At 37.3% G+C, this 72,089-nt stretch overlaps 2 protein-coding genes across 6 annotated transcripts in view; both read right to left on the bottom strand.

Annotated features, from left to right (window-relative positions):
- The window catches only part of LOC136767713 (membrane-spanning 4-domains subfamily A member 4A), an 11,338-nt gene extending 8,387 nt beyond the window's left edge, over positions 1-2,951 (bottom strand). For 2 of the 4 annotated variants that reach the window (XM_066721661.1, XM_066721662.1), the window contains exon 1: positions 2,655-2,951. The gene's annotated coding sequence lies outside the window, so the exon portion shown is untranslated. The remainder of the gene's footprint in view (positions 1-2,654) is intronic. The other 2 variants (XM_066721664.1, XM_066721665.1) reach the window with 2 other exon arrangements.
- Positions 2,952-17,860: 14,909 nt separating this feature from the next.
- Positions 17,861-71,256, bottom strand: sema4ab (sema domain, immunoglobulin domain (Ig), transmembrane domain (TM) and short cytoplasmic domain, (semaphorin) 4Ab). Of its 2 annotated transcripts, none has more exons than XM_066721653.1 (15): positions 70,856-71,256; positions 42,327-42,647; positions 32,463-32,623; positions 31,879-31,941; positions 31,052-31,150; positions 29,849-29,960; positions 29,176-29,298; positions 27,745-27,881; positions 26,511-26,692; positions 25,997-26,141; positions 24,650-24,839; positions 24,001-24,116; positions 23,152-23,315; positions 22,315-22,409; positions 17,861-21,797 (listed from the first exon to the last, which is right to left on the bottom strand). In XM_066721653.1, the coding sequence occupies exons 2-15, from the start codon at positions 42,421-42,423 to the stop codon at positions 21,055-21,057; spliced, it is 2,427 nt and encodes an 808-aa protein (XP_066577750.1). In that variant the 5' UTR covers positions 42,424-42,647; positions 70,856-71,256; the 3' UTR covers positions 17,861-21,054. The 2 variants fall into 2 exon arrangements, with proteins under 2 accessions (XP_066577750.1, XP_066577751.1); XM_066721654.1 differs by lacking the exon at positions 70,856-71,256 and adding an exon at positions 44,392-44,576.
- Positions 71,257-72,089: the final 833 nt, after the last annotated feature.

Below are 72,089 nucleotides of genomic sequence, written 5' to 3'. Positions count from 1 at the left end.
GATGGAGATTTGTGGGATGCACATCCAGGGCACGAAGCTCCCGTTCCACCACATCCCAAAGATGCTCTATTGGGTTGAGATCTGGTGACTGTGGGGGCCAGTTTAGTACAGTGAACTCATTGTCATGTTCAAGAAACCAATTTGAAATGATTCGACCTTTGTGACATGGTGCATTATCCTGCTGGAAGTAGCCATCAGAGGATGGGTACATGGTGGTCATAAAGGGATGGACATGGTCAGAAACAATGCTCAGGTAGGCCGTGGCATTTAAACGATGCCCAATTGGCACTAAGGGGCCTAAAGTGTGCCAAGAAAACATCCCCCACACCATTACACCACCACCACCAGCCTGCACAGTGGTAACAAGGCATGATGGATCCATGTTCTCATTCTGTTTACACCAAATTCTGACTCTACCATCTGAATGTCTCAACAGAAATCGAGACTCATCAGACGAGGCAACATTTTTCCAGTCTTCAACTGTCCAATTTTGGTGAGCTTGTGCAAATTGTAGCCTCTTTTTCCTATTTGTAGTGGAGATGAGTGGTACCCGGTGGGGTCTTCTGCTGTTGTAGCCCATCCGCCTCAAGGTTGTACGTGTTGTGGCTTCACAAATGCTTTGCTGCATACCTCGGTTATAACGAGTGGTTATTTCAGTCAAAGTTGCCCTTCTATCAGCTTGAATCAGTCGGCCCATTCTCCTCTGACCTCTAGCATCAACAAGGCATTTTCGCCCACAGGACTGCCGCATACTGGATGTTTTTCCCTTTTCACACCATTCTTTGTAAACCCTAGAAATGGTTGTGCGTGAAAATCCCAGTAACTGAGCAGATTGTGAAATACTCAGACCGGCCCGTCTGGCACCAACAACCATGCCACGCTCAAAATTGCTTACATCACCTTTCTTTCCCATTCAGACATTCAGTTTGGAGTTCAGGAGATTGTCTTGACCAGGACCATACCCCTAAATGCATTGAACCAACTGCCATGTGATTGGTTGGTTAGATAATTGCATTAATGAGAAATTGAACAGGTGTTCCTAATAATCCTTTAGGTGAGTGTATAGCAGTGACCTCAAACCCTGTTCCTCTGAAGCCTCCAATCCAGATGCATGCATTTTAAAACTATAAATCAGTCCCTAAATCACATATTTCTAAAGCACTGACCACAAATTAAAGGAGTAGGGGAGATAAATGTGTTATATATACATATACAGTGCTGGAAACAATTAAGAACCCACTTAACATTGATTTCTGAACTTGGAGTGGTGTCTTAATTTTTTCCAGATCTGTGTATAAATAGATAGATAGATAAGAAGAGGAAAAGTGGGATGGAATACATTTGGAACAAATGGTATGCTACTGAAAGGAAATCTACCCGTCTGATGAAGGAAGTATTTGACCAACAAGTCCTGGCTTATGGCTCTAAAACCTGATCACTAAAGAAAAAAAATACATAAAGAAACTGCAAACAAGACAAAGAAGCATGAAAGAAATTATTCTTGGAATAACAAACAGAAAAAGAAACAAATCAATCAGAGAACAAATACATTTTAATAGTGCAGAAGTTAAATGGCAAAGGGCTGGACATTTTGCAAGAAGAACACAGAGATGGACTAAAGAAGCTATAGGATGGCTTCCAAAAAATGAAGAAAGACAAAGAAGATAAAAGATGGGAAGCTTACAACAGCGGACTGACAGGCTGAAGATACACGGAATTTTACTTTTCATTCATCAGTACATTTGTTTAATAAAGTAACGTTACACTAAATAATGTTTTTAAAATACATTTCATGCATTACAAATCCATTTCAAATGACAGGACATAATATGCTTAGCAGTGTTTTTTTTTTATGTGTGAATTAAATGTTAAAGAAATTAGAACAGGCATTTACAAATCTCAAAGAAAATTCTCAAACAGTAAATTATACATGACATGTCAGGTAGAAGTAGCCCGTTGTATTTAGGTAATGTATCGCTCTGTGTTTAACCTAATCTGTCTTTAAAGACAAGTTGTGTCACGTCATTATTTGTTTGGAAATAAAGACTGAAAGCAAATTGTGTTCGTTAATTGAGAAACAGACATGGAATAACTTTCAGAATCAAGCATTCTTGATTATTGCCAATTTTGTCTTTTGTCAATGTTTTTCCTTACAATCTACAATTATCCGCAAAACGCTGACCAGGACGTCACTATTATTTAACACAGGCTGCTCATTACTGCCACTTCATCGAGCGAAATATTAGCATGTAGATACTAGTGAATGTAGTGTCCATTGCGATGACTGTTAACGTTAATGTAAGGTGCCTCCACTGCACAGCTTGCAGGCCACGGCAGCCCCTCACTTTCTCCGGTTGTGCTCATTGCGACAGGCAGTAACAGCCGATGGCGAATGATGACTTGTTCCAAGTGTTCACTTATATCCGTTCTGGAAACACCAATAATCATAATCATAATGATACTGAATAGGTCCATGTATTGTTTAATGATGGGCTTTACTTTCTGTTTGCGTCCGTAGTTAGTAGAAGCAGTAACGAGTCCATCATTAAAAGCAACAATGATTTAAAATGCATTAAACGCAGCCTTTCGTCCCCTTCCCACTGGTATGAAATTGCTCTGAATTGTAGACATGAATATACATGTAGTTCACTTACCCAGAGAAATTATTTTTGAAACTGCGTTTTCCTCAGACTAAAGGCAAGGCAACAGCGGTGTAGATACGACAAGACACAGCTTTCCAATCCCTTTCCGATAAAATCGAAAACAAAGCAACAGGGTGATTATGCTTGACTTTTAATAATGTGCCAGAAAGAGTTTGAAAAATACACTTCCTACTACCTCCTGAATCTGACACCGCCGTAAGTGAATAAAGTAATTCAGGAAGTGAAAAATACCGCAGGTCGGGTTAACAGCAGCCGGTGGTTTACAGCTGCACTTCACAACAACAACTGGGTCAAAGCAGTGGCTAGACAGCAAGCAGCACATATTGTGTCACTAGATGGCACCCTATAGGCCTTTAAAGTTAACTTCCGTAACAGTAGGCACAGACATATTTTGTTTGACACTGATTTGTATTAAACTTTTATGTATGTTTAGATCTTGTAATTATTTAATGCACGTCACGTTGCCATTTTCCCATTGAGATATCAAATGGCATTGTTAGACCGAACCCTGTATTCTCTCTATGTCCTGTCCCCATCTCTTCATCTTTCTGGTTAGTAGGGGGACGATATGTCCAGTCTCTCATCCCCTGCTCTTGTTGCTAAAGGGCCCTCTCTGCTCAGTCTCACAGACACGTCTGGATTCCATGTGGGTGATCTAACCTCTGCGTGTCACTAACTAAGTTTAAAGAAAAGCTTGACTGTCTTCAGTCCTCCAGTCAGTCCTCCTTGGTCAAGACTTTTCATCTCTCTAACCCCATAACAATCCACTGCTGGATTTCTTCTTTCTCTTCATTTTCTTAATTCTCTCTGCCCCTTATGCACTTGTAGAGCTTGCACTTGTTTTTTACTTGAAGTGAATTGTGCCTTGCACATTAATGTTGATTAGGAAAGTTGGCATCTTATATTCTCATTTTAGGGAAAATATATGTAAACTGGGTACATTCACATTAGAGAAGGCTTTGGGGTGAACAGAAGTGCCTGTGAATGGGGTGTGGAAGCAGCGAGAGCTACTGGACTATTACAATGTTTGTTATTTTACATCCGGCCCATGTTTATTTCTACATTGCATTAATATAGGAAATTCATACAATTTATTTTAAACATTATAAATATTTCAAATATGTCATTTTTCTTGCATTTGCATATTATATTTTACAATTATTACATGAGTACATTTGGCATCATAAGGGTCACACAATAGTAAATGGAGTTTATTGACATTTTGTTTGTCTAACAAAGATAATTTGAAGTATTGTTTAACATAGCTATCTAAATTATAAAGTATACAGTATATATATTTATACCATAAATATTTGGACAGTGACACAGTTGTCGTCATTTTGGCTCTGTACGCCACCACAATGGATTTGAAAGGAAACAATTAAGATGTGCTTTAAGTGTAGACTTTAATTTGAGGGTAGTTGTAGGAATTACACCCATTTTTATATGTGGTTCCCCCAATTTAGGGCCACAAAAGTAATTGGACAAACTAACATAATCATGAATTAAATGGTGAGTTTCAATACTTGGTTGCAAATCCTTTGCAGTCAATGACTGCCTGAAGTCTGAACCCATAAACATCAGCAGATGCTGGGTTTCTTCCCTGGTGATGCTCTGCCAGGCCTGCACTGCAGTGTCTTTAGTTCCTGCTTGTTCTTGAGGTGTTTTGCCTTCAGTTTTGCCTTCAGAAAGTAAAATGCTGCTCAATTGGATTCAGGTCAGATGAGTGACTTGGCCATTGCACAACAACACCGTTTCCCCAATGTGGATGTAACTACCCTCAAATTAAAGATGTAAGTCTACATTTAAAGCACATATTGATCGTTTCCTTTCAAATCCATTGTGGTCACGTACAGAGCCAAAAGGATGACAATTGTGTCACTGTCCAAATATTTATGGACCTAACTGTAACAAACTAAAAAGCCTTTCCTGATATAAACATTAATAATAATAGCTTACATTTGAAAAACATTGATTTTACCATGAATAGAATAAAACTATATACATTGTGTCTATTATCAATTAATATATTTTCATTGTGTTTTTCATTTAATTGTGTAATTGTCCTTATCAAACATAATAATATATCAACATTTATTATAAAGTTTGTAAAACATACTTTGAAACTTTGATTAGACAGAAAATAGAGGAGCATCTTAATGAAACCATATTCTTGGAGATAGTCAACATGGGTTTAAATGAGGCTGATCATGCCTTACTAATTTATCTGAATTTTGTGAACATGCAACTGCAGCTGTAGTTCAAACAGTCGCTGCTCTTACTACAAAACAGGTGCAAGATATACAATTCGTAGCTAAACAAAAAAACGCTTAAACAATCAATGTAACTAAACTAAACTAGGAAACGCGAGAGAAAAAGCGATACTTAGCTGCGGCGACTTCTCAGCTGGCTTTCCTGAGTGTCCAAAAGAGGGCGACCTTTCACAGATTCACAGAAACACCTGTGAAAGGTCGCCCTCTTTTGCATTTCAGAGACTTGCCAGCTTGAATTTATCCATGGGCTACTTCTGATCTAAAATTTCGTTTTAGGGCTTCTTATTAACGACCAGCTGCTCACAATGCAGTTGGTACAGAAGTCACGCATTGACTACACACGTGTGAATGGGAGCACATAAATTCATCCCTGCTGCAATTCACCCCCATCATACGTTCAACCACTTTCGTATTTGTAACCATGAGTGCATTAACTTATTGTAGCGATAGAACACATATACATATACATACACTGCAAACAAACGTATGTGGACACGTGCTCGTCGAACATCTCATTCCAAAATTATGGATATTAATATGAAGTTGGTTCCCCTTTGCTGCTGTAACAGCCTCCACTCTTCTGGGAAGGCTTTCCACCAAATGTTGGAACATTGCTGAGGGGATTTGCTTCCATTCAGCCAGGAGAGCAGGCACGTGCACAGATAGATCCCAGGGGCAGCTTGAGCTCTTTTTCCCTGCGACTCCACAAGTGCCCCGGTCAGTGCCCTCCCGGAGAGGTAGAATGCTCTATTTTTTGCTTGAGTCCTTGCCCCCAAAAATATTTGTGCAGACCCCTGTACAAGAGCATTAGTGAGGTCAGGCAATGGTGTTGGGCGATTAGGCCTGACTTTCGGCATAACAGTTCATCCCAAAGGTGTGCGTTTGGGTCAGGTTCTTTCACACTGGTCTAAATAAACCATTTCTATATGGGCCTGGCTTTGTGCATGGGGGACATTGTCATGCTGAAACAGGAAAGGGCCATCCCCAGATTGTTGCCACAAATCGTCTAGAATGTCAGATAAGGGGCTGAGCCAGAACCATGAAAAACAGCTCCAGAACATTATTCCTCCTCCACCAAACGTTACAAGTAGTAATATACGGCACTTTATGGAAAGGGGGGGCTGCGGGGGATTTGACCTTTGACCTGAACTTGAGTTGAACTCGGGGGGTCCCTTCCTAGGGGGTGGGGGGTGCTTGTACCGCGTCACAGAATAATTACCATATTGATGGGTTCCGAAGGAATGTGCAGGGTGGTGGGGGTCTTCAACTGTTTTTCAAACCCTCCAAAAGATTTGTCTTTAAGCCAGACTGATTCTTTAGTAAAATAGCTATTTTTCTCTATACGTGTAAAGCTCCAAAAGAGCGCTATGTATACCCTTCAGATTCTTTAGAAAACATAGATATTTTTCCCTACGCTAGAGAAGCTCCAAAAGAGTTGTATTTAAGTCCTCCCGATTTATTTAGTAGAATAGCTATTTTTCCCTACGCGAGTGAAGCTCCAAAAGAGCTCTATTAAAGCCCTCCCGATTCTTTAGTAACATAGATACTTCTACTTAAGCGAGATCCGCGAGGCTGTCTCTTCAACAGGGCCAAAGCGGTTACCTCTTTCAAATGGACAAGGGTTATGTCGGTCTGGAGCTTTTTGAGCTAGTGGGGGTGGCGAGGAGCTGTCTACGTCTTTAGTAACCTCGGATCGGTAAAGAATTAGTATATTTGGGGGCGGAGTTGACAGGGCACTGATGACAGGTGGGGTCTGTTTTCAATTTAAGAAGCAGCTCTGTTGACATTTGATGCGATGGGCCCCCCTAACCCCCGGATACCGGAATGTGTTGAGAGATAGCGATCTGTAGAAGCGGTGGGGGCTGTGGGCAGCTTGAGAGACACAAGATGGACTGAACTTTAGAAAATCCTGAATATGAGCAAAATTTAAAGAAATGTAATACAGAACATGTAAATTAAAACTTTCAGTAATCAGCATAATCTCAGTAAATACTACACCAACCCAAGACCAATATTTTCTTGCATTTCAGAATATATATCAAACGTATTATTTAAAGAACAGACACAATGTAAAGATTGAATAAATACAATTATGAAGTTTTAAAGTTGTGTGTGTGTGTGTGTGTGTGTGTTCACGACAGCGTGCAATGTAAATGAAATGTAACGTTACTAAGTTAAGAAATCCTTAAATATAGAAGAGTTATAGAATATATATGTTATATAAGAAGCATAGACTATATATGTAGAAACTGGGAAATTTCAATACAACTTGATACAATCAGCATTTGTAATAATATTAGTAACCAAACATCAAATTATTTAAAATAAATCTGTAATATAATCCATTCATGCATTAAGATTAAGTAAATACACTCAATACGGTCTCAGCACAAACCTATATGTGTATGTATATTTATATAATTTACCCATTAGAATAGCTTGACAATATGAAGTTTGAACAGCCTTCAGTACATTTAAGTAGTATCATTCTTACAGAGGGGTGTCTGTGTGTGTGTGTGCGTGTGTGTGTGTGTGTGTGTTTACATATATACCGAGTGCAAGCTGGAGATCACGGCCCCAGGTTTCTTTTCTTTTCCTTTTCAGATCCTAATAAGATTCAGCCCTTCCTCCACTTTGCACAGAACTTTTATGTACAGAGCTAAAGAATGATAAGTCAGGCTAAATGGTCTAAACTTTAGAAAATCCTGAATATGCACAAAAGTAAAAGAAATGTAAAACAGAAAATGTAATTGGAACTTTCAGTAATCAACATAATATCAGTAAATACCACTCCTACCCAAGACCTATATTATCCGGTATTGTAGAATATATCAAACGTGTTATTTAAAGAAAAGGTAAATGTAAAGCTTGAATAAATACAAATATAATGTTTTAAATGTGTGTGTGTGTGTGTGTGTGTGTGTGTTCACAACACCCGGTGATGTAAATGAAATGTAAAGTTACTAAGTTAACTTAAGAAATCCTTAGGAGAACCATAGAATATGTAGAAACTGTGAAATTTCAATAAAACTCAATAAAAGCAGCATTTGTAATAATATTAGTAACAAAACATCAAATTATTTTAAATAAATATCTAATGTAATCCATTCATACAATAAGATTAAGTAAATACACAATATGTGTGTATGTATATTTATATAATTTACACATTACAATAGCTTGGGGGTGCAGTCTGAAGACCTTAATGGTCTTGGTTGTATTGACAGTAAGACATTTGAACAGACTTCAGTACAACTAACTAGTAAGTTATGTACAGACATAAAGAACGAAAACACAATTTAATAACGATAGAAAGTAAATTAAACTAAACCACACTTATTTAACTTAAGAAATACAGTATATAACCGACATTTAACTGAGCACAGCTCTCTTTGCTAGTTACAGAAATTTGCTTTCTTACAGAAATAAAGAATGCACCCCATGATGTTAAGAAAAAAATAAATTAAAAAATACTAAAGTAACTTTAGACATATTAAATATGTATCATTCATTAAGTATGTGTCTATTAAAACAGTAGATTTATACTTTTTCTAGAAAAATAGTCTCCAGTCTCAGCATCTCAGGGAGTGAGACCTACCTAGCAGCACATAAACACAATACAAGACAGAGGCCAGAGGGAGCTGCAACCTTAGAGACCACAGCGAAAGACACAGTCACACTAGAGTCACACCGGATCATGCGTGAATCCAGCAGGTCTGTAGTGAGATAGGGTTAACACAAAACAATCAGGCACAGAAAAAGAGAGATTGACTAGAAATCGAGAAAACAGATAAAAAATAAATAGAAAATACATACATAAATAAATAAATAACCATAATAACAGGGTGAGTTATAAAGACCAAACCAACACAGTTGAATATTTGAACGTTTTATTAAGAATTTGCTTCACCAAAACAGTTTACACAGTCATTCCACTGATGCCCTGACAGGATCACAGTGCAGTGGAGGGGCTTCACAAGCAGCACGTCCTGCTCTCAGCACCGCGGTGGGGGTTTGCAGGAGCGGCAACAACACAAAACTAGCCCCCCTAATGACTGAGAATTTATCACCAGAAATCCTGTACAAATCCAGCGGTCAGGCATTTCTACCCTGTCTGAGTAACGTGATTCAGTAACATCTCTAAATGATATTCTGTATAAATTCTATGTAGTTCTTATCTGGGTGTCTGATTTTAAGTCTTCCTTTTTATGGTTTTAAACCATTTTTGCAATTAAGTGATATTGTACAGATATGTGAGACACCAGATGTATTTCACTAGTTTTGCAAACTGCTTTATGAGACTCATTGTCTGTATCTAAGTAATGTACAATTGTGTTGAAACATGCACAGTGTACTGAAATACATGACATACTGATGTGATAGATTTTACAATTTCGCTACAAATGTTGAAATTTGGGAAATGCTTTATTATTATTATTATTATTATTATTATTATTATTATTATTATTATTATTATTATTATCATTAATATTATTATTATTATTTCTTGGCAGACGCCCTTATCCAGGGCAACTTCCAACATAAGTGCAATATAAAATGTATTTTCTATATCAAAGTCAATTCCGGTTGTAACAAAGCACACATAGCAAACAGAAATAGTCTATATGTTATATTCAAAATACTTTGTGGGCTTATTGCATATATCGATTTTATTATTTTTATTACACATAGGTCTCCTCAAGAGGAGTTTAAGCGGTGCTGTATGGGTTGGGGTGGGGGGTCTGAGCTCACGCATATCTAGAAGCCTTAATGTCCTGCTCTCCTTCAAGAGCCAAGTTTAGCCATTTGCCATTCCTTTTAACTGTATGTAGTCTGGTGATAACATAAAGCTGTTTTTTATGTTTATACATAGTGACAGACTGACAGACAGACACAGCATCACCCTGAACAGATCTGTCAAATCAACAGCTGGGACCTAACAGCATATAGCTTAAGCATCTAGGGTTTAAAACGGCATCGCAGATTCTCAGTCACCCAGCCAATAGTTCACTGATTATCTTTGAAACGTGAGCAGAAACAGCACCAGCGCAATTCAGATTAATATTCTATACATTGAGCTGATGTAGCATCATTTCCATCCTTCCCACCTTGTGTATGTTATTAACAATAAAGAAGCATTTCATAAAATAGATACCTCTATGATTCTTATTTTGTACAAAAACATGTTCTTGTTGTGTCTCTCTCTGCTAAATCTGATTTCGCTTTACTGTACAACTCGTACCCCAAATAACGTTCAAAATAAGTAAAGTAGTTAAAAAGACAAAAGTTATGCACATCAACCTGTTCGATGTGTCCCTGTATACAAATTCAAGAAGTATTGTTTTAATGACCTCCTTGACTCCTGTACACTCTGAGTCATCCAACGTTTTGCTAAAAAGGGCTGATCTGACCGCGCTGGGGAGAAATCGGTGGGGGAGGAGAGTCCAGCTAAGAAAATAAAGAAGAAAAAGCTCCGGCCTCTGTGGAGAGCCACCTGAAAAGCTGCGAGCAATGCGGCCCGTACATTCACAGCCCCTCTCTGATCTGAACCCCCTGACACAGATCCTCCAGAGCCGACCGGACAGCACAATGTCACATTACAGTGGCGCCAATGCAGGGTGTCTGTCTAGTTAGTTAGATAGTTGTATTAATTCTCAGCATTGACACTGTTAAGGCTGTACAGAAACGCATGAGAACTGCAAGGTCTTGATGTTTTTATTTTTCCTTACTAAGGTATTATCATTTCCAGACAGGATCAGTAAACTAAAGGAAAATAAAATGAAATTTTGGTGCTTTAAAAGATTAATTTCACTTTACATTTGTATTGATTGTATTACAAATAACTTAAATAATAACTAAACTGACCACCCACCACCGCCTGTCTGTGAGCGCACTAAAGACAAATTAAACTTTCCAAATAGTAACATTAAAAATACACTAACTTGAAAGTGTAAAGATTGCATCTAAGAGGGGTTTAAAATTAAATGATTGAGATTTAACAGATTAGTAACTGTAAGAATAAGTAGCATCTTAATGGTTACCTTGAATTCAGGGCAACACAGTTAATGAACAGGCAGGGCTATTAAGCCTGGTTGAATATTACTCAAAATACAACACTAGTGATCGTCTGGTGTGTTACACAAATTGGGGGACAGGATTTCTCAGGCTTTAAGGGGGTTGAAACACCGTCACACGTCACACAGCATAGGACACTGACTCTCGTACCCCGTCATCTGTCTGCATTACCCCTGAAATGAAAAGTACAGCCTCAACCACATCAGTTTTTCTGGTCTGTCAAGAAGTATGCTGCCATGTGTATCGCCTTCTAACAGCATGTTTAATAAAATCTTATTGATTTGTTGTTTTATTCAGCACATGTATTTTAAATCACATGAACACAGTTTTTATACTGGTGGACATATTTGGCTTTTGGGCCCGATGTACAAGCAATTTTTAAGCAGGATTTGACTTATCAGTAAAATACAGGCTAAAGACAAAGGTTCATTTTAACAAAGATCAAGATTTTATTTTATTGTTTTGGATTTATTCAACCTTAATCAAATGCATTATTATAAATCACAATGCTGAATACAAACAGGGAGCCTATAACAAATACTCAGGGGGAATCTGCTTTAGATTAGTATGTAATTTCAAATAACTAGACCAAATACCTCAAACACATCAGAAATAACTGTTTACAAAGACTTTCCGTCTTTATGACATTAGTCGGCTGAAAAAGGTTTTCAAAGTAAGATAAAAGAAACAAATGTGTAACTTTAAATAAAAAAAAACAACAACAACATTTTACTCATTTATGACAATAAAGAAAACTAAGTTGAGGCCCTAAAACAGAGACCTAATAAATGCTTAGAAACAACAACACATTTGTGTCGTTCAAATAAGAAAACTGAATAGCGGGTGACCACTTTTAAAGTGATAACCCCGTCTTGCACCACCAGTCAACTCCCAGAATTCAAGGTAACCATTAAGATGCTACTTATTCTTACAGTTACTAATCTGTTAAATCTCAATCATTTAATTTTAAACCCCTCTTAGATGCAATCTTTACACTTTCAAGTTAGTGTATTTTTAATGTCACTATTTGGAAAGTTTAATTTGTCTTTAGTGCGCTCACAGACAGGCGGTGGTGGGTGGTCAGTTTAGTTATCAATAAGATTTTATTAAACATGCTGTTAGAAGGCGATACACATGGCAGCATACTTCTTGACAGACCAGAAAAACTGATGTGGTTGAGGCTGTACTTTTCATTTCAGGGGTAATGCAGACAGATGACGGGGTACGAGAGTCAGTGTCCTATGCTGTGTGACGTGTGACGGTGTTTCAACCCCCTTAAAGCCTGAGAAATCCTGTCCCCCAATTTGTGTAACACACCAGACGATCACTAGTGTTGTATTTTGAGTAATATTCAACCAGGCTTAATAGCCCTGCCTGTTCATTAACTGTGTTGCCCTGAATTCAAGGTAACCATTAAGATGCTACTTATTCTTACAGTTACTAATCTGTTAAATCTCAATCATTTAATTTTAAACCCCTCTTAGATGCAATCTTTACACTTTCAAGTTAGTGTATTTTTAATGTTACTATTTGGAAAGTTTAATTTGTCTTTAGTGCGCTCACAGACAGGCGGTGGTGGGTGGTCAGTTTAGTTATTATTTAAGTTATTTGTAATACAATCAATACAAATGTAAAGTGAAATTAATCTTTTAAAGCACCAAAATTTCATTTTATTTTCCTTTAGTTTACTGATCCTGTCTGGAAATGATAATACCTTAGTAAGGAAAAATAAAAACATCAAGACCTTGCAGTTCTCATGCGTTTCTGTACAGCCTTAACAGTGTCAATGCTGAGAATTAATACAACTATCTAACTAACTAGACAGACACCCTGCATTGGCGCCACTGTAATGTGACATTGTGCTGTCCGGTCGGCTCTGGAGGATCTGTGTCAGGGGGTTCAGATCAGAGAGGGGCTGTGAATGTACGGGCCGCATTGCTCGCAGCTTTTCAGGTGGCTCTCCACAGAGGCCGGAGCTTTTTCTTCTTTATTTTCTTAGCTGGACTCTCCTCCCCCACCGATTTCTCCCCAGCGCGGTCAGATCAGCCCTTTTTAGCAAAACGTTGGATGACTCAGAGTGTACAGGAGTCAAGGAGGTCATTAAAACAATACTTCTTGAATTTGTATACAGGGACACATCGAACAGGTTGATGTGCATAACTTTTGTCTTTTTAACTACTTTACTTATTTTGAACGTTATTTGGGGTACGAGTTGTACAGTAAAGCGAAATCAGATTTAGCAGAGAGAGACACAACAAGAACATGTTTTTGTACAAAATAAGAATCATAGAGGTATCTATTTTATGAAATGCTTCTTTATTGTTAATAACATACACAAGGTGGGAAGGATGGAAATGATGCTACATCAGCTCAATGTATAGAATATTAATCTGAATTGCGCTGGTGCTGTTTCTGCTCACGTTTCAAAGATAATCAGTGAACTATTGGCTGGGTGACTGAGAATCTGCGATGCCGTTTTAAACCCTAGATGCTTAAGCTATATGCTGTTAGGTCCCAGCTGTTGATTTGACAGATCTGTTCAGGGTGATGCTGTGTCTGTCTGTCAGTCTGTCACTATGTATAAACATAAAAAACAGCTTTATGTTATCACCAGACTACATACAGTTAAAAGGAATGGCAAATGGCTAAACTTGGCTCTTGAAGGAGAGCAGGACATTAAGGCTTCTAGATATGCGTGAGCTCAGACCCCCACCCCAACCCATACAGCACCGCTTAAACTCCTCTTGAGGAGACCTATGTGTAATAAAAATAATAAAATCGATATATGCAATAAGCCCACAAAGTATTTTGAATATAACATATAGACTATTTCTGTTTGCTATGTGTGCTTTGTTACAACCGGAATTGACTTTGATATAGAAAATACATTTTATATTGCACTTATGTTGGAAGTTGCCCTGGATAAGGGCGTCTGCCAAGAAATAATAATAATAATATTAATGATAATAATAATAATAATAATAATAATAATAATAATAATAATAATAAAGCATTTCCCAAATTTCAACATTTGTAGCGAAATTGTAAAATCTATCACATCAGTATGTCATGTATTTCAGTACACTGTGCATGTTTCAACACAATTGTACATTACTTAGATACAGACAATGAGTCTCATAAAGCAGTTTGCAAAACTAGTGAAATACATCTGGTGTCTCACATATCTGTACAATATCACTTAATTGCAAAAATGGTTTAAAACCATAAAAAGGAAGACTTAAAATCAGACACCCAGATAAGAACTACATAGAATTTATACAGAATATCATTTAGAGATGTTACTGAATCACGTTACTCAGACAGGGTAGAAATGCCTGACCGCTGGATTTGTACAGGATTTCTGGTGATAAATTCTCAGTCATTAGGGGGGCTAGTTTTGTGTTGTTGCCGCTCCTGCAAACCCCCACCGCGGTGCTGAGAGCAGGACGTGCTGCTTGTGAAGCCCCTCCACTGCACTGTGATCCTGTCAGGGCATCAGTGGAATGACTGTGTAAACTGTTTTGGTGAAGCAAATTCTTAATAAAACGTTCAAATATTCAACTGTGTTGGTTTGGTCTTTATAACTCACCCTGTTATTATGGTTATTTATTTATTTATGTATGTATTTTCTATTTATTTTTTATCTGTTTTCTCGATTTCTAGTCAATCTCTCTTTTTCTGTGCCTGATTGTTTTGTGTTAACCCTATCTCACTACAGACCTGCTGGATTCACGCATGATCCGGTGTGACTCTAGTGTGACTGTGTCTTTCGCTGTGGTCTCTAAGGTTGCAGCTCCCTCTGGCCTCTGTCTTGTATTGTGTTTATGTGCTGCTAGGTAGGTCTCACTCCCTGAGATGCTGAGACTGGAGACTATTTTTCTAGAAAAAGTATAAATCTACTGTTTTAATAGACACATACTTAATGAATGATACATATTTAATATGTCTAAAGTTACTTTAGTATTTTTTAATTTATTTTTTTCTTAACATCATGGGGTGCATTCTTTATTTCTGTAAGAAAGCAAATTTCTGTAACTAGCAAAGAGAGCTGTGCTCAGTTAAATGTCGGTTATATACTGTATTTCTTAAGTTAAATAAGTGTGGTTTAGTTTAATTTACTTTCTATCGTTATTAAATTGTGTTTTCGTTCTTTATGTCTGTACATAACTTACTAGTTAGTTGTACTGAAGTCTGTTCAAATGTCTTACTGTCAATACAACCAAGACCATTAAGGTCTTCAGACTGCACCCCCAAGCTATTGTAATGTGTAAATTATATAAATATACATACACACATATTGTGTATTTACTTAATCTTATTGTATGAATGGATTACATTAGATATTTATTTAAAATAATTTGATGTTTTGTTACTAATATTATTACAAATGCTGCTTTTATTGAGTTTTATTGAAATTTCACAGTTTCTACATATTCTATGGTTCTCCTAAGGATTTCTTAAGTTAACTTAGTAACTTTACATTTCATTTACATCACCGGGTGTTGTGAACACACACACACACACACACACACACACATTTAAAACATTATATTTGTATTTATTCAAGCTTTACATTTACCTTTTCTTTAAATAACACGTTTGATATATTCTACAATACCGGATAATATAGGTCTTGGGTAGGAGTGGTATTTACTGATATTATGTTGATTACTGAAAGTTCCAATTACATTTTCTGTTTTACATTTCTTTTACTTTTGTGCATATTCAGGATTTTCTAAAGTTTAGACCATTTAGCCTGACTTATCATTCTTTAGCTCTGTACATAAAAGTTCTGTGCAAAGTGGAGGAAGGGCTGAATCTTATTAGGATCTGAAAAGGAAAAGAAAAGAAACCTGGGGCCGTGATCTCCAGCTTGCACTCGGTATATATGTAAACACACACACACACACACACGCACACACACACACAGACACCCCTCTGTAAGAATGATACTACTTAAATGTACTGAAGGCTGTTCAAACTTCATATTGTCAAGCTATTCTAATGGGTAAATTATATAAATATACATACACACATAGGTTTGTGCTGAGACCGTATTGAGTGTATTTACTTAATCTTAATGCATGAATGGATTATATTACAGATTTATTTAAAATAATTTGATGTTTGGTTACTAATATTATTACAAATGCTGATTGTATCAAGTTGTATTGAAATTTCCCAGTTTCTACATATATAGTCTATGCTTCTTATATAACATATATATTCTATAACTCTTCTATATTTAAGGATTTCTTAACTTAGTAACGTTACATTTCATTTACATTGCACGCTGTCGTGAACACACACACACACACACACACACACAACTTTAAAACTTCATAATTGTATTTATTCAATCTTTACATTGTGTCTGTTCTTTAAATAATACGTTTGATATATATTCTGAAATGCAAGAAAATATTGGTCTTGGGTTGGTGTAGTATTTACTGAGATTATGCTGATTACTGAAAGTTTTAATTTACATGTTCTGTATTACATTTCTTTAAATTTTGCTCATATTCAGGATTTTCTAAAGTTCAGTCCATCTTGTGTCTCTCAAGCTGCCCACAGCCCCCACCGCTTCTACAGATCGCTATCTCTCAACACATTCCGGTATCCGGGGGTTAGGGGGGCCCATCGCATCAAATGTCAACAGAGCCGCTTCTTAAATTGAAAACAGACCCCACCTGTCATCAGTGCCCTGTCAACTCCGCCCCCAAATATACTAATTCTTTACCGATCCGAGGTTACTAAAGACGTAGACAGCTCCTCGCCACCCCCACTAGCTCAAAAAGCTCCAGACCGACATAACCCTTGTCCATTTGAAAGAGGTAACCGCTTTGGCCCTGTTGAAGAGACAGCCTCGCGGATCTCGCTTAAGTAGAAGTATCTATGTTACTAAAGAATCGGGAGGGCTTTAATAGAGCTCTTTTGGAGCTTCACTCGCGTAGGGAAAAATAGCTATTCTACTAAATAAATCGGGAGGACTTAAATACAACTCTTTTGGAGCTTCTCTAGCGTAGGGAAAAATATCTATGTTTTCTAAAGAATCTGAAGGGTATACATAGCGCTCTTTTGGAGCTTTACACGTATAGAGAAAAATAGCTATTTTACTAAAGAATCAGTCTGGCTTAAAGACAAATCTTTTGGAGGGTTTGAAAAACAGTTGAAGACCCCCACCACCCTGCACATTCCTTCGGAACCCATCAATATGGTAATTATTCTGTGACGCGGTACAAGCACCCCCCACCCCCTAGGAAGGGACCCCCCCGAGTTCAACTCAAGTTCAAGGTCAAAAGGACAAATCCCTCTTAACCCCCCTAGGAAAGGCCCCCCCGAGTTCAACTCAAGTTCAGGTCAAAGGTCAAATCCCCTGCAGCCCCCCCCCTTTCGAAAAAGTGCCCTATATCACTACTGTTACAGTTGGCACTTTGCATTTGGGCAGGTAGCGTTCTCCTGGAATCTGCCAAACCAAGATTCATCCTTCATACTGCCAGATGGTGAAGCCAGTACGTGGCAGCAACAAGGATTTGATTTTCTTGAAATTAAAAACAAGTCCAATTCCTAAAATAAAAACCCAGCTTCAAATTTAACCTTTAAAAAGTGACAATCCATGGTAAAGATGACAGTTTCTTTCGTGACCTTAAAAATACCATTTACTTTGTTTTCTCTGCATTTAAGCTGGGAGCAGTTATGTTGAATAATATTAAAAGCTTCTTGCAGTTTGAAAGGCGTATCATCTAGTGTGGGAGCAGCACTATAGATGTACCTTTGTAATCAATCATATTTTCAAATAGAACATTAACATAGATGGTGAACAAGGACCAAGAATGGAACAACAGAGAATCACTTCAACATCATAATTTATTATAATCTCTTTACATTTACAAAAAGAACAAGCCTGTGATTAAATAAAAACTTTGACTCACCCGCTAAGAGAGAACTAAATGACTGTACTCAGTGGCGGCTTCACGTCTTGTGAGATGCTATTTTGTTCTACTCATTAATGCAATCGATATGTATGATCAACAGTTTTGTAGACTACTATTAGCAGGTGGGTGAAAGTTTTGATATATCTCAGCCCCAAGTTTAAAAACACAATATGTACATACATTTTGAGAGAATGTATTAAAAAGCTCTCATCTAAAATGGTCCGGTTGCTACATTATTTTTGTTATTATTGCTCCAAGTATTAGCAGGTGCTGCACAAAAGGTTTTATTGACCTATTCAAGAAATGGAAGGAATTGTGGATGAGTTTCCCTCATTACATTCCACACTGTTTTGATTAATGTATGCAACCTCTTTGCAGTTGTATTATATTATTTTCCAGTTGACTCAGGATGAGTAATTATTCAAACCTTCAATGCAAATCACTAGTAGTGGAATTTATTCGTGGAGAAATAAATTATTCACATTTTTCTTCCTCTTATACAGAGTGGCAGTACCTGGTGAAGTCAAATATTATGAAGATGCCTGATTGGGTTCTTTAACATTCAAATTACTTCTGAAATATATTTAAATTTATGTGTGAGCATATTTGCACTGTAGCAACAAGCAGTATGAAATTACCATAAGACAGCAAATTAATATAATGGCTGAGTAAATAATATACTCTAATACTATCACCATTTTGTCATATTAAATCAAACAAAATTATTTTAGGTGGTTTGGAAAAACATCCACCATACTGGATAAACACTTTGTGAATGTAATGCACCCCCCCTCTTAATATTATGTTTGCTTCCCTTTGGGTTAAGTCCAAAAAGTGTAAAAATACCAAAAGCCTGGTTTATACCATTCAAACATCAACAAATTAAGTTGAACTAATTTCATCACATTTGATTATATCACACCTGCTTTGCCATATTTTAATTTAAACTCTTCAAACATTGCATTTAAAGATAGTATATAAATAAAATAAAGATAAAAATCACAGACAGTGTATTACACAAACAGTGGTTAAGACAAGCATAGTAACGCAATTGTACCTTGAGATGAGGCTACTTATCAGCCTTGTACTCATAACAGCTCTATCTGTCGTTTTCAGTTACCAATGCACACTTCTGAGACCAACCCAAACTGATGCGTTGAAATGGGCAAATTATTAGACATTCTTCTGTGGTGATTGCTAGTTGAAGCTGAATTTTCTGCTGATGCATTCCAACAAATAAATAAATGGTGAAAAACTACAATTTTCAAATTGGTTGCAACGGTACCACACTTTTTATTCTGTCAGGGCAAGGCAAGGTCCTGACAGAGACCCGTGTCTGGAATGTAGTAGTAGTGATTACAATATTAAAAACAACAACAAGCTGATCTTAATTAATACATAATCATTAAAAAGGTACAATTGTAGACATGTAACTTTAAAGTTAGGGGTAGGGTGGTCTCTAGACCCTATAATTGCAGAGCACTTTGAGACAGGTCTTTTTCTGTTGCCTTAAAATTACTTTGATATTTTAAACACTTGTTAAATATTGACCATTAATTAAGGCATGACAGCCTGGTCGGTGATGCAATTGTTATATTTTAATAAACCAGATTTATTTAAAAGAAAAAAACATAGTAGTATTTTTTTCATTATTTCTTAAGCTACATTTGTTACTCCTATTAGATTTACAAATGATATACCATCCTAATTTTACTAGGTTATCCTCCAATTAAGTACAACTGACCACCATTCCTGTTGCCAATAAAACTGAGCGAACAGCTGACCAGTATGACGTATTTGATCAGGAAAAGTCTGTGCAATTTAAGGCAAAATAATTAACTACAAAACCATTATTCATATTGAAAATAATAATACAAAATATTCAAAATACATTTTGGAATTATAGTGTCAAACTGTCTGATAATACAGCAAAATATCAACTGAGCACAGGTTTACCGCTCATATTTCACATTTATTGCTTCAGTTTAAGGCAAATATCCTGTCTCAAAGTGATCAGATGGGAATAGGTAATTGTGCTTTTAAAATCTGTGGACAACATCATCTTATCTCTGAAATACAGAAAACATAAATATACATCTCATAAGCAGTCAGAAGCTTTCTTTAGTTTAACAAGAACAAGATCCCTAAACTTTTCTTTTTCTTTTTTTCTTGGCTTTATATAATACTAAAGTGGTAGTCCATTAAGTCTTCCATTTTTAAGATTCCGGTTTCCACGATTGCCCAAAATTTAACACTACACCAGTTTGTTGTTTTGTCAGTAAAGCATACATATTTGGCAGTACCTTCAATAAAAAAAAACAGACACACTGTCTACTGACATCCAGATCTAGTCATAGCACATACAAATAGAACATTCATCAATAATACATTTTCAAAAGCATTCATTAACACAATTAAAAGAATATATTTTAATAAAAAATATTGCAGTTGATCTGTATACAAAGATGTATTAAATCAGTGGTTAAATTTCATTTCAGAGTTATGTTCCACTCCACCCCCCAAGAATGGTTTGCCAAAATGTAGCCCTCTAGTGGTTAAATAACACCCATTCTATTGTCAAAACAGTGCAAATAGTTTTTTTTTTTTTTTTTTAATTGGAAATCACAATGTGAATCAACATTCTTCATCGTGTCAGGTACAAAGTAGGGCACAATTTGTTATTTTCCTTAAGATTTTTAATTTCCATTAAGATGGGTTATTATCAATGTCCAGTGCTGTTACGAAAGCTTTTTTGTAGGGATGTAGGGAAGGCAGCAGATGCATAAACATGTCCATATACATTCTACAAGATTGACCAGTTTGACCCTGGCTTCTAAGGAAATTCTAAAACAGAAAAATGTCCACTGATAATATTTGTTCCGCAGCAATCTGGGAAAAAACAACGAAAATTGGACCCGTGTCTGAATTAGTGGTGATTGATTGGAACAGGAAGTGATTTGTGGTTTTCATTGATACATCTGTCACAGAAAACAAGACAATGTTTGACAATTGTTTCTGGAGTATTTCACCCCTTTCCTCTCATTCTCTTCTTAAATGTCCTGTATACAATGAAGGAATTGATTAATTGGGAGGTGGTATCCCTGAATGTTAAGTGGCACTAGGAAGATGCCCATTGGAAGCATGCTGTGCATTGTTTTCATGCTCCTTGCCTCCTGTACCCTGACTGTTCTGTACCACCACGCTTACTGGACCATGGTCTTGGGTTAGGGGAACATGCTCTGGGGTGCTACCAGCTTCTGGATTTTTCTTGGGGCTCTTCTGACAGCCTTGCACCCTGGCCTTTCCCCGGTTCCTCTGGCGCCAGCCATAGAGGGTGCCCACCAAAAGCAAAGTTAGTGCCAACGCTAGGAAAATGGACACAGCCACTAGCTCCTTATAGTAGCTTGGGCCATTGGTACTGGACTTCTCTGGTACTTCTGTACCAGGGGGATTTGGGGTCTTGTTGACTGAAGGAAAGCTGCGCTCTTTGAAAGAGGGACTGCTGGTCTGCTTGATGATAGGCTTCTCCTCTCTTTGCCCCTCTTCCTTGTCCTCCCCCACTCTTTGCCCCTCTTCCTTGTCCTCCGTGCTGGGGTCTGGGACAGGGCCTTCAATCGCACTCAGCACATAGCGGGCCAAAGGCTGTCTAAAGCCATTCTCAATAGCAAGGCATACATATTCACCCTGTGACTGGTTGGTGGCCAAGAAGTGGAGCTTGCCATCCTGCAGTTGAACGCAGTCCTCACTGGAGACAGGCTTTCCATCTCGCTCCCATTGTAGCGTGGCCAGGTGGGAGATGCTGGGACAAGACAACTTTAGCACAGAGTTCAGAGACACGGTCATCTGTTTATCTGTAGGGCCCAGGAAATAACATGGCAGAAGTCAGTCAGTGCCCTCATCCACCTAGTCAATTTAATCCTATTCCACACTGGACACAACAAGCTGAGTGAGTAAGTTAGCAGAGAAAGCAATCAATTTGTGGTCTGATGAAACTAAAATTAAACTTTTTGGCCTAAATTCAAAGCGTTACGTTTGGCACAAACCCAATACAGCGCATCACCCCAAGAAACGGAACAGAAATTCACCTTTCAAAATGACATTGACAAGAAGCACACAGCCAAAACTACACTGGAGTGGCGAAAGTTGGTAGAGACCTATCCCAACAGATTCACAGCTGTAATTGCTGCCAAAGGTGCTTCCACAAGGTATTAACTATATATTTAATATATTTCACAAAATCAATCCCTGGACCTTACACACCCTTTCATTGATTTTGTAACTCCACTCCCAAAGTGGAAACATGAGAAGGGATCATATCCTGCTATGGCATGATCTGAAATTTGATTTCACAGTAAGCATAAGACAAACCTAGGAGCAGTTGCTGCTGGGAAGGAAATCTGGCTCTGGGACCAATTGATGAGGAACACATCACCTCCACATTCCCCTTTTCAACATCCTGAGCACTGCAGACAAACATACGCAAAATCAGTATTGCACAGGACAGCACATCTTTAAGTAACTGGAGCAGTCACATTCCATGGTTGAAGCCCTGTACAATTCATGGGGGAAACCGCCACTAATCTTACTGATAGGGAGAAATGTACTCCCTCAATAGATAGGCGGACAAGGAATGCTCAGTAGTTTATTTAGTTAATATAGTTTATTCAGCTATAACAAAGCACTTCGGAGATGGCCAGTCGGGCCAATATATTTGGCACCAACACAGGGCACTGTCCCGCATTACAAACATGATTGTCAGTTCAAATGGTTTGAATCAATTAAGTCCTACACGACATAAACAAAGGAAATTTGTGAAATTGACTCATCTGGCAGGAAAGGAGAGTAATTATTAATCTGAACACATTTATAGGGTTTATATGGTTCTTATATGGTCTTACCATTATATTATATTAATTATTGAGTTATTCATATATGCATAATTTACTCCTTATTACAAGAAACCTGGAGAATTATTGTAATTTTGAAATGTGTTTAAGTAATAATTGTGATAATTAGTTACAAACAAAATATATTTTAAATGTAACTGCCTAGATTCCCTTATAATTCCCAACCCTGTTTTTGTAAAGCAGACAGCAGATCAATACAGGACATTTAGTACAAAAAGCTAAATGTGGTACAACACACTTGTATACTTGAATAGCCAGCATGGATGATTCGGCTTTTAACAAAGGTGACAGAACTCACAGTTTACTCTCGGTGAGGGAGACATCAGCACAGACTTTCTTGACAGGATCCCAACCACAGAAAGGGTCCCTGGCGAGAATACAGTCAGCACAGCTCCAATAGAAAGAGCAGTTGGACACTGGGACCTGGAAGACTCCCTCTGAAGAGCCTACAAAAACAACACCCTGCACAGGACAGACACATACCAATGAAGAGGCAGCCAGTAGTTTTTACTTTCAAATTTGTAACTTGCAATATATATTTATTAAATGTATTTTAACCTCCCTGTTTGGATTTGCTAGTGGCTGCAGTCCTGTAATCTGCTGCAAGTAGAAACTTTGGGGCATGCTTTTAAGTGGCCTTCAGTATTCACCTGCCATTTTAGTTCTTTCACACAAAACATCTATCAAATTATGTCACTTAGTTTTGAAAACATTGCCACTGACAGTGGCAGAGGGGTATGAATCAAACTTTCTATGGTTTCTGGGAGTTGCCTATAAGTTTACATTGTATGAAATAGGCAAAATAAAAGTGTACATTTTAAATATTATATGATCAATGTTTTGTGAGCCAATATATCTTAGATCTGCATATTATTCACATCTAAATCAATCACTTCCAATGAATCACTGAATATTAATTTATATTATTATACAAGGGGCTTTTGTTTGTTCTCCTCTTCATTGCTCAATCAATCTATAACACACCTTGTTTAACTCAGAGCACAGACCCTTTGCCGAGTCCAGGGTTCATGTCTCTGTCATATTTTTCTCTCTGATGTTGCTTCATCATAGCTAATAAACATCTTCTTCATTTATATCTTCATGCCCAGAGAATTCCTTACATAATGAATTAGGGTTTAGATAGTACCTTTTTCACTGAAAGGACAATGTTCTCCACAGCCTGAGGTTCCTTAAAGAGCTGAATTTCCTCGATGATATGGGGACCACCGGATAACAGGACAGCTTTGTGCAGGAATCCCGTTTCTAAAACAATAATACAGGTGGTTACAGGTGAATGTACAGCCAGTATGACAAAAGATTATGCCAGGACATTTCAACAGTGAAACACATTATGATATTTTTCTAGCACCTATAGCATAGGCTTATAAAACCCATCCTGTCTCTCAGCTCCTAGTTTATTACTAGCAGTAAAAATACAAATACAATATTTCCCACTCAGATTCCATGCATTTTTGGGTGTAAATTAGAAATAAACGTGATCAAAAATAGTGTGAATCAAAAATGTATGATGATCATGATAATAATAATGATAATGTTAGTGACAAAGCTGTCGTAGGCTCATATAAAAGTAATGACTTATAGGAAACAAATGGCATGCGAGCTGAATTGTGCAGTTGATTCATCTTCATTATTGACTGATTGAGTGCATGACATTTCTGACTGCAAACCTGGTCATCCGATCATTTATATTCACCAGTGCATTTCATATGGACCATAACTATGACTTAAATGATACAAACACAGACTGCATGAAACGTGCCCTCAGCTGATCGTACCAGTTAGGAGGAAGAGAATAGTGTATTGTTTGCCATCTGCTGACATTTTCCTCTGCACAGCGATCTTGCGGTATCTTTGATCGCTGGAGATGAGGGACGGCAGGCCACCCATAGGATGAACATTGGTATCTGCCAGGAAGTTCTCCTTTACGAACGTAAGAGCTTGGTCTGTGTCATTGTGCAGCCCACACTGTACAGAGAGAGCAAAAAGTAAAGACAGAGAAAGATGGAGGCAGGGTTGGTGGGGGAGAAAAAGGATAAGAGTAACCAGGCAGGTAGAATATAATGGATAAAAGAGAGGTAGAGAAGGTGTGTGTGTGGGGAAGATGGTTTGGGAAAGGAAGAGAGGGAAACATGAGAGGGAGAGCACAAAAGATGGGGAAAAATAGAGGTTGCAGGCAGAGTAAAAGAGTGTGTAGCAGAGGAAGGCGGAGTGTGTGAGAGAAAGGGAGAGCAGGTAGAAGAAAGATTGGGGAGGAAGAATAAATTTGCATCCAATCAATTATCAATGTAATATAATCAAACCTTTAACAAATACAAACAAGCTTATAACAGAAACAGAAAGCAGACTGCATAACTAAACTACAGATTATAGTTTTTGGATGCTACATTAGATTAAGTACACTCAAAACTTGAATCCTTAGATAAGTGGTTCTAATTCCTGGTCCTGGGAACGCACTGAGTGAACTAGTGTTTCACTCGCAATGTTTTCACACCACTGGCACAAACCCACAAATTATCTGTCATTCCCAGTATCACTGATGCCCCTGAATCAGTCATGTTCATGTACATGGCATTCTAAAACGAGCTCTCTTCAGTCTCCGTTTCCAATCCATGTTTATTTGCGGGTAATCACTGTATCCACTCAATCTGACTACAGTTGTAAGAAAACACCTACAATGCTGTACAATGCATGTGTTTTTCAAGCACATGAAAGACTGTAGACAGGTAGAGATCACCACCGCCAGACTGACTGTATTGTAAAGGGCAGGCAGGATTATGGGTTATATTTGAGTTATTTTGTATTTTAATGACTGGTGAAATGTGTAATCTAGGTAAATGTGTTTATAACGTATTTATTGTCGTGTTAATGCAGTTAAAACACAGTAGAGATGTTTATTACATAAGCTTGGCGCTTCTAGTGTTAAGTGTATGTCACAGAAATATTTTTTTTCAAATGGACTCTAGGGCCAGAGCAAACAGCCTCAGGGGCCGTATACGGCCTGGACGCTGGACATTCCCCACCCCTGATGTAGTATAACATAGAAAAAGTGCAAGTTAACACCTTAGTAGAATAAACCCTATAATCTTAGCTTCCTGACCTAATATTGAGTGTTCTTTTTGTACCTGTCCTGGCCTGGCAAGAAGCACTCCATCCCGTGCTCTCCAGCGTTGAGTGTCTCTATTCAGTTGCTTGTACTCTCCATCAAAAACCTTTTTGATATCCCGTAACTGAAAAGCACACACTGCAGAACTGGCAGAATTTCCAGACCTATGCAATAGAGAGGTAGCATTTACTATTTACAGTAAAATTATTGATAATTGAACCTAAAAAAAAAAAAAAGCCACCAGCAAAGTCAGGTTATGCAACTCAATTGTGTGATACGCCCCCCCCCAGAGTGGTGCAATGAGCTGCTGTATCTGTGAGACATCTGTTTACATTGCATTTGTAGGGCATTCGGTTCTTCCCTTACACCTAATTTGTACCCACAATAATTTGTAGATCATTTTAAAGTGATGTTGTTACACTTGTAATATTGTGTTTATGCAAAACCATGCAAGTCAAATTGGATAGAGGTATCTGGTAAATAACTTATAATACTACTAATAACAAAATGCACAAAACATGTTTGATTCTCACCACTGGGAGCTGAAAACACCATAGAAGACTGTGTCATCCCTAGAAGCGCCCTCGGGTGGCAACAGGGTGAAGATGTCTTGCAGAACATTGTACGGCAGCTCATTTTGGGCCAGGCAGAGGATCTGAGCTTTCACTAAAGTGGTCCAGCGCTTCTGGAGGATCCGCACACCCCCTATGTCATTCTGCAGATACAAAAGCACCCATTTACCCCCATCAACACAAGAAAAGGGCCAGAGAGGATTTAAACATCTGAAAGAATACCCATCTGTAGATACAGCACCTATGCTATACTACATCTCCTAAACTATATCATGCACCTCCTACATCTAAATACATGTACAGTAGCAGTTGAAAGTATTCACAGACTTAATTTGAAACTATTTTATCTGGAACATCATTTAGTTGAATAAATACAGTTCATTACTATACTTATATATCAGTTTTCAGAGTTTGTCACTGATTCAGCCTAAACTATATATTCCAATTAATTGAACTGGGTTAAAACAAGGGATTTTTTTTAAATCTGCCGTTCTATTGATTTCTATTAATAGGCAAGGGATAGTCAAATACTGACCCTTCACTCCATTCCAGTGTAAGTTTGTGGTACATCCAGCTCATTATTATATAATGAAATAATGGTTTGTTTTTAGCCTTTAAACCAATTTGAACCAAAGTCTGACTGTCTTTGTGTAGAGCAGGGTCTTAATCTCAGTTTCTAGATGTCCACAGTGTCTTCTAGATTGCACTGTGTAAACTGCCCTGTCCAAGTTGCCCTGGATAAGGGCGTCTGCCAATACATAAATAAATAAATAGTAATAATAATAATCATTTCAAATTGATATTTCCATGATTTAATTAATGTAGCTATTGTATTAGTTAGACATTTATAAAGTTGTTTTAAAGTTGTTGTTTTTATTCTTTTTAACACTCCATGGCTAAACTGGTTCAAGATGCACTACGTGCAGCATAATTTGCATTTCAGAATATATAGATCCACCCCATATCCAATAAGCTAATCAAACACATTAAGTGACTGGGAGCATGACTGGGAGCATGGCTTGGAACAAAAGCCAGAATATACTGCACCCCTCCAGGAATTGAGTTTGCACAAAAGAACAGTGGTTGAGGAACTCAACCCAAGACTGCTAGGGTGACAGAGTTAGGGAGTCTAGGCATAGGGCAATCACAGCACAATACATGTGTGTGATGCCAGGCTAGGGGCTGGCAAACTCACCGTGCAGACCTGAGCGACCCTCGACACAGTGAACTTCTTGATGAAGTCGTACTCTTTGTCCAGCTCGCTGAAGAAGAAGTAGACTTTGTCATTTCCACGATCTCCTGGGATGAAGGAGGAGCTGACAAACATGGGTTCTGCCAGGAGAAGAGGGAAAATATTGTGATGGGTCTGATGCAGAATTCTCCAATACTGCTTCCCCATCTTCTGGGTTTTAGTTCCACATTTCAAATATTGAAAAAAAAAAAAAAAGACATTTAGTTTGATGAGAGCACGTCCCTCGTATAATTTGTTCTTTCACACTTCTGGATAAGTACAGAAACAGTAATTAAAACAGTGTCGGATGTTTTGCAGGACTGACAATCAAGGTTGTTGATTAGACTGAGAATGTCACAGGGGCATATGCATATGCAATATTATCCTAATATTAACTAGGACAGCCATTCCAACAGAAAATAAGTGTATTCATCAGTCATGTGCCACTTCATTTTTTACTATGCAAAAACTTTAGAATAAATGCACATTTTATTGTGGGATTTCTTTTGTTTGTCTTTTTCCCCTTCCCTAGGTCCCTGAAGCTTTCAATGAAGTTCTGCCCATCTAATGACTGAAGAACGCCTGACGGGAAGACCAGAGAGGCCTTTGTTTCATTAAAGTTGTGTAGTGTTGTTTAGTTTGTTTCTTCTCCTCTTTTGTTTTGCTCCTTGGTCTCTCAATTTCTTTATTAGTAATACGATTGTGCTTTGTATATATGAAGAATAAAAGCATTGATGGATGAAATATAATACAAAATAACTTCTGTGGCATCCACCACAAAACACATTTAATTGACAAAGTCTTGGTTGATGCAAATAATAAACACACTATGCTGTATAAGCAAAATAGTATTTTACTATGTGGTCAATATGCTGGCTTCTGGCGGTTTGAGGTAAATGACTTATTTTTTTTCAATTCTGCCTTTCTAACAATGTCAGGGTATTTAAATGCATATTTAGGAAAAAATATCAAGAACAAACAAACATATCTATCCCTACTGCAGAGCAATTACAAAAATAAATGTGTTAAGATCCCAATGTTGATAGTTATATGCACTTGTATACAGATTTTACCTTAATAACCAAAAGTCCCTACATTAAAATACATAGAATCTGAAACTTTCAACTTACATCTTACATAATGTGATCATCATCACAATCCCATATGCATCTACTAAGAATTTAAATGGCATATTATTTATGAATCAATTATATGTGAAAAGGAAAGGTTGGCATCAATAGTACACCAGTTCCAATGTTTTTGTGAGTCTACACAGCCTCACTCTGCCTTCATTGCTACGTCTTGCACTTTCTGGAGGATTGTGCTTATGCAGAGATGGAAAGGGAATCCATTCGTAAGCCTTGGACATAATTATTTTGTGTCACAGTGTCTTACCTTGTAGCCAGCCCAGGCTGTCGTCCACCTTCATGTCAACACGGCCTTCCTCCCCCAGATAGCGTGAGATCACAGGCTTATTGCCCTGGAAATCTGAGACTGTTCCTGTGTATAGTTCACCACCTGGGGGAGAACAAGAAAACATTTATAGCAGGGATTTCAATTTAACAATTTATATGTGTAATTAAGGCTGAGGGTCTGCATCTATTAATCAAGATGCATCTTTTTCTTCTTGTCAATATTGTTTGCCATCTGCTGTCTTTCTGCACCGTGAGCTCAGTACGTTTCAGCACAGCTATTACACCAATCAACGGATCTGATGTAACCAGAACTTCATACAACCTGAACAAATTACATTCTGAACCGGAATATTATCTACATTTTTTAAATATGTCAGCATTTTACAAACAAATTGTACCTGCTTATCGACCAAAAATCAACACAGATCACATCCGAGAGTAGAAAAAGCATTACATGACATGAAAAAAAAATATTTGGGGAAAACAACATTGTAATTGGGATCAGTCCAACCATATATGCATCAAATTATCAGTTAATATTACTATAACAAAATAGATATGTGATATAATGCACTTCAAGATAAAATAATCCTTCATTTCTATCCTAATGAAAGCCTCCTTCGTTGTCTTTGCATGGTTATAGGCAAGCTCACCAACAGTGATAGCCGTCAACTTCTGATAGGGGTCATAGGGACATCGACCTTTGCCATCTTCTGTGATCTGTTCCCCATTGCTTGCATTCACAAATGAAAAAGTCTGTGCTTCCTGGAATTAGTGGAAAGTTGTGAGACAAAAAAGGTGATTTTAATTCTTTAATGTAATAAAATAGAATTATCTGCTAAGCATTTCTCTACCATTATAATCAAAGCGCATGGCATTTAGTGGCCAAGTCATCTTTGGTTGATCATGTAAGTGACCCTTAAGTGGCAGGTAACACCAAATGCCCCCTATTTGCTTGACAATGAGCATTGCAAGTAAATATGATGCATGATCTATCATTAATACTATGTTCTATTCCTAGAGGGGAGATTTTAAACATTAAATGGGACTTTACTGTAAAACAAGGGACTTACGATTGTATAAAATACAAAATGTTCATACTCTAGGGGATTACCAGGAAATGAATCAGTCAGAACTCTGTTCAGCCTGTCCTTAGGTTTAATACATTATTTTTTCTGCTGTGTGTGTCTTGTCAGCTTCAAGAGTTTTTAAAGAGTGTGACTTACACTCATGTTGATGCACCATCAATCCTCTTTGAGCAGAACAAAACATTTACAATCAAGAGATTTTCAAATCGACTAATTGTAAATTCATATTGAAATATTTTGTCCTGTGTTCCTGTGATTGTTTTGTAAAATTTCAAACACATACACTGTATATCTTTTATGTCCCATAATAAGTTACCAGGTAAGTGATGATTATTTGCATCAATAATATTATTTAGGAAAGAGACAGTTATTTATTTTTATTCAAATTTCCTTGGAATTTTCATATCAGCAGAACAACAGTAAATGAGGATTAGAGTCCAGTATAATTTTGATAATTCACAATAGCTCACATTAAGACTTGTTGAAATAAGCTTAGTTCTAATTTCTGATTAGACTAGCATAGAATAATTCTGAATCATCTCTGAAAAGTTATTTCTTCTATTTGTGCTTTTCTTTAAAGGGAAGTGGAAGATTCTGAACTTTTGAGACTTTACACTGGTGTAAAATGAGCTGTAGAATTCACTCAAAACAACAAATTATATAAGAATCACAATATTGACAAACTTTGGATTTTAAAATACTGGTTGCTTGCAGCTGAACTGAGCAAATTCAATAAAGACAGGATGAATTAAAAGACAGGTGGCTTACAATGTAAGTGCAGAGAGGATTGAAAGCATAGGTTCCACAGGCATACAAATGAGTGCTATTGAGAAACTGCAGGACACGGACAAAATTCATGCACTCGGTCTGCAAGGAGAGAATGCATCAATTAGCAACATTCAGAGCAGTATCGATCACCAACAAGCTCCTTTCGATTTCATATATATAAACTCTGGATTCAAAGCTTGAATAAATTTCACTGTTGGCAAGAAAATAATAAAATACAAAATAACTTTGAATTTTACTGATTGGCAATTGGGTTACAAGAAATCCAAGATTTAAGTTTTAATTTATGTTCCATCAGAAAAGGTAAATTGTCCCCAGCTACACACTTTTCCTTGACAATTTATCAGAAAGATCTACCCTGAAAACAAAACAATTTAGATTTTACAGAACAGAACATAATTATAAGGGGTAAAGATAGTGTGTCCCCCTATTGCAGTCTCCCTAAATTCGTCTTACCCTGAAATCTTTATTGAGTAGACACTGTTTGTGTAGCAATACATGCCGTTGTAATATACACAGTATGATTCGTTTTTAAGTCACTTTAAGTATAAGCCATTATTTGGCTGATTATGTCTAAAATATGATAAAAGTACCGATTCCATAATCCACTGCATAATGTCTACCTAATGTACTAAAATGCTTATATATGTTTAGCAGAAAGGTTCTGAAAATAAATTAATTAATCAGGACTGTCCTATAGATTCATTTTTTTAAATTCCTCAGTTATGGTAGCCTACAGTTAAAATAAACAAAAGGCAATCTTTTCACATGACATGCTTTTGTAAATAACTGGTTTATTGAAACCTTACCTCTTTATCTTTGCCCTTCATGGAACATTCTTTAGCCTTTTCATCTGTTGTTTTCCATTTCAGCTGTGAGAATAAGAAAAGCTGTGTTTCTATGTAATCTGGGCACTTTCAATAGGTTTACAGATATTTGTGTAGTGATGTAGTGCATCGGCAGCATTAACGCTTCGAACAAATATTGTAAGGCCACAAGATGGCGATCAAACAACACAATACAGAAATTACAGTCAGTGGGTGGGGTCCAAAATTCATTCTAATCCAGGCGAATTAATGTTGTACTTTTAAATGCTTCCAACATCCAATAATAACTCTGCAAGCAAATACTACAGAAACCCACAATTCAGTTACCCCAAAATGGCTTTTGAATCACTAGAATAAACTGTGCATGTTATTTGTCCCAATGGTCATCTCATTACACCATATAAAGCTAATGAGAACATTAATTTACTGAAGAATACTGGTATTAATACTATTTTAAATATAAATACATTGAAAGGCAATGTATTTGTATCTCTTTGCATCATAGTGTTTATTCTGGACCCATTGACACTGAGCTTATCTATCCAAACAAGCAAAACAACAATCACCTGCTTTCGCATGTTGATGACCCCCCGCTGACTGACATCCAATGAGAGCACAGTATCCCGGGCCCCCACGTACAGTTTGTTTCCATCATCACTTAGCAGCAGTGTGGTGGTGTTCCAGGTGCCAGTGGGGTTGAACATGGCCAACACTCTACCGGGGTTCCCTGGAAACATAACATAGATATATTCAGCATTAAAAAAAAGTTGCCATTGGAGAATAACCTTATCATACAACAACAAAAACAAAACCTTTTCAGGATTCATAAAGTCTTGCTAAACACAGACCATAGGTTTAATAACGGGTGAATTCTATGTAGCCACATATGCATGGCCTGGTAGACGTTTCTCAATTAAACTGCACACCTACAATTATTATTACTTTTGTTTTGTTTCTTTCCAAATCTTCCTAAACTATTATTTTTCATTCATTATTTTTATCACATCTTTAAAAGTCATATCTTGTGGTGGTTAAACAATGATATTAGACAACTCTGACAATGTCAGACACTTCCTTCAAAATGCCCTAATACACCACTCCATTATCAGTATCATGACATCTTGGTCTTGTGAAGTCATTGCTTCCTCAGAACTAAAGAACAAAGAAAAGGTTACAAAGAGGTGACTGTTTGGCCCTTCTCACTTTTTTGGTTGCTAGATTATTAACCCAAGTATTTCATCCATTAGACTACATGGATGGGCATTAGACTACATTTTTCACTACATAAAATCAAACAGATTGATGGTTGTGTAAAAAAAAAAGTAATCATCAGCATTGGAATAACATACGAAGAGCAGAACGTGTGACCTCTGAACACAATTTATGATATTTTAACAATAGATACCTAGCCGTTCTGTTTAAATACTTATTTATACTCTAAAATAAACCTCCGGCAACCAAAGTTTGTGCAAGTACAGCAGACACTTAAAGACCACAAACCTTCTTATCGGTTCTATAACTAGACACACTTACAGACAATGTGCATCTAAGCGTGTCGCTCTTCATATCTATTTTTTCTTCATGAACTAATTTCCTCTTCAGTTACGCTTTCAGACCCTATCTCAACATACACTGCAGCTTGACCATGAGATATCAAGAGAGGATTACAATAATAATGTGCAAACTACCTCAGCAATGGTCAATGGAAATGTGATGGATGATTGACACAATTGATTGATACAATTTGTCAATTTCTGAATTGAGTATTTGAAAATTGTTATTTAGCTCTTAGACAGCTGTGGATTACATTCACATTATTTGATAAGGAACTATAAAATAGAGCACACCTTATTTATAGAGACAAAAACTTTGCTGGGGTTTCTTAGGATGTCTCATCTTAAATTCTCCCTTTCACAACCCAGAGTGTCAGAAATATAACCAACCCTTGAGTTAACCACATTTTACATTGCTTAAGAGCCTAGGGAAACAGGCTAACCTTCTGAAGTTAAAGGTACTTGAACTGCTTCAAACAGGTCTTGCTGAAGTTTGAACATGCTTTTGAAGCTGGACTCAGTGAAGGAATTTGCAGTGTGTACAATACCTACATAGCAGAAGTCATATCCTATTTGATAGCCTTGTATGTAATTAAATTTTAAAAAAAAAAATCAAACCTAACTGACCTAAGAGTGGAATTTTACCTCAAACATTCCAGAAAGATTTGCCATACATATATAGAAAATCTCTCTATATAAAATACATACATATAAGGTATCATTTCCACATATGCAAAATTACATGAAGGTTAGCAATCAACTTTTGTGAATTTTAATGTTGTCTAATATGAAAGTGGCCATAATCTATTAAAAAAACATTTCTCATTTGACATGTCTGCTCATATGGAACATAGTGAGGTACGCATAATTCAAATGTACTTTCCATACAGAGACGCAAAATTAATAAGACTTTTGTAATAGACATTGTACAGATGGGGTGAAAATAAAAACTGTAAACATGGAAATATATTCACTTCCAAGTGCATATATAGGGCGGCGCTAGCAGGCACTGATCTCCTCATCAGATCCGTGCTGATGTCTAGCCACAAAGATGACTACATAATCAGCTGACTTGCACTTTCAAGCTTTCTCGTTGAGGTTTTGTGTATCAAAATAAAGCACTTCTTTGTGTGGTCCTGAAAAAATGATGAATATTAACTGGGCAGGGGAACAGAAATAAACACGCCATTGTTTTCAATTCCTGATAAATTCTGTGGTAAATCATTTGAGCAAACTAGGTCAAACTTCACAATTTGCCACACTTTAATGCTTAACAAACCTTCTTCTTACATGAACTGGGTCAGACTGATTAATTGTATTAACTCTTTAAAAAGGGATTATGAAACAAACAAATGTGCTCTTATTTAAAAAGTCTGCAACAGCTTATCCATATTGACCTGAATGGGTTATAAAGGGCAAGCTTTTGAATTGAACTGTGATCTGCAAAATTCTATTCCCATCTCCTTTGCAAAAAACATTTACAACTTTTGTTGCAAGCTGTCAAAGGAGATATTTCTGTATCTGTAACTTGGCCTTGGGATGTTTATGGAATTTTCACAACCTGGTGAAGAACCTCCTTTTAAACCAAGCCAGTCTTGTGGAACATTGTCAGAGAGAGTGGCCTATAAAACTAGCTGGATTGCAGCCCTTCAGAACCAGAATCAGAGAACCCTAACCTAGTATTCAAAGGTTATTGCTTCATCATTATACTATGCCATTCTTCTAATACATATTATGAAATTTCACACTATACCTTCATAAACACACACACACACACACAATGTCATGCAATCCTGTTATTTAGCTCTGTAATAAACAACCCCCCATCATTACCAATTACATCCGTGTTACACAATAACTGCATATGCAATGTGAGAAGATGGCTACTTTCACTTTAGGTAATCCATAAAAACACAGCTAATCCATTCACTGTTCCCAACCAGTTTATGACCTAATAGCTAAATCACATGCACTTGCAGTGTTGTAACTAAGTGTTGTATTACTGTCATAAGATGTGGACCTGGTTGTTAAAATTGTGATACCATCGTTTTTCAGCAGAGGAAGACTGGATAATGCAATTTCCCTACACCACACGTCAATCGTTTCTGCTTGTATCTAAAATGTGTTGCAAAACAGAGGATGAATTAGCTTTCAGTACCAAGTGTAAAAACACCCAGATTTATGAAACTTATTTCCTGGGGATCTCACACTTGGTTAACTTGGGGTTTATTTTCTCATTCTAACTACAGTTATCTTACAAGTAGAGAATACTTTTTACCAAATAAGATTTTTCTAACAAAGCTGCCTAAAGACCCTCCCTCTGATTGCTTTAACTGCCACACAGACCAGTTGTTTGTGTCTTATGGTGCACGGAGACTGGGGCTGTCCCTGTCCAAATGGTGCCTGTCCCACTTGATTATAGACACTATTGCCATGGCCTATTAGTCTGCATGCATCCCAGTGCCTGAGCACCTGGTGGCGTACTCTACTTGTAGTGTGGCTTCATCTTGGGCCCTCTGACTGACATCTGTGCTGCTGTGAACTGGGAATTGCTGGACACGTGCAATGCCCTCGTCCCCCTTTGGGTAGTATTTTCTTTTCAGAAAACCAGTTTATTTGTTTGTTTAGTATGGCTACACAATATTAATGTTACAGATATTATTTTAATCAAACCAAACTGAGAAGTAGCTCCACTGTTCTTGTGCCCAAAATTGCAGAGATCTGTTTATTTTCTTTAATTAGTGTGAATACACAAAAATCAAAGGTGCTGTTTCTAGTGAAATGTAGTTAGCAGTAGTAAAGTGCTCTTTAACCTTATGGAGTATGCTAACTCAATCCAACATACTGTAAACACTGCAACAGAAAAATGGTACCCTCTTACAATATATAGGATGTCCATTAGTTTTCTGTGGTTTGACTCGGCAGACTGGCTAGCTTTAACTTCCTCTGAAACTGAGAGATGCAGATGTGGTGTTAACTTGTGAAACCTTTGAGGCAGTTCCTCCAAAAAAAATAAAGTGCCACTGAAAGAAATGTCCAACCTTCCTTTTAAATCAACACAGTATTTAAGATAAGCTTATCTTAAATAATCATATATAAAAGCTAAATGTGCAATTATTCTCCCAATTAAATTGAACACATTAATTGTTCACTCAATCTGGTTGGTGGCTACAATAGTGAACACATTAGTTTGTTGTGGATGGCGATTAAACATCAATATTAAATCCTCTCCCATTCATAATCATCATCAACAACATGACAGTTCAATGATACAGAGGTACATTCAATAATGTCTGTAAACACCATTTATTAGATCTGCTGAGTAAATTGATTGGTGTTTGTATTTACTTTTGATAATAACTTTGCATTGGTATTTGAAATGTTAACACTTAAATAATAGGAATTGTACCGTGACCCTGTATTGGATGGAGCCATTATTGTAATTGTGTGGATGAATGGATGATTTCAATTCATTTGACTTCTCTGGCCAATAAGAAGGACAATGGGAAATCACTAGAAATTCCCAAATTAAGTTCATTACTACATACATTTATGTCTGATAACGTTTCACATTATATATATCAAACTGCATTTTGACACAATGTCACTAAAAATTATATTTAAAAAATATTATCTTGATACTTATGCATTTTAAAAAGGTGATTCAATGTGGTTGCTTGTGCTCATAATTGTATTTATATTTTAAAATGTATTGGGAAATCCTTCTTCTGCCAATACTGGATTGTACAATAAGTCATGTGCTGTAGAAAAGTTGTGTTTTTTGTGACTGTCAGCACATATTGTGACATTGTGGACAGTTCGTAAACTGCTAGCATTGTTTGGAATTTTGTGCCGAGGGTCCACAACCACTTATTACACAACATAATAAACTAGTAGAAGGGGAAGACAATGGATGGATGAGTAAATATTTCAAGGTCCTCCTCCATAGAACACCACTGGCAGGGAATTGAATGGTGAATCATTCAAGGATTGCAGGGACCAGTTTATCTTGCCTCACTATAAACTGCAGGGAGGAATGGCACCATATTCTAAAGGATTAATTCTATGGATTGCATTGCAGTATAGCAATCATCGAGGTTAATGATGGTTCAACACTCTTTGAAAAGCATTTATATAACTGTAGTACTTTGTTGTCCCAACAGGTTTGGTAACTTATTGTGTATAGGTTTGAGAGGAAATGGCTATTAAAGAAGAGTTATACAAAATTCAGTTTGTACTCAATGCAACTCCTTCTGGGCTTCTGGTCTCAAGGTCTCAAAAATGCCCACAGACCCTTTACAGAGATACCAAGAACTCATCAGCTTTTGTCCTTATCAAGAAAAGACAGAATAGTATATGTGGGAAATTCTGTTAGTGCAGTTAGTATGCTAAAATAATGCAGTATTGTAATAAAGAACAGCAAATGTATATAATTACTTAATAACAAATGGTTCTCTACTAAACATAAAATGATGTATGGATTACAGCTTTGTCACTAAATTTAACTGAAAGGATAACATGTTAAACCACAAGACTGTAAGCAGTAACTGGTGTCTGTATTTTAAAATATTGAATTAATAACAACAAAAGTAACCAATATGAAATTTAAAAGAAATGCTACTTTTCTAGGACTTCTAGATCCACACACATTATGGACACTACTTGTAGATACACCCTCCCCTCAATATCCTGTACATATGTATTGATAGATTTGTGTGTGTATATGCATACTATACATGTTAAAGAGCTGTAATACACTGCATACCTACAAAATTAATATACAGCTCTGGAAAAAATTAAGAGACCACTTAACATTGATTTCTAACCTTGGAGTGGCGTCTTAATTCTTTCCTGAGCTGTATTTGCATTATTTTATTTAATAACCCTCAGCTTTATGCTTTATGTAGATGCTTTGAAACTTTTACCATGCCACAATGAAAGTCTCCTTGCAGAATTGCCTGTCTGCAAAGACTATACATACACACAATCCTTACTTAGGAGCCTCATTCTGCCAGATCAGCTCACAATAATAAGCTGCCCTCAATCACCCCACATACTCTTCAGTGGTAACTATTTTATTGTTTTATTTTCTTTTTCTTGCTTTCTCTCCATCTGTCTTTTTAGAACATCCATTACATGTGTACTAACCTATAATCAAAAACTGTTGAATGTGGTGTCACTTGCATAGACAAACAGAATCAGTAATGAGCTGAAATAGTATTTTAGTCCATCATATCCCCATTATCTGTAAAACCCGCTGCGCACAGCCCGAGTGACCAGACCCAACTCAATTAAAAATTATTCAACATGTTCAATCTTCAAAACTAAAGGAATACCACTGAATAAAACACACCTTAAGTCAGTAAGGACACACACATTGCTAAAACTTATGTCAACCTCGATCAGTTGAGCCAAGTTCAATCTGGAAGGGTTTAGTTGGGCTGTGTAGAATTTAATACTACAAGAAAAGAATGATTCCCTACAACCTGCTTATTTCTGCCAATAAAGGAAGAAACTTAAAAAAACAGTTTAGGTGTTTTGAATATTGTGTAATGAAACGGTTATTCCAAATTTACAACCAAGACTCACCTATCCTACAACATTAAATTATAAATAATGGCCAATAATAATAAATAATAAATTAAGCCAATATAGTAATTAGTTCAATTACATAACAGAGAGCTCAGTTGAAATGAAAATTAGAAGACCCCGGACCAGGGCTGGATTTTGCTATACATAATGGGTTGTGCAGTTCTACATCTAAACCCAATGTACTGTTCTTTAATTACAATATATGTAAAAGATGAAAATTATTGTCAATAAATGGTGGTTGTATTAAAACATTGGCCTGTAGTTGAAATATGTATGCATGTTCGATTGCTGCACAAAATCATTACTGTACAGAAACAAAAGTGTTAGGATATTCAATGCTCTTGTGATCTGTGTTTATTAAGTGAGGATCCACTGGTTGGTCACATACACCCAAGACAAAACCCCACACTGGAAGGGATATTTAGGTTTTATCTTCCTCTCTAATAAATAAAACAATCAGCAATATGCCATAGACAGTTTTTGTTTTTGTTTTCTAAGCCTAGAATACATTTCAAATTAGGGGAAGGGAATTCTATTAAATAGAGAATACGTTGTACCTATTATGTATGTGAGAAATTGGACACTTATGTATTTTCCATCACACTAAGGTGATTAAAAAGCAACCTAATGATCAGTCAAGCCATCCTTAATTGTGACCAAAGGTCTCCAAGGAGGTACAAACATAAATTAGGTCACTTAAAAGAAAGACAGTTCCTCCTATAGATTTAATCTACATTTCCATCAATGGAAATATCACATTATTCAAAGGACATAGATAAAGCTAAACTAAACTACAGAGTGTGAATTCCAGTTTGTAAATTAGTGTGAAAGTTAATTGATTTAGGAGGCCTACAGTATGAAAATTATCTAAAATCAGTGGTATCTAAATAATGGACGGATATTTTGGCATTACTCACAAGACTTTAATGCACTGCATGAAACAGCCTTGCATTCACCATTTGTCTGCAGTTTATTACTCATGCCTTAACCTGCTCATATAGGTTCTTACAGATTCTGAAATCCAGAATCAGCCTACCTAAAATCTCACTTTGAATAAATTTACAGAAAAAAAACACATGCATCCCGTTTTCTTTCCGTGCTGCATTAATGAGATCATTGACCTAACAAGAAGCTTCCTTTTCTCAGTTATACTGAATTTAAAATATGACACATCCACTGCAATGATCAAACAATGTGGAGACTGGACAAAAATCTCAAACTAGTTTGCTGCAGAATTATCAGTTAATAAGAAGTATATTTTGAGAAAAACTCTCTAGAGGAAGAGGTGATAGACAGTGGAAGACGAAGAGGAAGAACAGCATACATTAATAGCAATTTCCTGCACCATTACTCAGTTTAACTCATGACTAACCTTCTACACAAAAGCTACCGATCTAAAACTTCACATGCTAAACCTAACAAACAAATCAGACCTCCATTGAAAAATGGTATAACGCATCCTCAAGTAATTCACTAAGGGTGTGTTCTCTTGGTCCGGACCAAAAACAAAAATTATACATTTAGTCCTGGTTCTCTTAGCATTCACACTGGCATTTTTAACGCAGCTTCTTCACTTTTATGCAGCACTGTTCCACACTATTGTTGAACCCACTTTCCCTTAACCCATCACTGAACATTTTGAACACTTGAGCATTTTTGTGTGTGCTGGAAATATGCTCGTTGGACCAAATGTTAATAAGGAGCTTTACCTACTAATCGCTCCATGTCTGCCCTCTGCTCATTTTGTTGTGAGTAGTGTACACTGCTGTTCCCACTCTATGGGTCTCATCTTGTGACACCACATCCTATTATTGGTCCGTTTAGATGCCTTTGGTCCATATTGCTTTCATATATCAATCAAACCGCACCAAAGTTCGTTTGGAAGCTTGTTTGGTGCGCACCAAGGTCGGGTGGCAGCGTTTACACTTGTTCAAATGAACCGCATTAACAGAGCAATCGCAAAAGAGTTCGTTTTAATTGAACCAAACCTGCCAAGTATGAACACACCCTAACAGAGAACAGTTAAGAATTCAGCAGACTGCCATGTGTGTGTTACAGGGTTCATAGTGTAAGAGGCTGTTGAACTGACTGCAACCCTCTGAACTTGGTGTGGATCAAGTGCCTGGATGTGCGCACGAGATAATGGTTTGAATCCAAGTAGGGGTCTGACTACATATGTTACTTGTGGTCTAGTTATATTGTCTGTTTGAAATGTATGTTGGTCTTTTAAGCCTGATGTTTGGTATCTCTTGACATTGGAAACAATTTAGAAAGCAATAGCAATATTCATGTTACAACCTAATTCATTATATGGTTTACACCGCATTCATTACTATGGGTTTTTTATTGTATTTATTTAATTAATTACTTTTCAGTAAATTTACAGCAATACTGAGAGACAAATCAAGAGCATTCTGTAACCGAGTCTGTACTATGCAACTTTAGGAGATATTTAATAATCCAAACAAAACAACAAAAACAGGCTGAAACTCCTGTGATACAATACTCCTGTGATCCTCCTATGCATACACATTTAAAGACATTGATATCAGGTAGAAAGGGTTCATTCTTAGAGGATGTTTTACAATAACATTATTTCTGTTCAGCTGTAACAGTTTAATCACTTTATTCATAGGAAATTGCATAACTTCCTTTTGCATGATGTTAGAGCTGCAAAAAACTAAATATCTAACCTTAACCTGACCCAGAACCTGAATTCTGTACAGCAATCACATATAAAAACTTTCCTGAGAATAAATTTAATTTAGGTTCATAAATAACGTTGATTACTTGAAGCATTGATTCATCCTTTGAAGCAGCATACAATAGTCCAGGCCAATTATACGTATTGGTAACCCTCTTATAGCCAACCTACACGAACCTGCCTGACCTGATTAAATAGATTTATGAATCATTATTAACATTTTCTTAGAACAGTTAAATATGATAATGAATATGAGAGTATGATAATAAATTCCTTAATTGCTAAAAAGATATACATATAATGTGTTGTACTGGCATCTGCCATATCTAGAAAATTAATATTGGTAATAATGTTCATTAAAACCTCACAAACCCCAATGGACTGATCTCTGGGTAGTAAAACTATTTTTTTTATATTTAAATGTGATTACCACAACATATAGATAAATGTTATCTAGCACAACAAAATATTTTCAACACTAGAATAGTACACTTAAAATCCTGCATTGGTTCAGATAAATTATTTTCACTGCTTAATAACAGGTTGAAATATGCTATTAAATATATAAAAGTCAAACTCACCATTAATGAAGGAAGTTCGGGGGGTGAGTTTTGCCCATGTGACGGTTTGAAGCAAAACATGCAGCACGATTCCGGATGCTAGTCTCCGCAATGTCATACTGATGACTGATCCTGCGCCCACGTGGAGAGGAGGCAAAGAGAGACCAGAGGATTTCCACAGTGCCACAGACTGGGAGATAGATGGCACGCTGGTTGGAGGCTTTCAGAGAGTGAGTGTGTCCAACACCACTGAGCGTCTGTGACTGGTGCGGAGTTGAACAGAAGACAGGGACTTCCTCTGTTTGCCGAGACCAGTCATTGTGAAAGGGGCAGGAACTGCATCTTGGAGGAAAACCACAATAACTCAGATTCAGAACTGCGTTCGCCTGACAGTGACATTACCATTGATGGGGCTGGCTGAAACCGTATAGTATGTTGTACCATTCATGTACTTGTTACATGCAATTTCATACATGTGTTACATTTTTGGCCTGGAGAGAGACCAACAACTAGACTACAGATTTGGTTTCAAAGGTTTACATTACCTTAGAAACTAAAACAAAATTTTAAATATCTAATGAAGTGACTTTGTTTGTCATACTGTTTGTCTCATTTAAGCTATGTTACACTTTGGTATACTCTTGAAAGGAGGCCACCTATCACCCTAACATTTAAGAAATCAGTGAACAGGATGCTTGGATGTGTGGAATTGAAATCAGGTCTACTGGCCAGACCTTATTCCAAATAGTGTTCATTTCCCCCAGAAATGCATAAGCAGGGCGGTATGGTAATGAATTGTTGACGAGGGGAGGGATTCTGGCGGACCGTCGAGTGGGAATATTGATATGGGAAATACTGGTGTGTTGAAAAAGAAGGACATTACCACACTTGAGACCATTCAAAGTACAGGGACTAGAGTAAACCCTAGTCTCAAGGGATTGTCTTGATGACATCAAAGGACCTGAATCTCTACAGTATTGAATATAGATTATTTGAGTCAGGAATTCAAAACCCTGAATGGGATTGAAAAAGGTCATCTTTATTATTAAAACAATTAAGTTAATCGTTATGTGAATCCATTGGAAAATTTACATTCTGAAGCTCTAGTATGCCTATGCCACTTTTCATCAGCAGAGTCAATTTTCCCTTGAATTGAATTACTTCCTGCCCCCCCAAAAATTGCTTCGACTAAAGAAGCTACTTCCATATTTCGGTGATTGACATGCGATTTCTAGCCTAAATAACATGAAATGTAACCTGGCTTAATGGTATTGTGTGTATCTTTACTTTCTCAAGGTTTACGGATCAAATCTCACTTCCAACATAAGCCTGCAACAATATGGAAATGGTTAAAAACTTCTCCATAATGAATCTCCATTGCTATCTGGCATTGTTAATTATTATTAACCATTAGATTTAGTACTGAATTAGGAATATCTTCATAAAATGTATTCCAAATAAAGATGTTATCACTGGAATGTATTGTTACATTGCTTACTATAGTAAACACATGACCTAACTTGGTACACTTGCATTACAATAATACACAGGGCCACCACTTATGAAATCTTGATACATTATTGCATGAACACTAAATGGAATCACCACTGTAAATTGTCTGAATTACTAGAACACAAGATAACTAGAAAATACACTGTGATGACTTGTGATTGCTCTGTAGCACACTCTCCTCTTCTGCAATAAGTCGTCATTCAGCCACAACTCATAACAATGCCTAAGACCGTCCTCATAGCCTGGTCAATTTGATTTGTGTCAAAAAGGGAATGATTTGTGCAAAACTCAAACGTTGAACAATAATTAGAATTAGAATTCATAATCATAATAATACATTATATAAAGTAAATATTAAGGTAATTAAGTAAAAAGTGAAAATAATAACAGCAAATAAAGTCAATGAGGTAACCTTATGACACCTGTGGTCCCCGGGCTCCTGCTCCCCCCGTGACTTATAATTGTTATAAGATATCACATTATGTTTTACATTTACCCATTTATACAGCTGGGCATTTCCTGGAGCAATCTAGGTAAGGTACCTTGCTCAAGGGTACAACAGCAGTGCCCCCACCTGGAATTGAACCCACAACCCTCCACTCCAGAGTCCAGAATCCAGAGCCCTAACCACTACTCCACACTACTCCCTTGTCACCAGCCACCAGTCCTTGGTTTTGCGTCTTCCAACTTGTTCCCGGGGAGGTAGGTGGCCATAGATTGGCCGTCCTCCGTTTCCCCTGGTTTCCTTTGTGAGGGGGGGGGGATAAGTGATGCAGTGCCGGGTGGTGCAGTGGGGGACCACCAGGTTGGAGCGATTTACTGAGTATCGATCCACTTCCTGTTATGGAGAGACAGGAGGAGAGCCTGGAAGTGGAGCGTTTTGATAGTGAGTTACAGAGAGAAGAACTGATTCTTTCTTCAATTTGCATTTAGTTTTTCACAATAATCAGAAAGTGGAAGCGCTCTCCACCACCATCATCAAAACACCAAATGAGGGAAGAATGGTGTTCCATCTCTCCAGTAGAGTTCCAGAGACGTATAGAATTTATGCCAATAGCATTGAAGCTGTTCTGGCGGCTCGTGGTAGCCCAACACCTTACAGGGACACTTTATGTTGGTTCTTCCTATACACACACAAAAACTGTAAAACTTTCAATACTCGCTGGGTCTTAAGTAGCAGCCGGTGTCCAATAGTCAGCGGGTTGATTTGCATAGTCATGTAAACAAAAGCTGGTCTCTAATAAACGCCATTTAGATAGTGTCACTATTTGGTGCATTAGACCACGATAAACCATGTCCTCTTGTACTTTACTGCTGTTACAAAACTGACTTGATAAGGTTTTATAATTAAAGACAAAGTAAATCGATGGTTTCATATTATTACATATTTACATAAACTTCAATATTTAGTTTTTGCATCTTTCTTGTTTTCAGTAAATATATATTGTGTATTAATTCAAAATAAAATCTCACATAGATATATATATATATATATATATATATCACACACCTAAAGGATTATTAGGAACACCATACTAATACTGTGTTTGACCCCCTTTCGCCTTCAGAACTGCCTTAATTCTACGTGACATTGATTCAACAAGGTGCTGAAAGCATTCTTTAGAAATGTTGGCCCATATTGATAGGATAGCATCTTGCAGTTGATGGAGATTTGTGGGATGCACATCCAGGGCACGAAGCTCCCGTTCCACCACATCCCAAAGATGCTCTATTGGGTTGAGATCTGGTGACTGTGGGGGCCAGTTTAGTACAGTGAACTCATTGTCATGTTCAAGAAACCAATTTGAAATGATTCGACCTTTGTGACATGGTGCATTATCCTGCTGGAAGTAGCCATCAGAGGATGGGTACATGGTGGTCATAAAGGGATGGACATGGTCAGAAACAATGCTCAGGTAGGCCGTGGCATTTAAACGATGCCCAATTGGCACTAAGGGGCCTAAAGTGTGCCAAGAAAACATCCCCCACACCATTACACCACCACCACCAGCCTGCACAGTGGTAACAAGGCATGATGGATCCATGTTCTCATTCTGTTTACGCCAAATTCTGACTCTACCATCTGAATGTCTCAACAGAAATCGAGACTCATCAGACCAGGCAACATTTTTCCAGTCTTCAACTGTCCAATTTTGGTGAGCTTGTGCAAATTGTAGCCTCTTTTTCCTATTTGTAGTGGAGATGAGTGGTACCCGGTGGGGTCTTCTGCTGTTGTAGCCCATCCGCCTCAAGGTTTTACGTGTTGTGGCTTCACAAATGCTTTGCTGCATACCTTGGTTGTAACGAGTTGTTATTTCAGTCAAAGTTGCTCTTCTATCAGCTTGAATCAGTCGGCCCATTCTCCTCTGACCTCTAGTATCAACAAGGCATTTTCGCCCACAGGACTGCCGCATACTGGATGTTTTTCCCTTTTCACACCATTCTTTGTAAACCCTAGAAATGGTTGTGCGTGAAAATCCCAGTAACTGAGCAGATTGTGAAATACTCAGACCGGCCCGTCTGGCACCAACAACCATGCCACGCTCAAAATTGCTTAAATCACCTTTCTTTCCCATTCAGACATTCAGTTTGGAGTTCAGGAGATTGTCTTGACCAGGACCACACCCCTAAATGCATTGAAGCAACTGCCATGTGATTGGTTGGTTAGATAATTGCATTAATGAGAAATTGAACAGGTGTTCCTAATAATCCTTTAGGTGAGTGTATATATATATATATATATATATATATATATATATATATATATATATATATATATAGCTGTATATTTGTATTGCTGTTAATTGAAGTGATTGAACTGTCAATTGTGACATAATGCATAAGGAAGCATAATGTTGATGGTTTGGTTTAAAGCACATTTCCACAGTTTTGGTTATTTAGCGAGAGTTCACAGTATATCGAATCTTAGACAGCTAACAGAATTACTGGTATCTTGTTTTCAGTCTCATGTATAGTTCACCATACATTGAATGTTTGTTTGCATCTTTGGAAAGGAAATTATTAAAAAAATAAATACATAAAAGCCTGGCCTATTAGTATTTCTACAATGAAGCAATGTTACCAGGCTCTTCTTATCCTGCATGAGTCCACGATGTCCTTTTATTTATGAATGTTTATTACAAATTGCTGGTCTGCAATTGACACCGGGGCTTCTTGCAGTTATTTGGAATAAACAACGGGGACGTTTAATTTAAGTTTTATAGTATATATATATATATATATATATATATATATATATATATATATACACTCACCTAAAGGATTATTAGGAACACCATACTAATACTGTGTTTGACCCCCTTTCGCCTTCAGAACTGCCTTAATTCTACGTGGCATTGATTCAACAAGGTGCTGAAAGCATTCTTTAGAAATGTTGGCCCATATTGATAGGATAGCATCTTGCAGTTGATGGAGATTTGTGGGATGCACATCCAGGGCACGAAGCTCCCGTTCCACCACATCCCAAAGATGCTCTATTGGGTTGAGATCTGGTGACTGTGGGGGCCAGTTTAGTACAGTGAACTCATTGTCATGTTCAAGAAACCAATTTGAAATGATTCGACCTTTGTGACATGGTGCATTATCCTGCTGGAAGTAGCCATCAGAGGATGGGTACATGGTGGTCATAAAGGGATGGACATGGTCAGAAACAATGCTCAGGTAGGCCGTGGCATTTAAACGATGCCCAATTGGCACTAAGGGGCCTAAAGTGTGCCAAGAAAACATCCCCCACACCATTACACCACCACCACCAGCCTGCACAGTGGTAACAAGGCATGATGGACCCATGTTCTCATTCTGTTTACGCCAAATTCTGACTCTACCATCTGATGTCTCAACAGAAATCGAGACTCATCAGACCAGGCAACATTTTTCCAGTCTTCAACTGTCCAATTTTGGTGAGCTTGTGCAAATTGTAGCCTCTTTTTCCTATTTGTAGTGGAGATGAGTGGTACCCGGTGGGGTCTTCTGCTGTTGTAGCCCATCCGCCTCAAGGTTGTACGTGTTGTGGCTTCACAAATGCTTTGCTGCATACCTCGGTTGTAACGAGTGGTTATTTCAGTCAAAGTTGCTCTTCTATCAGCTTGAATCAGTCGGCCCATTCTCCTCTGACCTCTAGCATCAACAAGGCAGTTTTTCCCTTTTCACACCATTCTTTGTAAACCCTAGAAATGGTTGTGCGTGAAAATCCCAGTAACTGAGCAGATTGTGAAATACTCAGACCGGCCCGTCTGGCACCAACAACCATGCCACGCTCAAAATTGCTTAAATCACCTTTCTTTCCCATTCAGACATTCAGTTTGGAGTTCAGGAGATTGTCTTGACCAGGACCACACCCCTAAATGCATTGAAGCAACTGCCATGTGATTGGTTGGTTAGATAATTGCATTAATGAGAAATTGAACAGGTGTTCCTAATAATCCTTTAGGTGAGTGTATATATATATATATATTTAATGTTTTGGAAGGGGGGCTAGCTTTCCAGGTGGTTCTAGGGTGGGATTGGTCTGACCTAGGCTCTCTAATGTTAAATTGATTGGGGTTACACAGGAACGTGGAACAAGGGGGGACAGTACCTCTGATAGCTGCAGGAGATGAGGAGTCCGGCCCAGCTTACACTCAGAACGGAAAAGTGGGCTGGGGTTCCCGAGTGTGAGAGCAGTCGTGTGACAGCTCCAAGGAGGGAACAGGACTCTCTCCTGGCCTGCAGACTTTGCCCTTGACCAGTCAAGAGATGATGCCTGTGTGATCAGGTTTTGGTCATCGATAGTCAAGTGGTGAATGCTGACAGAGCCCACTGCTACTCCCAGTTTCATATGAAAAAAGATTTGGTATATTGGGTGGACCAAAGATGCACTGGGGAAGATAGGGTGAGCAATTACTCATACCTGTCAAACCTTGGCACTTTGTGTTCAATGGCTAGTCACCTGTGATGAGACGAGACGAGACCATAAGCAGAATAACTGCTTGTTTTTTCTGGCCAGGGATTAATAAAGACTGTCCTGACTAAAAATTATGTCTCTGATACAGTTCAGTTCAGGGGTGTCCTTTTACACTGGTGACGGATCACACCCTCCTGCAGTGGCTTCATCGAATGAAGGACACTAAACACTGGATCACCCGGTGGTATTTAGCCCTGTAGGGATACCAATTTTGAGTGCATCACAGGCCAGGTCCCCTCCACCGCCCCTGCTTTGGGTCTGAATGGGCCTCGAGCCCATTCTAGCGGGGTCGGCCCTGTCCCAGGATGGCTGTTGGTGAGGACTGGGTTGCCTCATCAGTAGCGGCAGCTGCGTCTTGATGAGGTGTTTTGCACCAGGTAATCAGATGCACCTGCCGCGCAGACGCAGACAGCAATCAGTGCGATCATGAAGAAATTAGTTTTATTAGTTGCATGGAGTGAAGTCCACAAACAGAAACAATTACTGCTTACAGTTAATATCCAAGTGTATTAAAAACGTGCTGAACACAGATTTCACAGGACCCCATTGCAGTGCCGTGACAAGTTTAAAAAATAACTGAAGGACAATAATCTGAGCAGCAGCAGTGGATTTTATTAACATTTGATTACGAACTGGACGGTGTTTCAGGCTGTTGTTGTGAAAGGTGTGCAGGTCTGTTGTACAAAAGCCCTGCAGAGACCATCAGTATGAAGGCGAATACAATTTAGTTAACGCGTGCCCCTAGTTAAATTAATGAATAAATAAATACAGCAGATCTGGTTTCCCTCTAAAACATTAAGGACTGTTTTTATAAATACATCCAATGTCTGAAACGTGTACACTTTAGTTAAATTATAGCTTGCTATATTGTACTTGCTGTTAATGTGATTAATTGTGAAACGTGTATTTTGTCTCGTTTCAACTGTAACTTAAATTAGTAAGTAAATTAAAAATAATATGGCAAAACGTGTTGTTTGCAGTTACAAATCTGTAGTAAGAGTAATAAGGGAGTCAAGTTGTGCTGTTTAAAATACATATCTACTAGCACATCTTGATTACAATAATACTAAATAACAAATATTTATTTTTATTGTTGCACATGGAAAGATATCTTGTGGTACCATAATGCATGTCTGAATGAAATAGTCTATAAACGTTTAGCTCTTCCTAATATTTCTTAATAGAAACGTGTATTTATTACACTGTCTCCAATCATGTAAAGCAGAAATAATAAAATAGCCACAAAAGTGCTTTCCACGTCAGACTATCGCTCATAGTGTTGTTTTCTGTCCTTGTTTTTAAAACAACACTATCCAACAACCGTAGGCACGGCCAGTGGAAACGAGGCATTAGAGTGCTCATGACAGTGTTCAGTGTTTGCTTTTCTTTTGCTTGTTGTGTTAGTTTGTTTATTTTGAACATTCTCGCATTGGCTACCTGAACCCACTGCATTGTTCAGATCTGTTATAGACTGCTACACTGAAGTGATTGTATCCAGATACACATAACATCATAATAATTGAATGACAAGTATTCGTTAAAGCAGCTTACTATTAACTAATGTATTGGCTTTTTGGAATTTTGAATCTTTAACTCCAGGAACAATTAAGTAAAAAACTGCAGGTAAATGTAACGTACAAGGTATTTTATAAGTAGATTAATACGGTTCATATTCAATAATAATAATGGAAAAATCTGAAAAAAAGTAATGTCAATTAAACAGCCTATGTATTTTTCCTTGTAAGGCATTATTCAGATCTGCTGTTTAAAATTACTGTAAATGATGCTGAAGTATCAAAAGAGACTTTCTCTCTCTTTCAGTTCCCTAACATCTTCCAAAATGATTCATTTTGAAATCCTCCTCAGACATACATCTCTATTTCTTATGCCTGATATTACACTGCAGGTTCCTCACAATATTCACTAGTAAATGTTTAAAGTCATGAAAATCGAAGAGTGTAGCACGCACATGGTTTTAAATGTCATTCTGTAGGTGCTAAAATGAAGGCCCTGTTAAATTCATAGAAGTACATTGCCACAGCTACATGACTTGGTTGTCAGTCCAGAACTTCACATTTTAAATCAAACCAGTCTTAAGGATAGGATTAAAGATTGGATTATATATAGTAATCACTACATCATCAACAGTCAAAATATGAAATATCCATCAGCATTGTGGCAGTTTAGACTAATCTGTGACTGATGTGGTTGTCTTAATGATTATAAAATATTTGATATTGCCACAAAAACACTAAAGATGGAAGAAGATTGCTATTATAAAGACAAAATATATTAAATATTCATGATAGGGAGAAAAATAGCAATTCATTCAATAACCTTATACAATTGCTTTCATTCGTTTATTTCAGGTACTGACATTATAAATATTGATCCATCCTAGTTTACACTTTTTCTGTGGTTCCAGAGCTGAGCCATTATCTGTTGTTGCACCCACAATGATGAGTTAATAACTTTAACAATAACAAGGTTCAAAACTGTCATAAAAAGCCCCTCAATTGCTACTGTATTTTGAAAATAACATCACACAGATATTTATTTTCTTCTTCTGAAAGAGCACGATCTGCCAGCATGCCTGTAGACCACTCCATGTTACTCTGCTTTATTGTTTCTTTATCCGACATATTTACAAGTGTTGTTAAATATAATGGAAACGTAAAACAAAAGTTTGGAATTTTTTGCTAAATGCACAGAAGACCCCAAAAAGCTTAATGTAAATTTTCAACTGAAAATTGATAAATCATGGAGGAACAAGCAATCTCCAGGATCATTTAACCAATGAGTTGATGTATCCATTTGGGCATAATGGGTCATTTGCATAGAACTGAAAGCAGCATACTGGAGATGATCCTGTGTTTAGCACAAAGCTCCATACTATTATTACATTATTATTTTTATTATTAATAATAATAAACCAAAAAATATAATGTTGACACAAACTCTGATCTGTAAAAAAGGGAGTCTTTTTATTATAGTTAACCAAAATGTCAAGGTTACTCTGTTCCAGTATATTTACTACTTTCAGTAAAGTTGTGCCTTTTAAGGTTACTGATATTGAGGTTCACACTGATTTGCCTTTTTCAACACTTTTTTCTGTATTGAATAAAATACAAATTAAAGTTAACATACATATGTTACCGCACGCACAGTTTATTATGAGGAAGGTGATTTTACTGGAAGGTTTCATGTTTCATGCAAGTAAAATCAATACCTATACAAAAACTGTGTGCTTGTAAAAATAAATAAAAACATGATTACATTCAAGAAAACTTATTTTAAACTACAAGGGGATGTTTTAGCTTGTTTATATGGATTACCTGGGGCAAAAAAAGTAGGATTTTTATTACAATCTATACACTAGTAGATAATGTGACATCATCAATAAAGTATGCAAATTTGCACCAATAAAGCTTCGAACCTATGTTCAGTAATGTGTTGCAACCCTAAGGTAAAAACTGACCCTTCAGGGCAGCCCTAGGTGGGTGGGGTTTCTGAGGCTTGTGGACAACAACAACCAATGAGCTCCACAGTATTCTCAGGGAGAGCCACATCAGTCCTCCACATGAAGGTATAGTATAGCAACACACATTTAGTAGTATGGGATCCCTATATCCCGCTTGGTTAAGCAGAAGGAGATGTTGTGGAAAGTCAAGGCTAAAAATAATTGTTGATTCCAAATAAGGAGGGTATAAATTAAATTAAATAAAATAACTTGCTAAGTTGTTTCTCTCCATGACCAAGGCTTGCAAGTCATCTCAACTTTTTTTGAGATGACAAAGCAGGTATCAAAATTGAATTGTAATGAAACTATGCACAAATAAAATATATGTAAGGAAGAACAGCCAGCTACCAAATGTATTGACCTGTTGATAAATCTGGAGGTGTGTGGGCACTAACAGGCAATGAGTAAATGTGGAAACTATTAACTTAACACATTTGTAAAGTGTATCTGAAATACAGCATCCTGTTCCATTGTGGTTTATATACTTCCGCTTGCAGATGTTGACAGCGATTCATGTATTAAAAGCAACAAAACTGCAAGAGACAAAATAAATCTGATGGAAAAAAATAACTAATTAAAAGCCTGTGTTTAAATTTTAAAAATGTGGATGTTTTTTTTTTTATATATATATATAAAATAAACACCACTTACAAAATTACAATGACAAATATCTCATTGTACACTTAGGTGAATGCTGACAGTTTGTCTTGAGATGCCAAGAAAAAGCTGTAACAAGAGAAATTAAAGGGCAAATTCATAACCATACTAATTCAACTATCACTTGCCTACAATTACCCCTGACATTGTTTCTGGCTGATATTCTTATTGTATTACACATTATATTACCTTATTTTTCTATTATGTTTTTCTGCATTATTTTCTACTGATTTTCAGACACTGTACTCAAAGATGTGCTATGTGTTCCTGCATCAGGGTGCTCTTTTTCATCTGATGCTGTCTGCTTAGAAATTAAACTCACAATCGACATCTGCTTTGATTAGTATGGCTGCCAAAATAATCGAAAAAGCAAAAACTCCTTTAAATGCATTTAAATCCAATTAGAGGGTTAATATTGCCACCTTCAGGATTGGAGTGTAATCAGCAAATGCAATTATTTTTTTCCCCTTTCTAAAACCTTCAAACCACATTTTTATACACATTGATATGAACGTATTATTAAAATGTACTGTAAAATGAATAGATAAGAGAAATATAAAGAGAAGAGTCCTTATGCTACATAAAATGACGAATGTATTGCAGTTTTCTTTTTTTACATAATTTAATTCAGAGCAAAACATCTGAACAGCTATCGATTAATATGATAATCGATTATTCTATACATAAAACGATCGATTATTTGAATAATCACAAAAACAAAAACATTGTTTTATTATCAATACATTCTTATGGGGTCCTGGTGCCAACATTGCATCTTATTCTAGAGTTCTCCGAACTCAGCATTGTGATGGATCTGGCTGCCGCAAACACTGCTTAATTACCTTCTATTCTGCACTGTTTTCTGAACGTATCTCGCCACAACACTCTATAGCTCTTGGTAAAAATTACATAAACTACAACTATGTGCAACTAATAATAAAACTAGCAATTATAATATACAACTATATTTATATACTTGTAAAAGGTAAATGGATTGCCGCAACAGACGGAAGACAGGTACATGGAGGCTCTAAACAACATGCGACTGAATAAAAACATGGCATGATCGTGGACCCCGGCTTTCAACTCATTCTACAGTATCAACACTGGCTTTGGGAATGACAAGAAACTACAGTGAGGGAAAAAAGTATTTGATCCCCTGCTGATTTTGAAGGTTTGCCAACTGACAAAAAATGATCAGTCTATAATTTTAATGGTAGGTGTATTTTAACAGTGAGAGACAGAATAACAACAAAAAAATCCAGAAAAACGCATTTCAAAAAAGTTATACATTGATTTGCATGTTAATGAGGGAAATAAGTATTTGACCCCTTCGACTTAGTACTTGGTGGCAAAACCCTTGTTGGCAATCAGAGGTCAGACGTTTCTTGTAGTTGGCCACCAGGTTTGCACACATCTCGGGAGGGATTTTGTCCCACTCCTCTTTGCAGATCCTCTCAAAGTCATTAAGGTTTCGAGGCTGACGTTTGGCAACTCGAACCTTCAGCTCCCTCCCTTCTATGGGATAAAGGTCTGGAGACTGGCTAGGCCACTCCAGGACCTTAATGTGCTTCTTCTTGAGCCACTCCTTTTTTGCCTTGGCTGTGTGTTTTGGGTCATTGTCATGCTGGAATACCCATCCACGACCCATTTTCAATGCCCTGGCTGAGGGAAGGAGGTTCTCACCCAAGATTTGATGCTACATGGCCCCGTCCATTGTCCCTTTGATGCGGTGCAGTTGTCCTGCCCCCTTAGCAGAAAAACACCCCCAAAGCATAATGTTTCCACCTCCATGTTTGACGGTGGGGATGGTGTTCTTGGGGTCATTCCTCCTCCTCCAAACACGGCGAGTTGAGTTGATGCCAAAGAGCTCGATTTTGGTCTCATCTGTCCACAACACTTTCACCCAGTTCTCCTCTGAATCATTCAGATGTTCATTGGCAAATTTCAGACGGGCCTGTACATGTGCTTTCTTGAGCAGGGGGACCTTGCGGGCGCTGCAGGATTTCAGTCCTTCACGGCGTAGTGTTACCAATTGTTTTTTTGGTGACTATGGTCCCAGCTGCCTTGAGATCATTAACAAGATCCTCCCGTGTAGTTCTGGCCTGATTCCTCACCGTTCTCATGATCATTGAAACTCCACGAGGTGAGATCTTACATGGAGCCCCAGAGCGAGGGAGACTGACAGTTATTTTGTGTTTCTTCCATTTGCGAATCATCGCACCAACTGTTGTCACCTTCTCACCAAGCTGCTTGGTGATGGTCTTGTAGCCCATTCCAGCCTTGTGTAGGGCTACAATCTTGTCCCTGACATCCTTGGACAGCTCTTTGGTCTTGGCCATGGTGGAGAGTTTGGAATCTGATTGATTGATTGCTTCTGTGGACAAGTGTCTTTTATACAGGTAACGAGCAGACATAAGGAGCACTCCCTTTAAGAGAGTGCTCCTAATCTCAGCTCGTTACCTGTATAAAAGACACCTGGGAGCCAGAAATCTTGCTGATTGATAGGGGATCAAATACTTATTTCCCTCATTAACATGCAAATCAATTTATAACTTTTTTGAAATGCGTTTTTCTGGATTTTTTTGTTATTCTGTCTCTCTCTGTTAAAATACACCTACCATTAAAATTATAGACTGATCATTTCTTTGTTAGTGGGCAAACGTACAAAATCAGCAGGGGATCAAATACTTTTTTCCCTCACTGTACATGGCACTGAGGGTTTTCATCTGACATGTGTGCGTACATCATGGTATTGAAGTGGTTAAATGCTCAGTCCTGTTGTCCTCCATAGCGCCCGAAGCCTACATATGTTTCAAACGTCTATATCCAAAATTCTACGTAGAATTTGACATGCCTGAAACATGCACATAATCCATGTGTCTTCCATCGCGGCTCACGTATGCGCAACATCCCACATGTCTACAGCATAACTTAAAAATTACTTTACACGTAAACCTGAGTTTCCCAGCTTAAATCAATTCATTTGTTCAATGCTGCGACTGTTGGTGCACAAGCATTGGCGAGAAACCAATTGATTTTAACTGTGTGCTTGTATTCAAAAGACACTTTTAAGTTATTCTGTACCTTTGGGAAATTGTGCCACGATTGAAGACAGATGTAGAATTACGTGCATGTATAGGTATGTCACATTCGATGTTAAATTTTGGATATAGATTTTTGCATAGATTAGCATGAGAGAAAACCTTACATGGGAGGCAAGCAGCAAATACAACACTTTCGTCAGCGCAATGTAGGGCTAATATCAAGGATATTAATAAGAATGGCTAAGATAGAGGTAACGTAGCTAAATGACTATTCAACGGCTGAAATAGAAGTCGACGTATTTTACAAGTCGACTAATTGTTGCAGCCCTAATGAGTTATCTTATTTAATGTAAATACAGTCATTTTTTCTGTAATTGATTACTTTGAAATACATGTTGAAATGGAACAAAACTAAAGAAAAAATGTAAGCGTGAAAAGAGATGTGAAAATAATCCACATATAAATTATGAACAAATGTTCTTTCTATAAAACAATCTTCATAGAAAATCAATGGAATTTCAGGAAACTGAAACAAAACAAAAATATACACACTGCTGTCTTATCTCTGACAAGATAACTCAAGCAACTGAAATCTTTATTTTTCTCTACTCTAAATCAATGTTCAACAAACGCTGACAAGACATCACTGATACATAAGTAAGGCATAAGAAAGAATACTTTATATAATTCACAAAAAAAATGTAGGCATACTTTTTACTTCAACTTCATGTGAGAAATATCATTATCAGATTGGTAGATGTTCCATGTCAAAGTATTAAGCTCATTTATTTTCTGTTGCATTCTGCAGCTCAGGTTTGCATGATTGCAAACTTAGCAAGGGTATCTGTTCAAAATGTTACCCTGATTGCTAGCTTAGGAGTAAAAAGACCAGAACCACTAAATGTGACTTCCTTTGCCATATCTAAAGATTAAATCTGCAGTAGAAAATGAACCACTGATGTAAACAAAATATGTCCCAAATCATACCTTTTTATTTCTTATACATTTCTGTTAGGGAACATTTATGAACTTTGATGTTTTATTATTGTGCCCTTACATGTGCAATTTGTAACAGAAAATGTAAATATATAGTAAATGTTCAGAAAAGTGGTGATTGAAGGTTGGCTTTTGGGGACCGTGCCACACTTTGAGAACTCCTGCTCTAGTCCTTGTTTGTGTATGACAATTCTTTGAGACCAGCATTTACTCTAGACAACTCTCTTTTTGTATCGTGGTGAAAGATCGAAGAGCACTATAGAATATTTATATTATTTATTTATTGGCAGAAATATTATTTTCTCAAATTCAAGTTTACATTTCTATTCTGTTAGATGGGAAAAAAAAACCCTCCAGCATATCATTTTAATTGTATTATTATTTTAATTGTGGTGATCAAATCCTGATCAAGGGACCCATGTGAGTTTTCACTCAACTTGAGCTCCTTATCACTTATATCTAATTAAAATAATTTAATTGATCTTTTGTTTTTTTAAATAGTTTTAATACAAATAGTTGGTGTTATCATAAACCCTATACTGATTGTGTGGTTTTGTAACTTTTGTAAAGAGTCCATACGAAGTTTAAAATCCTTAGGAGACTATTCCTGCCTACGACTATGCATTATTATACACTCACCTAAAGGATTATTAGGAACACCATACTAATACTGTGTTTGACCCCCTTTCGCCTTCAGAACTGCCTTAATTCTACGTGGCATTGATTCAACAAGGTGCTGAAAGCATTCTTTAGAAATGTTGGCCCATATTGATAGGATAGCATCTTGCAGTTGATGGAGATTTGTGGGATGCACATCCAGGGCACGAAGCTCCCGTTCCACCACATCCCAAAGATGCTCTATTGGGTTGAGATCTGGTGACTGTGGGGGCCAGTTTAGTACAGTGAACTCATTGTCATGTTCAAGAAACCAATTTGAAATGATTCGACCTTTGTGACATGGTGCATTATCCTGCTGGAAGTAGCCATCAGAGGATGGGTACATGGTGGTCATAAAGGGATGGACATGGTCAGAAACAATGCTCAGGTAGGCCGTGGCATTTAAACGATGCCCAATTGGCACTAAGGGGCCTAAAGTGTGCCAAGAAAACATCCCCCACACCATTACACCACCACCACCAGCCTGCACAGTGGTAACAAGGCATGATGGATCCATGTTCTCATTCTGTTTACGCCAAATTCTGACTCTACCATCTGAATGTCTCAACAGAAATCGAGACTCATCAGACCAGGCAACATTTTTCCAGTCTTCAACTGTCCAATTTTGGTGAGCTTGTGCAAATTGTAGCCTCTTTTTCCTATTTGTAGTGGAGATGAGTGGTACCCGGTGGGGTCTTCTGCTGTTGTAGCCCATCCGCCTCAAGGTTGTACGTGTTGTGGCTTCACAAATGCTTTGCTGCATACCTCGGTTGTAACGAGTGGTTATTTCAGTCAAAGTTGCTCTTCTATCAGCTTGAATCAGTCGGCACATTCTCCTCTGACCTCTAGCATCAACAAGGCAGTTTTTCCCTTTTCACACCATTCTTTGTAAACCCTAGAAATGGTTGTGCGTGAAAATCCCAGTAACTGAGCAGATTGTGAAATACTCAGACCGGCCCGTCTGGCACCAACAACCATGCCACGCTCAAAATTGCTTAAATCACCTTTCTTTCCCATTCAGACATTCAGTTTGGAGTTCAGGAGATTGTCTTGACCAGGACCACACCCCTAAATGCATTGAAGCAACTGCCATGTGATCGGTTGGTTAGATAATGAGATAATGAGAAATTGAACAGGTGTTCCTAATAATCCTTTAGGTGAGTGTATGTAACCTCTTAAGAGTTGCTAAGACAGGTTAAAAAGAGCAGCAATTCTCTGCAATGTCTTGGCTACAACACCTTAATCAAAATATATGCAACAAGGAGCAAGGGTAGCAAAAGAAAAACTATAAATTAAGGAGTCAATATGCCTAAGCAGTTAACAGTTTAAAGGGAACAAACTGTTCAGCTCTAGGGTTCATTGTAATGAGATCTGATTTGTACACTATATAATTTTAAGATTTCTTCATTGATAAGACCATCAATTTAATATCCTTTGTTTTGTTCAGCAACGAAACAACCAACCACCTTATCTAGTTTTTTTTTATCTAAACCTGCCAATCCTTGGACTCACACACACTCATTCTCATAAATCCTGACTTTCAAAAGACAGTGTTTTTGTGTAGCATATTTTCCACAACAAACACAATAAGCTTGCCACCTACAGTAATACAGTAATCTCAGCTGTCCACTCCATCTATCCAGGTTACCCGACATTTCCCAAAATCCAATTATCATCCTGAACAATTACAATCCACTAAATTGAACAAGCCTGTGTTAGTTTAAATAAAGGACATGCACAGACACACACAAACTCACACAAATAATTATTCAGTATGTCAAAGAAGAAAACAAACTTTTCTGTAGATCTCAATTAGATACTCATGATCAAAATCAGGTCCCTATCTGAGCCCATTTCTTGCTAAACCTGTTGATCAGGTTGTCACAATTGTGCAACAGAGAAAAATCTAGTTATCTCAAAACTAGCTCTCTAATCTTAAACTGATCAATTCTCACCTACAAGCTTTTCATCTTATGTTAGCATCAGTTGAATTAAGGCAAATTAAGCCATAAGGGAATATTATAAAAATATTCTGTATCTGAAAAACTATAGAAACACTTCAGGATTAACAGTGGATCAAGGACCCCAGGGAACCCAAGTGGAAATTAAAAAGTGCATTGAAGATGGAAAATGAAAGCAGTCATGGGTGTCTGGTACAAGCTACCCAGACAAGCAAGATAGATTGTGATTTTTTTAATGCTATTAATTTTAGAAACCTATAAGGAAGGCTGACATAATACTGTGTATATATGACCCAAAATAAAAAAATAACAAGCCTCCCTTTACCAAGTAATGTACTACAGCAGAAATTATGCAGTTTTAGATTGACTTAAGTCCACATGACTGTTAGTATGGACAGCAGTGTTCCTGGCAGCATGGACTGGGCTGGACTTTTATGGGAATGCCCCTATACATCTACCAACATCATAACATACCTTAGCACAATACCAAGTTGATCACATTGATTGAAAGATAACAGTACTGAAAACATTAAAGTGACAGTAACTGGATTGGTGAATTAAGGAAGTGAAAGACCAACATTTGCCATTCACTTGCTATACGGTGGGTGTGTAGGAATGACATATTCCTCTGGCCTTTTATTAAACATATTTAAGACCAGAAGCATGGCCTTCACCCTATTAAAGACATTGTACACAGCTATGTTTGAATTTATATTCTGTACCTTGTTCCAAAACTTCCTGCTGTATATGGTATCAACAAAAACAGGTTTTAATGCAGGCCACGTAGTCTTCTAGTAATCACTTATAACCTTTTTAAATGATTTTGAGCAGTATTCCCACACTTAAAGTGTTTTAAACAAAATAGTATTAATATTAGTTGAGCATTCAGCCGAACATGGATCAGATAGTGATTAGTGTCATGGAGGGCTCAACTGGTAAGAGTGCAGGCTGAGCTGTATAGTCAGCACTGTTTCCAGTCCAATCCTTGAAGTGAGGCAGGGTTAACAATGATCTACAATTTAATTAAGTCTGTTGGCAAAGTTCACTCGTTATGCAGACCTTCAAAGTTTTATTCTAACCTCCAAAGGTTTGTTATGAAAGAGTCAGTTGTTGGTTTGGTTAAACCCATGGGATAATAATTATTTTATGAGCTCAATTGTCAGTCATTTTGTCATTTAACCACATCAAACTTTGTATTTGTTTAATGCCCATTCCTTGAGTAAAAGTTGTTAATGTAAAAGTTGACTACAACCAAAGGCCTTTTCTTCTCAGACATGGGTGAAAAGCATTGCAATAAACATATTCAATACTGATGTTAATATTTTATAAAGAACCCTGCTAGATCACTTCATTTGAATTCAATAAAATTCCCCTACCTCAAACCATCTAAAATATTGGTTTGCGGATTACATTCAAACATCATTTTTGCATCCAAACCTTTGAATGTGAAAATGTATCCTTTGTTACAGCCCACCTGTGGCTTATTGAGCACCTTTGAGCCCTGCATTTTTATCAGTATGATCTCCCTCCAATTTGAAATCAATTTGGCTCACTACTACAATTCCAACTCTTAGTGCAGCAAGGATGTAGGCCGTTCACTCTTTCAAACACTTCCTCTGAAACATGGTTTGTCTCTTCTTTTCCTTATTGCTAACAAATAGCCTGAAATGATTGTGCAACTAAATCTGTTTGTTTTGTTTTTTCAGTTTATTTTAATAGGTCAATGCAAGTCAAACTTTTAAAAGGGATTCATAGCTGACATTTAACTCCACATGTATAATTAATAAATTAATACAAGGTAGGAGTCCACAAAAGGGTTATGACAAAAATAAAATACAAATATTATTAATAATAATAATAATAATTATAATAAAACAGAGCTTACACAAAAGAGAAGCAAAATTAAATAATGATCCAGTATCAATAACACTACAGTGATAAATGTGATTTAAGATAATTTAAGATAAGTAATCAAGATGGAAAACTGAATGCTCTGGTGTCAAAACAGAGGAAGTAAACAGGCAGTCAGCTGTTATAGTTAAGTATCAGATTCACTTCTTATAAAAGAGATTGGGAGATGAAGAAAGAGCTTACTGTGCTGTCTGTTTCTGATCTGTGCAAAGCAGAGAGCTCAAGTGCAAAGATCAAGGGAATAAAAAAATATATTGGGTCTGGTTTCATGATTAAAATGTCCCCTTGATCTTGATTAAAACTAAAGCACCTCAGAGAGGATAGAAACGGTCAACTGGATTGGAGGTAAAATTAAACCACACAAAAAAGTGAAACTCAAATCATACAAGAAAAATCCAGTTTAAATTGATGTGTAATTTAAACCTATTCAATGAGTGTTTTGTTTTTCTATTGAAGACCGAATGAAAAACATTTCAAATTAAATATGACAAATATAGTATTTTGGATTCACAATATCTAAGAAAAGTAGGTCTATTAGAAACACCAGCATTAACTGTTGTCAAGACACTGAATTGTAACAACCAGATGACCAGAGGACAAAAACATGTTACATCACTTAATGATGGACTGCCTTTATTAAAAACAAAGACTGGACTAATAACCGGGTTGTGGCAATTCATTTCTATATTTCGCAACATATTAACTATCTATTATAGACGTGGATTGTTGCTTATCCATTTGCCTAGCTAACTAAGACCAACATAAAAATAATTTAAAATAGGAGCTAGGCAACCTAATTAGTGTAACCACATAAATGAAGCCTAGAAAGTGAACAACAGTGTGAAGTGGGTTTACATGTACCACCCATAAATCTCTCAATATTGGGGTGGGGGGGCACACCTCTAATCATCCCTTATGCTTATGGAGCCGGACATACATTATTGTGGGAGAAGCATAAACCTATGCCTATGATATACACTCACCTAAAGGATTATTAGGAACACCATACTAATACTGTGTTTGACCCCCTTTCGCCTTCAGAACTGCCTTAATTCTACGTGGCATTGATTCAACAAGGTGCTGAAAGCATTCTTTAGAAATGTTGGCCCATATTGATAGGATAGCATCTTGCAGTTGATGGAGATTTGTGGGATGCACATCCAGGGCACGAAGCTCCCGTTCCACCACATCCCAAAGATGCTCTATTGGGTTGAGATCTGGTGACTGTGGGGGCCAGTTTAGTACAGTGAACTCATTGTCATGTTCAAGAAACCAATTTGAAATGATTCGACCTTTGTGACATGGTGCATTATCCTGCTGGAAGTAGCCATCAGAGGATGGGTACATGGTGGTCATAAAGGGATGGACATGGTCAGAAACAATGCTCAGGTAGGCCGTGGCATTTAAACGATGCCCAATTGGCACTAAGGGGCCTAAAGTGTGCCAAGAAAACATCCCCCACACCATTACACCACCACCACCAGCCTGCACAGTGGTAACAAGGCATGATGGATCCATGTTCTCATTCTGTTTATGCCAAATTCTGACTCTACCATTTGAATGTCTCAACAGAAATCGAGACTCATCAGACCAGGCAACATTTTTCCAGTCTTCAACTGTCCAATTTTGGTGAGCTTGTGCAAATTGTAGCCTCTTTTTCCTATTTGTAGTGGAGATGAGTGGTACCCGGTGGGGTCTTCTGCTGTTGTAGCCCATCCGCCTCAAGGTTGTACGTGTTGTGGCTTCACAAATGCTTTGCTGCATACCTTGGTTGTAACGAGTGGTTATTTCAGTCAAAGTTGCTCTTCTATCAGCTTGAATCAGTCGGCCCATTCTCCTCTGACCTCTAGCATCAACAAGGCATTTTCGCCCACAGGACTGCCGCATACTGGATGTTTTTCCCTTTTCACACCATTCTTTGTAAACCCTAGAAATGGTTGTGCGTGAAAATCCCAGTAACTGAGCAGATTGTGAAATACTCAGACCGGCTCGTCTGGCTCCAACAACCATGCCACGCTCAAAATTGCTTAAATCACCTTTCTTTCCCATTCAGACATTCAGTTTGGAGTTCAGGAGATTGTCTTGACCAGGACCACACCCCTAAATGCATTGAAGCAACTGCCATGTGATTGGTTGGTTAGATAATTGCATTAATGAGAAATTGAACAGGTGTTCCTAATAATCCTTTAGGTGAGTGTATATACATCAATGTTTATGCACACCTTTCAAAAACGGAAACAAAAAGATGATTTAATGGGACAAATATAAGTTAGCAAATATTTTTCTCCAAAAACATCTTACGTTTTGAAAATAATGGCATATTTTTCATAACACACAATAAAATGTATTAACACCTGTAAGTTTCTCAAACTAAAAACATAAATTTTGGCCAAAAACCTAGCTCCCTTCCCTCTGCTAAGAAACTGAAGTTTGGTTGAAAACTTTCATTACAGCATAATAATTATCCAAAGTATGGAACCAAGGGCGGGATTAAATCAAAAATTTTACCCACCCGCTAATAGAAAACTACAAACCTATACATCATAGCGGTTACATTTATGATGTGAAGAAAGTGGCATCTTACTAAAAATGAAACTGCAACTGTAGTTTTCTATTACCGGGTGGGTCAAAGTTTTGATTTAATCCCAGCCCAAGTCTACAAAGAAGCGATGTTCTCAAATGACCAATGCTATGTCCAGACCCAGACCTAAATCACCATCAGCCCATATAGATCCACTGCTGGACAAAGTCCTCCTCAAGATATTTCCACTTGCATCTTCCCATATTTTATGTGGTCTTCTTTTAGGTCTTTTTTCATCTACTGGGATCCATTCAATAGCTTATCGGGCCCAATACAATTCTGAAATGTTCACTCTTAATTATGTCCCATATTATAGTTTGTTCTCGGATCCATTCAATTATTTTTCTCTCTCTTCTTGTTATTCCATGCATGCATCTTTCCATGCTTCTTTGTGATGCTGAATAGGAAAACACTCAATTTTAAAGAGTGTTTTGTTGAAATCTTGACCGTGAATTTATCTGAAATTATATATAAACGCATTATTTTTTTAATGTTTTTAGATCCAAAAACCAGGACTATAATTCCTGAACATGTACAAAAAAATTTAAGGAAAAATAAATCAAATTAAAAATGCATCTGGGAAACTGTCAATGTGTGTCACAGTTACACAACATGTTGAGTTGATACTGCTTTACTTTCTGCGGTGTAGCAAACCTTTTGTATTAAATTGTCACTCAACTACACAGTACCTACTGAAAGAAGATAACAGCCCTGTTACATAACCCATATATAAGCCACATCCAATTTTAAAGTAAGCTGTATTATTCACATCTAGGTGTGAGTAACTAATCTCATGCTGATGAATGCTTAAAGTAATCTAAACAATTAAAATAGGAGGGATCTTGCTGTTGTTTCTTTTGTTTGTTTGTCTTGCTTGGAACACAAGTGAAGAAAGAAGAAGAAAAAAGAAGAATGCAAATAGGCTGCAATTACCTATAGCTTTTGAAATGAGTTCTCTTGAATGCATTCTCTTGTTCAGTTAACTAAAGGACAAGAAAAAGCTGACAAAATGTGTAGAGCCAGTCAACAAAATTCACCTCATTCACTGTCCCCCACCCTTTCTTCTTCTTCTTTCTTTTCATGTCACTAAGGCTGAATTACAACCTTTTTTCCCCAAAATGGGCTTGCTGTACTGCTTTGAGTATGGCTGATGTGCATGAAAAACACCTACTTCCACAATATATATTTGATTACATGGAATAAAAACAATGATATTAACATAGTGTGCTATATTTTGTTCCTTTCCTTTTCTGCCCAAATACATGTGTTTAATGCAGTGCGTTTGACATGGTTCTGGAATGACATTTCAATCACACCACTTGAAACACGTTCGAAGAGTACCTGCATGATCTTGGAAAGCAATGCAGTCCCTTAAAATACAACAAGCCCTACTGGACAGAAGTACTGGTCTATGTAACACCACTGTTGCCACCGAGCCTTTTAATTTTAACTCATCTACTACCAATCACAAAGTTAGGGGAGTACTGTATCTCTCGTTTTTCACAAGAGCTTTACTTTTGATTAGTACTACTACTAGTAGTAGCATTATTTGTATTATTAATTTTATTCATTCATTCATTCATAATTAATAGTACTATACTACTACTACCACTACTACTAATAATTATTATAATATCTTCCTCTAAACACTACATATGTTTCAGGTCACATTTCACAGAAAATTGGGAACTGGTTAAAAAAAAACTAAAACACAAAATGCCTTGCACATTTTCTTTAGGTTCATGTTAGGCCAATTAGAAAATCAGAAGTGTTTAATGTATATTAAATAGGTTAACTGCATATCAGGCCTGCAATCCATCTGCTACCAAAGGTTGTTTTAGAAAGTTTAAATCCTGTAATATACTCAAAGCATGTAAAATGCAGTCTCTTATTTACTGATGGTAGACTTGAAAGGTAATTTAACCAATTATAGTCCAAATGTATTATATTTTATTTCTGATAGAATACAGATACCCCTGTAAGAATATAGCAGTCTTATTTATATTCAGTTTATCAAATGGAACTTTATTAAATATCAGTAAAAATGATTTCTGGTCTGAAATGATCATGTATTCAATATTGAACACAACAACACTTGATCAAATCAATGTTTTAGAACTATAAAATAATCGAATATTGAAGGACAGTTAAGTATCTCCTTTGATGGGATTTTAAATTATGCTTAGTGACTTACAGAACAGGGTTACAAATTCATCATCGTAAAAACATAAATAAACAAACAAATGGTATATGTATTATTCTGTACCTATATGTAAGTTAAAATAAACTACCAATAGCAGCTAAAGAAGCAATAAAAAGCATACATATGAGAATAGGATACTAATCAAGTGAGATTCTTTTGAAAATGTACAATACAAAATGTGTAGTAGAGCACATCTTGAATACTGCAAACAGTTCTATTCTCCAAATTATGAAAAAAAGATGCTGGTAAGATATTTGAGAAAACACCTACTTATTTCAGTGCTCAAAGGCATTTGCAATGATGCAATACATTTCAATTTTATTATAAAAAAAAAAAAAAAAAACACCTTTAGCATATCACTGGTTTGTTGTTTTTGATGCCTTTAAACTGTGTTGTCAATCCATCCAGGCACAGAGAGAGTAAGAAAGATATTTCTCAGAAAATTAACAGTCTATGTTTATTTCGGGAACATATGCCAATCTAAAAACTACCAGTACAGTACATAAAAGTCCTGTTATCTTGTGTAATAATAAAGTAAATAAATAATGTAAGTAAATAGCAAATAAATAACTACAAATAACATTTTCTATTCAGAAGTAAAATAAACAACGAATCCAGTATAAAAACATGTTTTCACCAAAGACAACAAGAAAAGTACATCTTAAAATAGTTGAGTGCCAAATGGAAAATCATTTGCAACAAAATTAGGAAGAAGATGGCTATATAAGTAAAAAAATGCTGCAATCCAAATCCACTACCTTTTAAGTATCCCTGAGGGCTTTAGGGGTTATGCAAGAAATGTGAAAAAGCAGCATAGAGGTTAAAAGTTGGAGCATGCAGTGACAGAAATGCAAGTAAAAATGAAAAGAAAAAATTGCTTTTGAATGATTATTTGTATTGGCAAGCTAAGTACAGATTTATCTTCTGGAGAGATAGCTGTGCAAACTAATCATAAGAGCTGCCTCCTCCTGGGAAAACGTTCCTGCAGGCTTTCATCCAAACACTAGGCCCCTGTGGGGTTGTCAAGGCAACTGGAGCCCAGACCTGCCAAGTGTCTTTATTGTTTATGTCTGTGTGCATGTGCGTGCGTGTGTCTGTGTGCGTGTCTCTGTGTGTGTGCGTGAGTGTGTGCGTCTCTGTGTGTGTGTGTGTGTGTGTGTGTGCATATGTGTGTGTGTGTGTGGGTGCGCGGGTGTGTGCACACATGCACATGTGCAGTTATCCTTGCAAAATCGAATCAAAGCCTTGTCCAAAATCTTTGCAATGAAAAATGGATGAGCAATTAATTTATGGAGATGTAATGTTTCAGTTTAATCCATTGTGAATATAAAATATCAAGTTAAAGATATTTCAAATTTAGTCAGGAACTTCAGTGACAATTAATTCAAAACCGGTGTGATCCGTTTCAAAGGACTGGCTCGTCTTAAAATGTGAGGGCTTGGACATTCAACTAAGTTGTGAGATAACAATATATCCATTCATTTTGCAGTGCTTTAGGCACCCTGTAAACTATATTTTCACAACAGATCAAACACATTACACTTTGAAAGCGATATGTGCATCTTTTCTTGAAAAAGTACATGACCTGCTTTAGCAGGAATGCAGGAAAGCCCACATCAAATCACATGCAATCCATGAAACTGTAAACAAGGTAGAGACAGACTCACAAATTTGGTGAAATAGACTGGTTTCTATCACAACCTAGATGCATATCCAGACTTTCACACTTAATAATCTGGGAAGAACCTTTTACCTCATATTAAGGGTTTTCAATTGTATCGTCTTCAAAAATAATACAGTTAAAAACCAACTGATCTGGACACATAAAACCTGTGTGGTCAGTTTCCTTTCCTTGCCAATAAATCAGTTTCTCATTTCTTCACACAACTGTGAGTCTTCAGTAGAGACGCTGTACAGCTATTCTTCAATTTTAAGTACCGTTTACATCAGTCAGATACATTTGTCATTCTATCCCTCCCCCCTAAAAGAATCCTGATTCAATTTTGGTATTGTTCAGCACCACTGCTACTGTTTCTGCTTGCCTTTCCAATTCTACCTACACTTTACTCAAAACACCAGATGTCGCTGCTTTTACAATTTCGAGATAACTACATAACGTCTTGGGGCTAGCTTGACTAATCATTTGATCTACAGGCTTTACAGTATTGTTATTATTGTTTTAATGTATAGGAGTCATTCATGAACACATCCTTCAGCATACTACAATGCTGGTGTCTTTGAAATAATAGCTATTTGACTAATTGTGCTGACACCTTGTAATGGCAGGCTCTGGCATGGGCTTGTCTCTGAGCTTTCATTGTGAACAAAATATTCCCTTCTTTAATCAATGCAACTATACAAATAAGTTAAAATAAGGCCTATACTGGAATGGAGTGCTTTCTAGATTGTGTGCACACAATTCAGCTACCATGTGTGATTGCAAGGTATGTTACAGACAGAAGGGATGGAGATAGTAGGATTAGTTAGAATTGAGAATGAATGGGACTAATGCATAGTTCAATGTTAAATATAGCCTTAGCCTTGGTCAGTGGTTCACAATCCTGGTGCTGGTGACCCAATGTCCTGCAAATTTGTGTTCTCTATTTGGACTAATAAGGTACCGAAATTCTCCAGAATTTTGTAAATCAAGTTAAGCAAATTATTAGTTAAAGTTAGGTTTCAGTTCATTCATTCAGGGTGCAGTTGGATCAAATACAAGGACATTGCACCACCAAGACCCTACCTACATCAGGCCATCCATACAAATTGGATGATCAAATAAGAAGAGACTGATCAGAGAGGCTACTAAGAGGTCAGACCAATTGCAAATTTGCAAGAACTACAGCAAATCTGGCCTATAGGGTATTCAACAAAGCTCACCTTAAATTCCATTTGAAGATTGCAAAAAATAAAAATTAACACTCTGTAGCCAAAAAGATGTGTGGTCTGACAAACCTAAAATCAAACTTCCAGGGCCTTAATGTAAAGTGTTATGTTTGGCGCAATCCCAAAACTGCATATCACCCATAGAACACCCTCCCTACTGTGAAGCATGGTGGCGGCAGAATCATGTTATGGAGATGTTTCTCATTGGCAGGGACTGGGAAACTTGTCAGAATAGAAGGGGACATGAATTGAGGAAATTGCAGAAAGTCCTTGAGGAAAACCTGCTGCCCTATGCAGGAAAGCTGAAACTGGGAGGGAAGTTTCACAATGACCTAAAGCACACAGCCAAAACTACACTGGAGTGGCTATGGAACAAAAAGTAATTGTCATCCAGTCAGACCCCTGACCTAAATCCAATTGAAAAGATGCATGAAATCCATGAAATGATGCATGATCTTGAAGATTGCCATCCATCAATGTTCCTGAACAGAGCTTGTTTAGTAAAGAAGAATGTGAAATATTGCCAAATCTAGGTGTGCAATGTCAGTAGAGAACTATCCCAACAGATGAAAAGCTGTTGGGATAGTTCTCAACTGACATTGCACACCTAGATTTGGCAATTAACTTAGGGGGATGATATTTCAGTTTTGTATTTTTCATTAAATGAAAAAAGAATAAAAACGTTTCCCCCTGTAGTAGTGTGGAGTATGGTCTGTAGACATGTGGAAAATTCCTCATCTAAGTGCATGAAACTCTGAGGCAATGGCACAACAAAATGTGAAAAAATATCAAGACTTTCATATATATGTCTGATTATATACACACAATCACATGCATTTGTTAGGTCTGATTATTTTGATTGTAATGTCTGCTGTAATTTCTACATTAAAGCTAAGCACTATGTTCTGGAATCAAGAGAAAACAAAACAGAAAGTAAAGTTTGCCATTTCATACTGAAAGAAACAGATGCTTTTTATATTCAATTATTTCAGTCACTCGATGGACACTATCTAGTTTCTGACAGTGTAAACTCCCAAATGGACGCTAATTGCGTTTAAAAAACAACAACCTGTTTATAGGCAATGCGAGGTCTCGCCTGGTACATCGCTGTATCTGGGTTACTCGTTTAGTTAAACTGCACATACACCTTTTTAATACATCAACGATTGATCATTTTCAAGTTGCTGAACTTTCTCTGACTTACCGGTGTTTTGTTTTAAATAAGCAAAATGCCCTACCGATAAACCACAATATTTCTGCTAGAGTCCACTCGTTCAGCTTATTGTATTGGGTTGGATTTGGTCTAATTCGGATACAAATTAGCCTTTCGCATTGCACACGTTACCGTTTCTAAATCGTAACCATTTAATAAGCACCTTAGTGTTAACATTATCGTGATCTTTAAGAGCGACCACGCATAGCATTTGTAAGCCATGTAGATTTTATATATACATGTCACCTTCACGTTGACTGATTAAATCAATGCATGCTCTGTGTTTGCTATAACACTGCAGTAGATACAATAGGCTACGCAAAATCCTACTTCTGCCACGTTGTTACAGATCAGCGTCATTCTAATTATACCCGAGCATTTTTGGGAATTCAACCACCACCAGACATTTACGTGGGAGTGACAATTAGTGCATGTTATCTTACCATGTATCTGCGGACAAACCCCTCCAGCTCCTCTCCGCCGTCTCGCACTGGAGGAATTTCCCCGGGCGCTTGTGCTCTCCGCTGCGCAGCCGCTGCGCTCTATTCATTCGCCTGCATCGCTATTGTTTCACAAGTCACTCGTCGTGTTTTCAACAAAGTTAACGTCTTCACAACGTGAAAGCCCAGCGTGGTTTATACGGCTTCTCTCACAGCGACGTAGGTTTCATTTTCCTTGAGGAAGACAAAAAAACCAAAAATGGATATACGTCTTTCATGTGGAAAAATGGGGGAGCTGTGTTTGGTTGTGTACTCCTATGCGACTCTTCACTGACGCGGAGAGCAGCGTAGAGAAAGCTCCCCTTCCCCCAACTCTTGTGTGTTACACACTAACACCGACTGCCTGTTACTCAATGACAGCACAAGGGAAAATGTCCCCTGTAGCCTCACACAAAAGTACACGGGCTTTCGTTATCCCTGAGGTGCGTCTTAAACCTCAGGCTGCTGTTTGACAAGAAGGCTGTTGTGCGGCTCTTGTGAAGGCTCCTTTACGGCCACAACTAAGAAACACAATTAGAAAATGTTCTGTTGTTGGCATTTCATTTTTAGTATTGACTAGTATTGACCCCTCCACTCTGGTGCTATCGGTCTGTAAACTGTTTTTAATGGCGCCATTTCAAGTAAGTTATACAAACAAACAAAAAAGACAATCAAAGTAAAACGTCGTTTATAGTAGGCTAGTAAGAGAGATTTCCATCAATCACATGTGCACAACTATCCATGAGAAATGTTTGGCAGGAGAAATAGTCTATACACACCAGAGCTGTTTTAGAGAACATTATTTGGATGTAGGCCTATATAGAAAGTTGAACGGGAAAATAAGCTTGTGTCTGTGCATAGGTAGTCACAGAATAAGGTGTCAAATGTGCCTCTATTTGGAGATAGACCTGAACATTGAAGACAGTCAAACCCTCTTCCTTCAGGAAGAACCAGTGTCAAACAATGGGTGCAGGTTAAGCATTTAAAATGTTCTGCTCTGCGATGTACAGGTGTTACCGTCCTGTTTGTACCCTGACAATCCTGCCATGCGCCCTGTGCCCGCTGTTTTAGGTTCCAGCTCACTGTGACACTAAACTGGATCAAGCAGTTACTGATAATTAATTAATTACTGATTAAGATAGTAAATAGTGAACAATAGGCCTTACCGTATGTTTATCTGGAAGAAAGACACAAATCG

The sequence above is a fragment of the Amia ocellicauda genome, chromosome 14 (genome assembly GCF_036373705.1).
Source record: "Amia ocellicauda isolate fAmiCal2 chromosome 14, fAmiCal2.hap1, whole genome shotgun sequence".
NCBI classification, from domain to species: domain Eukaryota; kingdom Metazoa; phylum Chordata; class Actinopteri; order Amiiformes; family Amiidae; genus Amia; species Amia ocellicauda.
This window is presented reverse-complemented; position numbering and strand designations above follow the sequence as displayed.

Coding starts and splice junctions, on each gene's coding strand:
- sema4ab (XM_066721653.1), bottom strand. CDS start 42,423: ATGACATTGCGGAGACTAGCATCCGGAATCGTGCTGCATGTTTTGCTT. Junction 24,840..25,996: donor TTCTTGCCAGGCCAGGACAG/GTACAAAAAGAA, acceptor CTCTCTGTACAG/TGTGGGCTGCACAATGACAC. Junction 21,798..22,314: donor CCAGCAGCAACTGCTCCTAG/GTTTGTCTTATG, acceptor TGGGCCCTACAG/ATAAACAGATGACCGTGTCT.